The sequence below is a fragment of the Eriocheir sinensis genome, chromosome 27 (assembly GCF_024679095.1).
Source record: "Eriocheir sinensis breed Jianghai 21 chromosome 27, ASM2467909v1, whole genome shotgun sequence".
Lineage (NCBI taxonomy): Eukaryota > Metazoa > Arthropoda > Malacostraca > Decapoda > Varunidae > Eriocheir > Eriocheir sinensis.
The window spans coordinates 4,549,047-4,620,902 of NC_066535.1; the positions used below are offsets into that span (position 1 = coordinate 4,549,047).

A 71,856-nucleotide genomic window follows, 5' to 3' on the forward strand; every position below is an offset into this window, starting at 1 on the left:
GGGGCGCCGGGAGTCACAGACGGGTGCCAGACGCTCCCTTATATACGATGCTTTATTTCCCTGTCTTTTTTCTTATTTTCTCGATGCTCGGTAGACATGTAATAACATCTTTCCGTGTATTGAAGAGTGTGGTTAGATTTACAGAGAAGATTGTGGTGATGGTTTTACGCGCCATTATTAAACACACACACACACACACACACACAAGGAGCGATTACTGCCCCTCCTAGAGCAAGAGAGTGTGTATGTGTGTGTGTAGGGGGGATCACATCAATATCTATAGAGATCGGCTCAAAACGAGCTCCGAGGCCTTCTCCGGGAGGGTACTGATTGGCGGTCACGAGTCTAACACATGATCAGACCTTGGACGCTCCTTCCACACCCACACCCACACACACACACACATACACACACACACACACACACAAAAAAAAAAAAAAAAAGCAAACGAAGACTTAACATAAATACCGTGCGCGCTACATACACTGTTCTACAATGTAGCACATGATGACAGGGGATTCAATAACCATGAAATTGGAACTAATGACATTTTAAAGTGCAAACGAATAGATAAATAATGGAATATAACAGTGAGAGTGAGTGGGGAAAAATAACATCGACTCGTGCTGCCTGGCAGGTTAGATAGACGGTTGGCTTGCTGGGCAGCTGGCTTGTTGGTTGGTTGTGTGGCTGGGTGGCTGGCTGGCCCTGCTGCCGTTATTACATGCATACCTTCGCCTGATGAGTCTCCTCCCGCCGCCGTGCCGCCGACACACCGTACACACTTTGCAGGCTGCGGCTAATGGGAAGTAGTATACGTGCCCCGCTGATTTTAAAGACAGTGTGTAAATCCAGTATTTAGGGCGCGCGGACACACACACACACACACACACACACACACACACACACACACACACACACACACACACACGCACACACACACACACATACACACAATCATCTAAGAGTAATATGACCTCCATCGACAGTGTATCAACGAACATTTTCAGTAGTCTTTAATTAATACACTCTGATTTTTGCACCCCGAGGAATGACATCGAGGAAAGCAAACCCCATTCAATACAACTTTTTCTTCTTCTTTTGACCTGTAACGCTTTGTATCGCTTCTTAGGTCCTCCTCCTCTCGTTCCTCCCTTCTTCTTATTCACACACCTTCCTTTTCAGTGTTACGTAATTTTCTAACCTGAAATAGTCACTTATCTTCACTTATTCAGACATTTGTGCCCTTTTTTCCCAGCACTGCGCGAGGAACACTTTTGCCAACTCTACCATTCTTCTCTCTGTTGTTTTCCTATTTCCCGCCCCACTCTCAACGGCCAATGCGCACCGACGCCACGCGCGGCTCTAGCGTGTGCCCCCAACATTACATTTATTTACCTTTGACTGCAATACAATATGAAATAACAAATAATTTAGAGCATGGTGAAGGATGCGCTCAAACCCTGACAACCACAATGAACGCTACAAACTCTTACATGAAGTGCAGAAAAAAGGAAGCTCAGTAGTCTGTAAAAAAAAAAAGAAAAAAAAAATTTCCACATGAAAAACAAATTGTGTAACGTTCGCCACTTCCAGTAAACAGCAACGTTCATTTTCTTTGGGTTTTACAATAATTTCTTTATCTCATTTTCTATGTATCAATCTACTTGCATAAAGGGGACAAACACACAAATATCCTCGTTTTTTATTTTTTTTTATTCAATATAAATCACATATTTTTCCAATACATATTCTTACTCCCACGAGCTGAGGCGACCAGTACTGTAAGAATAAAAAGTTGGCGTTTGAAGAGTGTGTGTATGGGGAAGGACGAGCGGAAGGGGAAAGGGGAGGAAAGGAGGGAAAGCGGTCATAGCACGCATAACAAAAATGGGAGCATAAGGAAATCATTTGGAGGGAGAGAAAAAAAAAAGGGTGAAATTACTCAGGTCTGAAAAAGGGTATGAATATTTATTTCACCGTGGGAAGAAAACTGAACATTATCAAGGGAGAGATTCACGGGAGCTGCCTTGTACAGGTCTACCGGCCTCTTGTAGACTCCTACGTTCTTCTGTTCTGATGTTCTTGTACACACACACACACACGCATGCACTCAAGTGTGATATTTAACATCAGTGTGTTTTGATAGTAAGTACACCTATGAAAGTAAAAACTACTTTTATACTAATCTCAAATTTCATTATATGGAGAGAGAGAGAGAGAGAGAGAGAGAGAGAGAGAGAGAGAGAGAGAGAGAGAGAGAGAGAGAGAGAGAGAGAGAGAGAGAGAGAGAGAGAGAGAGAGAGAGAGAGAGAGCACACCCTGCCTGCTAGGAGTGGCCTCCCTCAAGGTGGTAAAGGGATTAAGACAAATACCACACCTCACTCATGGGGATTAGGATTATAATTATGACTCATTAACATACTCCAAAATTGAACTAATTATAGGGCACGTATGCGTGTGTGTGTGTGATTTTCCACATCAGTGTATCTTGATAATAAATTCACCGATGAAAACAAAATCTTGCTTTGTAACCCAATCAAACTTCAGTCATGTAGGGATGGGTGGAAAGAGAGAGAGAGAGAGAGAGAGAGAGAGAGAGAGAGAGAGAGAGAGAGAGAGAGAGAGAGAGAGAGAGAGAGAGAGAGAGAGAGGATCGGGGTGGCACACACCGCCCTATTGGAGTATGGGTGTGGGTGGGAATCTCTCTCTCTGTCGTTTTTTATGCCCTCTCTCTCCACACAATGAAATTTAAGATTAATATAAAAGTAGTTTTTACTCTCATAGGTGTACTTACTATCAGGACACCTCTCCTCCCGAAACTGATTCCTCTTTTTGGCCACTACTCTATTTAGGAGCAGTAAGTAGCGGGCTTTTTTTTCATATTGTTTTCTTTTTTTTTACGCCCTTGCACTGTCTCCCCTCCTGCCACACCGGGTTCCCCCACCCCCTCTCTCTCTCTCTCCACCAATCTGTACATGAATGAAATTTGATTGGATTATAAAACAAGATTGTTTTCATGGGTGAATTTACTATCAAGATAATAAATTTACCCACGTGATATATAGACTATAAGATTATGCATAATAAATGGCATAAACCAAAAATAATATTAATTTCCGATATTTCTAGTTGGGGGGGAGGTTTTTCAGTTGGGCAGAGTTTGTGGGGCGAATCTTTAATTGGGAACTCTGGGGGGCCGATTCTTAACACTGCTGTGTGATATTTTGGGAGCAACCATTCGTAACAGTTCTTCAAAATCAGTGGTAGACATTCTGAGAAAATTATTGAAACCTACTCCATCAACTCTCAGCTCCGCTAAAAGCAAGTCACTTTGTAAGGCTCCATTTTCTAGAAACGACCTCTCACACACACGTCTTCTTGTCTTTTTCTTGCTCTCCAGTGAGTGCAATAATAAGTAGAATACAGAGGCCACTGCAGCAACCTCCCCACCACTCAACATCCTGAGAACAGTACTGAGGTGTGGACAGGAAACATCATTTCCCGAGGGTATTCAAATATATCCAAGTTGTTTCCCGAACCACTTGGGAAACATCTGGGATGCACTGTTGTCATACAAAGATTCCTGGTGTGGACGGGCCTTTAAAGATAGAGTGTCCATCCGGGAGTGTTTCAGGTGCGCGGACACACACACACACACACATAAGAACATAGGGAAACTGCAAGAGGCCGGGTGGCCTACACAGGGCAGCTCCAGAATCCCCCTCTCTACTCACGATGGGTGTAGTAGGTGTAGTTTCAGGGATTACACACCGACTGCCCCCCCCCCCCTCCCCACCACCACTAACACAATCATCTGAGACCAATATTACCTCCATCGATATTAGCAATGAACATTTACAGTAATCTTAAATTAATACATGCTGATATCTGCTCGCCGAGGAATGACCGAGACAAGCAAGCAAACCCCCTGGATACAACGGTTTGGTATAAACTATTTCCCGCCCCGCCCTCAACGGCCAATTAATGCGTCGGAGTTTAGCACCGAGGCCACGCGCAGCTATAGCGTATGCCCCCAACTTTACCTTTGACAGCAGTATGAAATAACAACTAATTGAAGACGTGGTGAAGGTTGTGCTTAACTGAACCCTGAAAGCCACAATAAACGCTACAAACTCTTATAATTAGAGCAGAAAAAGGAAGCCCTTACACAACATAAAAATAAAGAAAAATAATGTATACCGTACCCCACATTCAGTAAACAGCAACGTCCATCTTCTTCGGGTTTTACAATAATTTCCTTACCTCGCTTTCCATATATCAATATACGTGCGTAAAGGAGACGCAAATACATTACTTTCGAATTTGAAAAACCTAATCCCTTTGAAAACTGTCATTTGGCTTCACTTTGGACGGCCGGCAGCTGCGACTGTTACCTACGCTTTTTCCTGCCCAATCGCTGCTACTGTGTGTGTGTGTGTGTGTGTGTGTGTGTGTGTGTGTGTGTGTGTGTGTGTGTGTGTGTGTGTGTGTGTGTGTGTGGTTGTGTGTAATAGTTAATAATAATAATAATAATAATAAAAAATGGGAAAATTTATTTGGTAAGCAGCCAGAGACTGAAAATTTAAATGTTAAACATAGATGCATTTGTGTACATAAAATACAAATATAAACTTAAATTGTATAAAAAATGATCATCTACTACAAACAAATATCTAATATGGGGCGCTTCCTGTACCTCTCCGTCCTTTCACATGTGTGTGTGTGTGTGGTGTGTGTGTGTGTGTGTGTGTGTGTGTGTGTGTGTGTGTGTAAAAAGTGGCAAAGGATAGGAGATCAAGTGTAGGAGATAAACGAGGAGGAAGAAAAAGAAAGGAGGCGAAAATAAAGATCGAAGTAAAGGAAAATAAATATAAAGAAAACAATAAAAATGAATGCGAAAAAAAATATAGGTGCGTAAAAAGTGGGAGATGTTGCGAGATTAAGTATAGGAGATAAACGAGGAGAAAAAAAAAGGAAAGGAGGTAAAAAAAAAGATCGAAGTTCAAGAAAGTAATAAGCGGAAGGTGGAAGGATGGAGAAGGGAGGGTGCGGGAAGGGAGGGCAGAGAAGGGAGGGTGCGGGAAGGGAGGGCAGAGAAGGGAGGGTGCGGGAAGGGAGGGCAGAGAAGGAGGGTGCGGGAAGGGAGAGCAGAGAAGGGAGGGTGCGGGAAGGAAGGGTAGAGAAGGAGGGGGGGCGGGAAGGAATGATTGAGAAGGAAGGGTGGAGAAGGGAAGGTGCGGGAAGGAAGGGTGGAGAAGGAAGCGTGGAGAAGTAAAGGGACGGGATGGGGAATGGAGAGTACGAGAAGGAAGGGAAGGGGAGTGGAGGGGATGGGAAGGGAGAGGGTGCTAGGGTGGGGAAGGAAGGGAAGGGCAGTGATGGGGTTGGGTAGAAGGGATGGGCAACGGAGAGCACGAGAAGGGAGGGAAGGGGAAGTGGAAGGGACGGGCAGGGTGGGAAGGAGAAGGAAAGGGAGGGATGCAAAAGGATATGGAGTGATATACTAAGACTTAAATTCTACAACGATATAATGAAGGAAAAATATTCTGGAAGGGGTTGAAAATAATGAACGACTTAAAAACGAAAACAAGGAAAAGTTGGTGATGTAATATTTTGTGTTACTGTTTCACGATGATGGTTATGTTGTTTGTGGCTTGTTGCTGGTGATCGTAAGGCAAAGGTTTTTTGTGGGCCGTTTGAAATTTAAAACCCGTGACAGCTAAATGAGAGGACACACACACACACACACACACACACACATTACCTGTTCAATTTCAATGCCAGGATTTATGTAATGTCACTTTTGACTGTTATCATCATCTAAACATTGTTGTTAGCATTATCATTACTGTAAGAAATTGTTAGTATTACTATTATGACATCGTATCACTAATATATTTGAATTATCTTTTTAGTCTTGTTTACTTTCTTGAACCTTATGGAATACAGCGTCACCATTTGTCTCAGTCTGTTGTCACCGTTACACTGATAGGATGAAAATCCGATATTTTTTTATAATTTATTAAACAATAAATAAATATCTTTGTGCAAAAAGTGGAAAAATAAGTTTGAATCCTTAACATAAACGATCCACGTCTTATATAGTATTTACAGTCGAACACAACACTCACAGTTTGTGGGTGCCGCAAAGGCTTCGGGGATGGGCCCTCTCCTTTTTCCAGTCGTATATCCGTCTGCCTAGGTCGTAGAGGGGCGAAAAGATGAAGTCCGGTGGAACGTGGCCTGTGTTGTGGTCCAGGTTGACCGCCAGCACGTAGCGCACCAACGTTGAGTAGTCTACCACTTTGCACGTGCCCACCGTCATCACCGGCGTCGTCATGATCCGCTTTGTCTTGACGTCTAGGAACTCCTTCGGTATATCCAACCACTGGTGTGTCTTCGGCATGAAGCGCGGCTGATACCCGTGTCGCACCATCCTCTTGGTGATGAAGGTAAGGTCGCGGTCATGATGGCAGCGCAGGATGTACAGCAACTGCTTGCCGGAGCTCATCTGGGCCCAGAGGTTGTGGAAGTAGTCGTCAGCTTCACGCAGCAGCCTCATGAAGTGGTCTTTGGTGTCTGGGGCGACGGGTATCAGCACGATGCTGCGGAGAGTTGTGATGACGGCGCCGGCCGCCAACTCGCACATCCCCGGCATCTCGTACAGTTGCTTGCAGGGCTGGTTCGCTGTCAGGAGACGCAGGATCTTCAAAATATCAGAGAACTCCTTGATGGTGTTGCGCGGCGACTTAACATTCTTACATCGCATCCGCCGCAGCCGCTCCGCCGCGCTGCCCATCAGCATTATCAGGTGGGCGAAGACCCGCTCGGAGTGCCCCAGCTGAAAGCATAGAATATTTTCACAACTTCGTTCCATGTGGGGCCACAGCAGGCCGGCAGTCTGCATGTTGTAGAGCAACTTTCCAAGGACAGACAGCAGCCCCGCGCGGCCCACCGGCAACAGGCGGGATACGGAGAGATTTAGGGCGTTCACCAAAAAACCATCAACCACGTCGTTGCCGAGGGAAGTATCCAGAAGGTCCTCCGCCGTCCACATGGCGGCGAAACGCAACAGCTCGAGCTTCAGTAGTTGATTAGGACATATGTTGTCGTAACACATCATAAACGCCACACACTGTTTGAAAAATCGCGACAAGCCGCGGCAGTGCGGGAACATCCCCGGCCTCCACTGGTTGACGAACGACACTGCGGCAAAGGCGAGGCGCTCCCACTGCCCAACGACTCGCTCAGACTGTACATGAGATACTTGTATCACCAGCTCCAGGGTCCTCAGCCCAAGATGCGTCAACCTCTCCACCATCTTCACCTTATCTTTGGCATACACGTGGATGATGGCCCGGCGCACCACCCGCACCACCTCAAGCGCTTGGCACGCACACAGGTCTCTCTCCAGCAGCATATGCATGCCCTTGAGGAAGGTGTCGTCGAGGCACTCAACGACCTCGCGTGGGTTGTGCTCCATCCACAGCAGCATGTCGGAGTACACCCTGTCCACCCTGGCGTCACGCACTGGTACGTGGACGAAGTCTGTAAGGTCCTCCATGTCGTTCACTGCACCGTGACCCTTCGACGAGAAGGCTGCGGAGGAGAGACTGTGTCCTGCTTCATCTGGAACCAAGGGTGAAATGAGGTCATGACTGCCGGGTGTCTACGTATATAAGCACTTTATTCCGGCGAGGTCAGGTCACCACAGGCTCATCCCCAGCACCTCCATCCCGCCCACGTCCTCCCATCCCCCCTCTCCCTTACTCCTCCATTGTTGCCATCACACACTGCACCCATCACTGCACCGTCATTATCGCCGCGTCACGTCGTGCCCGTGTTCAAATGGAATTCTTTACTGTAGCGGTATTTTATTGTTTGTATTGAGAGAAGAGAGAAGAGAGAAGAGAGAGAGAGAGAGAGAGAGAGAGAGAGAGAGAGAGAGAGAGAGAGAGAGAGAGAGAGAGAGAGAGAGAGAGAGAGGGGGGGGGGGATGCGGATCATAGTGAAGTCAGGTGAGAACACCTTTCTTGGAGAGAGATCGGCAGGGGGAGAGGGCAGGGGCGCCGGAACATAACAGACAGCAGCCAGGCGCTCTCTTAGTTACAATGCTATATTTTCCTTTTTTCTTCTATTTTCTCGATGATCGGTAGGCAACTCGTTACATCTTTCTGTGTATTAGAGAGTGTGGTTAGATTCACAGAGAAGATTGTGAAGTTTTTATGCTCCATAATTATATATATACACACACACACACACACACACACACACACACAAGGACCAATTACCGTCCCTCTTTGAGCAAGAGGGTGTGTATGTGTGGGGGGGAGGGGGGGGGTCACAGCAGTATCCGGAGATCGGTTCAAAACGAGCTCCAAAACCTCCATGAAGGTATTGACTGGCCCATCACGAGTCCAGCACATGATCAGACCTTGGACCCTCCTTCCACACACACACACAAAAGCAAACGAAGACTTAACATACATACCGTGAACGCTACATACACTGTTCTACACTGTAGCACACGATGACAGGGGATTCAATAACCATGAAATTGGAACTCATTACATTTTAAAATGCAAACGAATAGATAAATAATGGAGTATAACAGTGAAAGTGAGTGGGATAAGAGAACATCGACTCTTGCTGGTTGTGTGGCTGGCTGGCCCTGCTGCCGTTATTACATGCATACCTTCGCCTGATGAGTCTCCTCCCGCCGCCGCGCCCCCGACACACCGCACACACTTTGCAGGCTGCGGCTAATGGGAAGTAGTATACGTGCCCCGCTGATTTTAAAGACAGTGTGTCCATCCGGGAGTGTTTCAGGTGCGCACGCACACGCACACCGTCTGCCCCTACCCCCCTACACACACAAAATCTGCCAGGTTTGAGTTGGCGTTAGGTCGTTAATCCTCCCTTCACCTCGCCCTCTCCTTTCCTTCCTCGCCCACGCCCTCGCTGTTAGTACTACACCCCTCCCCTCCCCCACTGGGACTTGTGATTGTCTCTCCACACAGGGTCTACATCTGCTCCTTGCTTCACCCACTGCTTCTCCTTCCCACATACTCCTCGCAATACGACCTCCATCGACATAGTAACGAACATTTTCAGTAGTCTTTAATTAATACAAATTGATTTTTGCTCCCCGTGGAATGACATCGACGAAAACAAACAAGCAAATCTCATTCGATACAACGGTTTGGTATTTTCCTATTTCCCGCCCACTCTCGACGGCCTATGAATGCGTCGAACCTTAGCACCGAGGCCACGTGCCGATCTAGTGTGTGCCCACAATATTGCATTTATTTACCTTCGACTGCAATACAGTATGAAAGAGAAGTACTTTAAGGCGTGGTGATGGATGAGCTTAATTAAACTCTAACAGCCACAATAAACGCAACAAACTCTTACATGAGGTACAGAAAAAGGAAGCTCAGTAGTCAATAAGAAAAAAAAATCCGTTCCACAACACTTATATATACGCCACTTCCAGTTATCAGCAACGTTCATTTTATTTGGGGCTTACAATAATTTCTTTACCCCATTTTCTGTGTATCAATCTACTTGCATAGAGGAGACGGAGACAGAAATATCCAAGTTTATTTTTTACTAATATATAAATCACATACTTTTTTCAATACTGTAGAGAGGAATAGGGGGTTAGGAGGAGGAGGTGGAGGAGGAAGAGAACTATAAATGAGATCAGGGTTGTAGAGAGAAGGAGAAGAGAAGATTAGATAGTACAGATGTGTGTGTGTGTGTGTGTGTGTGTGTGTGTGTGTGTGTGTGTGTGTGTGTTAGGTGCTGGAGGGGTTAAGAGGGACAGTTTTCGTGGGTAGGGAGGAAAGAGAGCGGAGAGAATTTGCATGGGGAGGGAGGAAAGGAAAAGGGAAGAAAATCTGAGTGAGGAAGGAGGAAAAAAAAGGGAGATAGTTTCTGTGAAAAGGGATGATAAAAAGAGGAGAGCGCAACGAAATCATTTAAAAGGAGAGAAGAAAACACTGTGAAATTACTTAAGGCAGAAAAGGGTGTGGATATTTATTTCACCGTGAGAGGAAAACCGTACATTATTACATTTCAGAGGAAGAATTAGCTAGAAAGAAATTTTTTGATATTTATTTCACCGTGAGAGGAAAACGGAACATTATTAAGGGGAAGTTCATTTCAGAGGAGGAATTAACTAGTAAGAATTTTTTAAAAGGACGAGACGGTAAGGAAAGTAATGAGACGAAAGGGATGAAGGGGAGGTGATGCAGAGTGATGGATGATGAGGGGAAGGAAGAGTAGATTAGGAAGCAGAGAGGGAAAGAGAAAGAGAAACAGTTGAGCAAGAGGAGAAGGAAGAGGACTAAGTGAGATCAAGGTTGTAGAGAGAAGGAAAAGTGAAGATTAGATAGCATAAATGTGTGTGTGTGTGTGTGTGTGTGTGTGTGTGTGTGTGTTAGGTGCTGGAGCCCGTGGTCTGCGTGCCGGCGAAGGTGGTGCCCTCTCTGATCTCGTTGAACTTCTCCACGTACTGCTGCACCGTGTCCTGGGGGGTGTGGACATCGTGGAAGCGGTTCTGAGGGAGGGAGAGAAACGGTGGTGAGGGAGAGGCGCGGCCGATGGAGGGGAGGGAGGGACATAGGGGAGAAGAGGGTGGGGCGAAGGTGTTGGCGGGGAGGGAGGGAAACAAGCCTGGCGGTAGGACATACACACACACACACACACACACACACACACGTCTGTTTTCCATATAATGATACGGATGCTTGGCCTTGACCTACTGAGCCACCGATATGCTTGTTACTGGCCTGTGTGTGTGTGTGTGTGTGTGTGTGTGTGTGTGTGTGTGTTGCCCCCGCCCCTCAACACCACCGCCACATAAAAAGGAAGGACACCGCGGGAAAAAAGTAAATATTGACGCTTTCATCCCACGCTTTCATTACTTTCGAATTTGAAAAACCGAATCCCTTTGAAAACTGTTATTTGGCTTCATTTTGGACGGCCGGCAGCTGCGACTGTTACCTACGCTTTTTCCTGGCCAATCGCTGCTACTGTGTGTGTGTGTGTGCGCGCGCTTATCTATCTACATACATTTCTCTTCTGCCTATATTAATGATTCCAGTGTGTGTGTGTGTGTGTGTGTGTGTGTTATATTTATATCTATGTATCTACCAATTTATTTATACATTTCTCTTCCGCGTCAATGAATGGTTCCAGTGTCCATGAATGATGATTGTCAGTGTGTTCACGCGAAAGCAACTAACGCTGTGATGAAAATATCCAAATTTGCCGCGCCAGCGATTCACTTGTATTTTGGTCCATACATTGAATTTTGCCGAGATGGATACCACCGGCCGCCGCTCCCCTGTGCCGCCACAATAGCTACTGACCGACCCCCTTCTCCGGAGCCTCGCGCTAATGACTGTGATGCCTAATGAATTGACACACTGAATGTTGAACTGCATCAGAAAATTTACCGGGAATGGCTTGTTCGTATATATAATCAGCCCGCTCATCAGTCACTGTGTCTGTGGTGGCGACCCGTTGTATTCAGCCGTGTGTGTGTGTGTGTGTGTGTGTGTGTGTGTGTGTGTGCGCGCCCGCTCCTCCTATCGCGTATACGAATACAGACGTGAGCGTGACCTGAGTCTGGTTCGCGTCCCCACCATCCCCTCTGACCCCCCCCTCCCCAGGTCAATATATGTTAGTGAGCAGGTGAATGGAAACACCCGCCCCCCCTTCCCCCTTGTATTGCCCTGACCTGCTGTGTAAATGAACGAACCAGGGAGAGAGAGAGAGAGAGAGAGAGAGAGAGAGAGAGAGAGAGAGAGAGAGAGAGAGAGAGAGAGAGAGAGAGAGAGAGAGAGAGAGAGAGAGAGAGAGAGAGAGAGAGAGAGAGAGAGAGAGAGAGAGAGAGAGAGAGAGATTATCACTGGACACACACACACACACACACACACACACACACACACACACACCACGAAGCCCAACACTACAGTCATTTCCCTCTCGACCTCATCTCATCAACACAATTCCCGCAGAAAAAAAAAAGCTAAACTTCATCACAAAACAACGCAGCGCCTCTACACCCACCCACCCATACCCACACCCACACACCCACACACAACGGTGGAATTATGAAAGCAGAACAAGAGTAAAAAACAACAAAAAAAAGTAAAACTAATACGATATCGTACAGCTGAACGTGGTCTCACCTCCCCCTCCCTTCCCCTCCTCCTCTCCCTTCCTCCCCCAAACCTCTCTCATCCTGCTCCCCCACCCCCTCCTCCTCCTCCCTCCCTTCCCCCCTCCCCCCTAGAGCCACAAGCCAGCGGGTAACACGGGGAGCAGGAAGCCCTTCACACAGCTGCTCGAAATGATTGATTCAAACATGCATGAAAACCTTTCCCAACTCGGCACATTTTCAGCATCATTTTCTGAGCTAAATTGAAAGAGGGGGCGACGCGGAGTGGGTAGAGCAAGTTACGGAGGGAGGGGGAGGAGTGGAGGGGAGGGGGTGATGGATGAGCAGATGGGTGGGTGGGTTGGTTCACTGGTATTATATTGGGTGGTTAAATGCTTGTATATGAACTTGAGATTGGGGAATGGAGGTCAAACAGATTTAAAGTGATACACACTTAAAAGAAGCAAGATAAACATAAAGAATGGCAATGGAAGGAAGGAAGGAAGGGGAGCGTGAGGGAGACTTGCGGGAGAACAGGGGGAAAACGTACCAAATGGAAGGAGATGGAAGAGATAGGCAAAGGAGACTAGGGAAGGAAGGGAAAGGTGGACTAGGGGAAGGAAGGGAAAGGTGAAGAAGAGGAGGAACGAGAGAGAAAAAAAGGGAGGTTAAAAAGGGTGCGAATAGGGTATACATGAGGAAGAGGTCAAGAATGGCAGTGATGAGATAGGTAAGGAGGAGGAGGAGGAGTTGACACGCAGCGAACCTCGTGTTTCATGCACCCACGAGGTTACTTTTGCAGGGCTTCCGGACACTAATGCCACCTGTCCGCAATATTTACTGGGCTCTCCTCCTGTTGTTGTTGTTATTGTTGCTGTTGTTGTTTTAGGGGTTTGCTTTATCCCTTGTTTTTTTTTTCTTTCCTCTTCCTCCTCCTTCTCCTCTTCATCCTCTACTTATTCTTTTTGTTATTGTTCTTGTTTTTTTACTTTGTTCTTGTTCTAGCTCCTCTTCTTCTTACTTTTCTTCTGTATTGGGTATTTAACAGACTCTCTTCTTGTTCTTGTTTCTTCTTCTTCTTCTTCTTCTTCTTCTTCTTCTTCTTCTTCTTCTTCTGCTTCTTCTTCTTCGTCTGCATTGGATAGGTATACATTTGACAGACTCTCTCTCTCTCTTGATTCTTCTTCTTCGTTCCTCCTCTTTCTCCTCCTACACACTGTTCATTCTCGGCTTTCTCTTTTACTCCTTTCCGTTTTTCTCTTCGTCCCCTTCTTTTTCACTTTCTTGCTTCTTTCTCTTCTACATGATATTCCTTCTTCTCAATCTCTTCCTTTTCCCGATCCCAGCACTATATTTTCCTCCTCCTCCTCTCTTTTCTGTCTTCAAGTTTTGCAAGCTTCAGGATTTCCCTCACTTTTTAAAACCGTCTTCTTCCTCGTATACACATTCCTTCCCTACCTCCCCTTAGGCCTCTTTCGTCTCCCCTCCCACTTCCTCATTTACGAGTTTCTAATACTTATGTGCATCCTCCTCCTCCTCCTCCTCCTCGCAGCACTTGAGAGGATGCTTTGTCTTCCTGTAAGGTAAAAAAAAAGTGTGTGTGTGTGTGTGTGTGTGTGTGTGTGTGTGTGTGTGTGTGTGTGTGTGTGTGTGTGTGTGTGTGTGCGCACGTGGTCTGAGGCGAGGTTCATACACTCCTTGAATGGGCTAAATCCTTGGGGGTTAGTTTTGCTTAAGAATGGCGAAACTAATGGGTTTACACACAAACATACACACATGTACACTTAGTTACGTATACATGCATTCTCAAACACACACACACACACACACACCGTCACGTTTGCAATCAGTCAGTCCGTCAGTCACTCCCTCACTCATTATCTCGTATTAACCACGTCTCCCTCCTCTTCCTACTCCCTATTCTTATTTACATCATTCTTCCTCCTCTCCCTCGCATCGCTGTCGCTTAGTTCAATCATTCATCCTTCGCTCTCGCCTCCTCCCCTTCCTCTATCACCTATTTTTTTTCTCTTAACACCGCCAACAGCTCTCGATCAACAGCTTGGGAACACGACACCTGCTCATATTACTATTCATAATTATATACTGACATGAGATATCCAGTATATATTATGACGTTTGTAATTGTCTAATATTACCGAACTCGCGCTGCCCTCCCAACTCATAAACATTCAGAATTTCATAAACGTAAAATATTCCTAATAGTCACTGCAGGGCGTTTCTCATTTCGTTATATACTAAATCTATCCAATACATACCCAGCAAATAATGAGAACAAATATACGAACACCTTTAGTTTACTGAAATGGTGTAACAACATTTTCTTCCAAACCAATAAAGTGTTCCATCAATTCACACAAAAAAATGACTTAGCGAGAATGGTGATAAGAGAGAAAGGGGATAAGTGTTAATAAGTGCATAAAGAGTGGAGAGACAAAAACTGGACATAATAAAGGGAGCAGTAGTAGTAACAGTAGTAGAAGTAATAGTAGTAGAAGTAAGAGTAGGAGGAAAAGGAGGAGGAGGAGGAGGATAAGCATATGTGGAGGAAGAAGAAACAGAAGCACCAGTATTGCTTGAGGAAGGGAATCTGGCAACAAGAGGAGAGTATCGAGACACCTCTCCTCCCGAAATTGACCTCTCTTTTGGCTACTCTTCTAAACTCCTTTTTTATGAGGGCAATGATTAGCGGGCATTTTCCCATTTTTGTTATCTATTTTTTTCCTTTGAGCTGATTCCTTTACTATAAAAAAAGAGAAAAAAAATACATACACTGGACTAACAAAGAGAGTAGCAGTAGACGTAGAAATAGAAGCAATAGTAGGAGGAGGAGAAGGAAGATGAGGAGGAGAAATATTTGAGGAAGAAGTAGTAGCCGCACCAGTATTGTTTGAGAGAGGAAAGCTGGTTTACCCCAACAACACATGAAATACAGAAAACGTTGTGTGTGTGTAGCAAGGGCGAGGGAGGCAGAACGGACAAAACAGGGCCCGACGGCAGCAGCAGCTCATATAAGGGGAGGAAGGGCAGGCTGGGAAATGGATGAGAGGGAAGAAAAGCAGACGACGAGCAATAAGGGCAGGAGGGAAAGGAGAGAACCAGAGATTAAGAAAATATAATAGTGAGTACCGATATGCCTAGACGTGTACAAAGGTAGGTAGAGGAAAAGATAATAGGGGGTAAGGAAGGAAAACATAGGCTAATGCAATAAGGGAAGGAGGGCAAAAAGAGTGAGTACCGATATGCGTAGAAAAGGAAAATAGGGCGATGACAAGCTAATGGATAAGGGGACGTAAGAAAGGGTTGAGCGGGAGAATAGAGGCTCATGCAGCGGAGTAATGGAACGGAATTGAATTAGGTAGATTAAGAGGTTTTGTGAAGCGCTGCAACGGCCACAAAGAAATGCAATATCTTTAAAATGGATGAAGAATAGGTTTGGAGGGTCGGGAGAGGGTAGAGGGTGGGTAAGACTGCCTTGGAATGGATATGAGAGAGCGAGACAGACAGTGAGGGAGACAGAGGGCCATATTCTGAAACACTGGACACAGATTTCGTAGGAGTTTTGGGCATTTCTAGAGGTACTACTTTTATGACCCTGGTGGTGGTTTGTTCCTTCTTCTGTACCATGTAGGTGAAAAAACACTCATGAAACCCCGATTAATCTCCTTTCCGGCCTTTGCAAATAGTTGACAAGAGAGGTAGGAGGGGTAGGGTAGGCGATGGCTGAGTGGTTAGCGTGCTGGGCTCACATTCACCACGCCATGGACAACGTCGGTTCGAATCTCCACGCGACCACCTGGGATTTTTCAGTCACCGCCGAGTGGCCAAAGACTACCCACCTGCTGTCCAGAAGACCACCTATCAACCCGGACTCTAGAAGAAACCGTCCAATGAATCAAGAATGAGTTCCCGGGGGCAGCATGAGCCAAGCATAACTAGCGCCACTATAAAAATTGTCTGCGCCATGACGGGATGGGGCCGACCATCTGGCCCCTGAAGAAAGCCTACCGGATGTAAAAAAAAAAAAAAAAAATAAAATAAAATAAAAAAAAAAAAAAGTTTGAGATTAGCGAACAGAGAGAGAGAGAGAGAGAGAGAGAGAGAGAGAGAGAGAGAGAGAGAGAGAGAGAGAGAGAGAGAGAGAGAGAGACGGGGGAGTGGCAGGTTCAAGATTGGATAAAACTTCTGTCGATAGGTATTCTTGTCAAACGAGAAACACAAAACTTTGAGAACTATGACGAACTGACGAGAGAGAGAGAGAGAGAGAGAGAGAGAGAGAGAGAGAGAGAGAGAGAGAGACGGGGGAGTGGCAGTTTCAAGATTGGATAAAACTTTTGTCGATAGGTATTCTTGTCAAACGTGAAACACAAAACTTCGAGAAATATGATGAACTGACGAGAGAGAGAGAGAGAGAGAGAGAGAGAGAGAGAGAGAGAGAGAGAGAGAGAGAGAGAGAGAGAGAGAGAGAGAGAGAGAGAGAGAGAGAGAGAGAGAGAGAGAGAGCACACATATTTGACAAGGCTTTCGTTGGAGTCTTGGGCATTGCCAGAGGTAGTTTTATGACCCTTCTTCTGTACCATGACCCTTAAAACACTCATTATAACCAGACTGATCTCCTTTTCCGCCTTCAGAAATAGTTGATGTGAGGGGTGAAAGCGTCTGATAATACCGACCATATGCACAGACAGACAGACAGACTACCTCACTTCTCTCACCTGGAGGTAGGGGGGCGGGGTCGGCTTCACACAGGAGCCCATAAAACTCTGCATGAACTCCCGCATTAGTGACCAGCAGAGGGCGGGCGTTTGGCAGGGCAAATATTCCACCTGCGAGAGAAACAAGTGTTACCAGAAAAAAGTGTAACCTGAAAAAAGTGTTACCAGAAAAAGTGTTACCAGAAAAAAAACGTATTGCCAGAAAAAAAGTGTTACCAGAAAAAGTGTTACCAGAAAAGTGTTGCCAGAAAAAGGTTTACCAGAAAAAGTGTTACCAGAAAAGTGTTGCCAGAAAAAAGTATTATCAGAAAAAGTGTTACCAGAAATGTGTTGCCAGAAAAAGTGTTACCAGAAATGTGTTGCCAGAAAAAGTATTATCAGAAAAAGTGTTACCAGAAAAAAACGAATTGCCGGAAAGTGTTACCAGAAAAAAATATTACCATAAAAAAGTGTTACCAGAAAAAGTGTTACCAGAAACAGTATTACCCGAAAAAGTGTTACCCGAAAAAGTATTACCCGAAAAAAAAAGTGAAATGGAGGTACATACACATACGTAACTTATTTTTTTATTGTTACTTTGTATTAGTCACTTGTGGTTCTTTTTTGTCTTGTTATTGGGCTTGCTGTTATTTGTTGCAGTTGTTGTTGTTGTTTAGATAAGTGATTGTTGCCATGTTTCGATAAACTGGATATTTTAAAAATACAAAATAAAAGTTAAAATGAAACCAAGACAAACACACACACACACACACACACACACAAACACACGCACACTATCACCCCTCTCCCTATCGTTCCCTCCCCAATCAAACCTACCCCTACACACACATATATCTCCCACCTATCCACTCCCTCCACCCTTCCAACACACCTCCTCCCCTCTCCCCTCCTCCTACACCCTCCACTAGAATAGCCACTCCCCACAAACCCTCCCCCCTTCCCCCTTCCCCTCACCTCCACTAAGATGGCCTTGTAGTGGCCGCTCATCGTCACCGTCCCGATCTTGACCACGAAGTCGCCGATCTCATACTTGGCACCCTTGGACTCGATCTTGAGGTTCTTCTTCGACTGGTACATGAAGTCGAGGCGCGGCAGGAGGAGGTCGAAGAGGTAGTCGGCCGAGAGGGTCACCTGCAGGAGGGAGAGATGTTAGAAGATGATTACTCGAGGAAGGGAATAAGGTGAAAGCTGTTATATGGAGTAGGGAGATGAATAGTTACCTGGAGGAAGAGAAAAAGGTGAAAATGGTTACTTGAATGAGAAGGTGAAGGTAGAAGAGTAAGGTCATCTGCAGGGGGAAGAGAGGTGTTAGAGGATGTAATTACCGGAAAGAAAACAAAAAAAAAGTGAAAATGGTTAGCTCAGTTTAGGTAAAGGACGGGAGATGAAGGGAGAGGAGGTATAGTATAATAGAGTAGAGTAGGGTTACCTGGAGGAGGAACAGAGTAAGGTACTGATGATTACACAAGGAAGTGAGGTGAGGAGCAGGATTACCAGGATGAGGAAGGAAAAGAGTGGAGAGTTTTCTGATGGAGGGAAGGTGAAGGTAGAAGAGAAGGGCTATTTGGAGGAGGAAAGAAGAGGAGCGGAGAGGTGAGAAATTGATGCCGTGAAGAAGTGAGTAGGAAGGAAACTTGAAAAAAGGAGGAGGAAAGAGGCGACACACAAAAAAAGAAATAATGCGAGAAATAAACCTGATGGGGGAAGGTAAAGGAAGAGGAAGAAGCAAAAGGAAAGGTGAGGTGAAGGAGAGGTGAGAAAGAAGGTAACTTGAAGGAGGAGGAGGAAAGAGGCGACACACAAAAAAAGAAATAATGCGAGAAATAAACCTGATGGGTGAAGGTACAGGTAGAGGACAGCTCATTTGAGGAAGAACCAAGAAAAAGGAGAGATAGATGTGAAAAGAGTTACCTATCGAAGAAAGAAGGAAAGAGGAGGAGGAAAGAGAAAAGAAAGAATACGAATAAAATAAAACCGTGAGAGCATGATTAGCTGAAGAAGGAAAGGAGGACAGCTCAGAGGAATGGTAATTGCGAAAAAGGAGAGATAGATGTGAAAAGAGTTACCTATCGAAGAAAAAGGAAAGAGGTGACGCAAAGAGAAAAGAAAGAATACGAAAAACAAAAGAACGTGAGAGCATGATTATTTGAAGAAGGAAAGGAGGACAGCTCAGAGGAATGGTAATTGCGAAAAAGGAGAGATAGATGTGAAACGAGTTACCTATCGAATAAAAAGAAGAGAGGTGACACAAGAAAAAGGAAAGAATGCGAGAAAAAGAACGTGAGAACATGGTCTGAAGAAGGGAAGGAGGACGAGTTAAGAGGAAGGTTAATTGGGAAAAATGAGAGATGGATGTGAAAGGAGTTACCGATCGAAAGAGGAAAACAAAAAAACAACAACAAAAAAAACAAGAGGGAAACCTGGAGAAGGGAGAAGAAGAGTTACGATAATCATTACCTGGAGGAGGAGAAAGTAAAAGTAAGTGAATAGTTAGTTACCTGCAGCCAGAAGGAAGAGGTGAGATGAAGGTCGACTGGAAACGAAAAAAAAAAAAAAAAAAAAAAAAATCAGAGGGGGGAATTTTTTTTTTAAAGGATAAGAAGAGCAACACGTGGATGACCTAATGCGGTAGAGAGGAGGAGGAGGAGGAGGAGGAGGAAAGGTAGGAAGATAGTTACCAGGAGAAGCATAAAGTTAAGAGATAGCGTACCTGAGGGAAGAGGGGGGGGGGCAAAAAAAAAAAAGAAGACGCGTGTGCAGGGAGGAAGGAAGGAAGGAAGGAAAGTATAGCATAAGGAGGGAGGGAAAGAAGGAGAGGAAGGGAAAATTACCTGGGAGGAGTTAATGAGGGAGAGGCAAGACTGAGAGGAACAGAGGGAGAAGGGAGATTACCTGAGAGGGAGGGAAATAAGGCCTAATAGAATTGCCGGATGGAGGAGCAATAAAGGTTAAGTGGAGGGAAAGCTAAATTGGACCAGGAGGCGAAGGAGGAAGAAAAATGGAAGGAAAAAGGGTTGAGAGAGAGAGAGAGAGAGAGAGAGAGAGAGAGAGAGAGAGAGAGAGAGAGAGAGAGAGAGAGAGAGAGAGAGAGAGAGAGAGAGAGAGAGAGAGAGAGAGAAATGAGCCAGAGACGAATTGCAGGGAAAGAGGAGAAAGGAAAGGAGAATAATGATGAGATGGAGGAGGCAAGGAAAAAGCAAGGAGGAGGAGGAGTTGGAGCAGGAGGAGGAGCAGGAGGAGGAGGAGGAGGAGGAGGAGTCACCACACTTCGCTAGTCACCCAATTTCACGGTCACGGTGGCTTTCAATTTTCAAGACTCTTTCAAAAATTCTTCCTCGACCCAGACAATAAAACCGTAGAAAGCGGCCTCGTGGTGCCCATCGCGGAGGAGGAGGAGGAGGAGGAGGAGGAGGAGGAGGAGGAGGAAGAGGAGGAGGAGGAGGAGGGGAGGAAGAGGTAGTGGTGTTGAAAGTGTGGCTTGCTGTGCTACAAGGCTTATAAAACACACACACACACACACACACACACACACACACACACACACACACATCACGCACACAGTTTCATTTGTCTTTTCCTCCTCCTCCTCCAACTTCGTTCTCCTCCTCTTATTTCTTATCCTACTTTTTTTTTTACCTATTCCTCTTATTCTTCTTCCTTTTTTATTTTGTTCTTATTTCTTTTAATCCTTTACTATTTTTCTTTTTTTTCTTTTCTCCTACTCCTCTTTCTCCTTCAACATCTCATCTTCCTCATCTTTCTAGTTTCTCCTTTCTTTTACACTTCCTCTTACTATGTTTTCTTCTAAGTTATCTTACTCTTATATCCTCACTACTTTTTTATATTTTTTACTCCTCTTCTTATTGTATTTACTTTTTACTTCTCTTACTCGTTTTCTTTTTCATTTTTCTTCTTTTTTCCTTCTCCTCTTCCAATCTCTTCTCACTCCCAGCCCCCCTCCTCCTCCTTCTTCAATCTCTTCTCTCTCCCAGCCCTTTTCCTTCTCCTACTATGTTTTCCTTCTTTCTCTTACTCCTCCTCCTCCTACCATATTCTATTCCTATTTCTCCTACTCCTCTTTCTGATTATTATTCTTATTTCTCTTTCTACTCCTTTTTATCTATCTAGTTTTCTTCTTTCCCATTCCTCCTCCTTCTCCTTCCCATCATCGTCCTCCTCCTCCTCCTTCCCATCATCGTCTTCCTCCTCCTCCTCCTCCTTCCCATCATCGTCCTCCTCCTCCTCCTCCTCCTCCTCCTCCTCCTTCCCATCATCGTCCTCCTCCTCCTCCTTCCCATCATCGTCCTCCTCCTCCTCATAATCACCATCACCTGCTTGGTCCCCGTGTCCAGGATGGCGTAGGTGGTGGTGGGCGTCTCGCTGTTGTGGACGATGTTGAGCTTCCGAACGTTGGTGCCTGCGGGGAGAGAAAGAAAACGGGATGAAGGTGGTGGTGGTGATGGTGGATGCTGCGCGGTCTGTCTGTCTCTCTCGTATTATCAAACGTTTGTGGCTCATGTTACGAACGTTTTTCAAGGCCAGAGAGGAGCTATGTCGGGTTGTCATGCATGTTTTTCCCGTTCACAGCGCGGAAGCCTTGCAAAACTACCGCCAGTCTCAGGAAACAAGCAACCCATGGAAACCCCGACATCTTCCCTGCGAGAGCCCTTTTAAAATGGGACTATATCTCTCTCTCTCCATATCATTAAAAAGGAACTAATTATAAGAGAGAGAGAGAGAGAGAGAGAGAGAGAGAGAGAGAGAGAGAGAGAGAGAGAGAGAGAGAGAGAGAGAGAGAGAGAGAGAGAGAGAGAGAGAGAGAGAGAGAGAGAGAGAGAGAGAGAGAGAGAGAGAGAGAGAGAGAGAGAGAGAGAGAGAGAGAGAGAGAGAGAGAGAGAGAGAGAGAGAGAGAGAGAGGGGAAATTGTCTTCCGAGGGGAGCCCACTGTTATAACGAGGTGATCATTTGTGGCCAGAATATGGTTGATAAGGAGAGCTGAGAGAGGAAGAGGGAAGCAAGAAGGGAGGAGGAGAAGGAAAGAAGAGAGCAGGGGAGGAGGAGAAGGAAAGAAGAGGGTATACTTGGATGAAAGAAAAGAAGGGAAGGGAAAAAAAGAATAGAGAAATGGGAGGAAAGAGGAAAAGGAAAACGATAGTGCTTTTAGACTGAGAGGAAAGGAAGAAGAAAGGAAAAAAAAAGGAACTGATGAATGAGAGGGAGGAAAGGAAAGGAATAAATGTGATAGTTGACACTGATGAAGGAAAGGAAGAAGGGAAGAAAAAAAAGAAATTACACAAAGTCGAAACAAGAAAGATAAACAAATGACTAACGTTCTTAACTTGGATGAAGGAAAATAAAGAAGGGGAAAGGAGAACAAAGATGGGAGGAAAGAGGAAAAGGAAAACGATAGTACCCATGGAAAGAGGAAAGGAAGAAGGAAGGAAGGAAGGAAGGAAAGGAAAGAAAGAAAGGAAGGAGAGGAAAGGAAAGAAAGGAAGGAAAGGAAAGAAAGGAAGGAGAGGAAAGAAAGGAAGGAGAGGAAAGGAAAGAAAGGAAGGAAAGGAAAGAAGGGAAGGAAAGAAAATAAAGGAAGGAAAGAAAAAAAAGGAACAAAAAGGAAACAATTAAGAAAAAAAAGGTTGTCAGTTTGAAGCCCTGTCTTTAATATTTCTGGGCGAAAATCAATACTTCCTTACAGCACTAGAAGGCGACACAAACAAACAAAAGACACCATTATCATACTCCTCTCGTAATATGGCAAGTTGTCGAAAAAGAAACACCGAATTTATGAAGGAGTCTCGATTTAGGCATCTTAAAAAAAAAGTATCTGTTCCCGCCCGGAGTTTTCACTGGAGTCCATCATCGGGAGTGAGAAGAGCAATCGATGTAAATTCAAGAGTGACTGAGGAATCACGGAGAGTGGAAGAACCCAATTTCCTGAGGCCCGAGTGGCGGTGTTGTGTGCGGGGCGATCCTACCGTTGGCGCTGTAATCACTACCGGCGTTGTTACCGAAGATGGTTTTACGAGTTAGTTCATTAGGCGATTCTTGCGAGCCCTACTTATCAAGGTGTGAATGAGTGAGTTAGAGCAAGCACGTTACCGATAGCCTTGTAATCACTATATACCGACCCTGATACCGACGTTGTTACCGAAAATGATGTTACGAGTTAGTTCATTAGTCAATTCTTGGGAGCCCTATTTATCAAGGTGTGAATGAGTGAGTGAGTAGGAGCAAGTACGTTACCGATAGCATTGTAATCACTATATGCCGATGTTGTTACCGAAAATGATGTTACGAGTTAGTTCATTAGGCAATTCTTGGGAGCCCTGTTTAGCAAGTTGTGAGTGATGGTATAGTAAGAGCTATATAGTTACGTTACCATTAGTCTACTATTATAATTACTACCAATTTTAATACACATAATTTTATTAATTCATTAGGCGATTATTGAGAGCTTTATTTAGCAAGGTGTGGGTGATGGTGTTGTAAGAGCTACGCTATGACTTATCTAATCTTTTTAAATATATGTATCTAATCTTTTTAAATATATGTATCGTATTGGTACCCGCAACATGACTGCCAAACGTATTCCATTCATCCACCACTCTGTTAGTAAACCAATTTTTAGGATGGATAAATTCAGATTCATCAAAGAAATGATTTACCAACAGAGTGGTGGATGAGTGGAACAACCTTGGCAGTCATGTTGTGAGTGCCAATACCACAAGTACACAAAAAAAGCTTCGATAAATGCTTGGATAGTGAAGTTAGATGGAATTAGGTTCACAGGAGCTACTTTGCATTTGTGTTATAATATTTAAGCCTACTGTTACATATACTCGCTGTCACGTTATTTCCAAAGACCATGATTTACGAGTTCATTAATAGGCGATTCTTTTTAACACTACTGACGACTAGCATTATTATTATGAACATTACTATTATTACTATTACCGTCATCGCTAATATTACCGTCTCCCGCCCCTCGACTCTGCCCTCTGGCGGCCGCGATCTGCACCAACACGGGGCGGCGCGGCGATACTTTTGTCCTGCGTCAATAAACTCGCCTCCTTATCTTTTAATGGTCTGATTCCCACTTCGAGAGAGAGAGAGAGAGAGAGAGAGAGAGAGAGAGAGAGAGAGAGAGAGAGAGGAAGGGGGGGGGGGGGGGGAAAAAAGAACAAATGAACTTGGCGAAGGGACTGGTGGTGTTCGTGGTTGCGGTGGTGGTGGTTGTGGTGGTGGTGGTTGTGGTGGTGGTGGTTGTGGTGGTGGTGGTGGAGAGTTAAGCTTCTGACGGGAACCAAGGCAACGAAGGGAAAGAGAGGAGGAGGAGGAGGAGGAGGAGGAGGAGACAAAAAGGAAAGACAAAGACGATGCTGAAGTGGCAAAAAAGAAAAAGAAAAGAAAAAAGAAACAACACAAATACAAAGACGAGAACGAGTACGAGGATGGAAAGAATCAAATCGGAAGGCGAAGAAGAAGAAGAGGAGGAAGCGAAGGAGGAGGAGGAGGAGGAGTAGACGGAAACAAGAGGATGCTGAAGGGAGACATCTTAAATCCCTTCCCCATAAAGAGTAGTGACAGGGCAGCGGCACGTGGAGGGAGGAGGAGGAGGAGGAGGAGGAGGAAGGGAGAGGAAGATAGGAAGGAAAGTAGAAAGCGATAGAGGGAGATAGGAACAAGATGAGGGAAGGAAGCTGCGACAGTTGGCATGGGGCGAGGCTGTGGTTTTTAGGCTGTGGTGTCTGTGGGAGTGTTTGTGGATGCTGCGTAATACATACACACGAAAATATTAAGTAAAGTACGATTTTAAATAAAGGGAAAGGACGGAAAGGGAAGGGAAGGGAAGGGAAGGGAATTGAAGGAACGGAAAGAAAAGGAAAGCAGAGGGAAGGGAAGGGAAGGGAAGGAAAGGGAAGGGAAAGGAAGGGAAGGAACGGAAAGAAAAGGAAAGCAGAGGGAAGAGAAGGGAAGGGAAGGGAAGGGAAAGAAAAGGAGGGAAGGAATGGAAAGGAACGGAAAGAAAAGGAAAGCAGAGGGAAGGGAAGGGAAGGGAAGGAAAGGAAAGGAACGGAAAGAAAAGGAAAGCAGAGGGAAGGGAAGGGAAGGAAAGGAAGGGAAAGGAACGGAACGAAAACGAAAGCAGAGGGAAGGGAAGGGAAGGAAAAGAAGGGAAAGGAACGGAACGAAAAGGAAAGCAGAGGGAAGGGAAGGGAAGGAAAAGAAGGGAAAGGAACGGAACGAAAACAAAAGCAGAGGGAAGGGAAGGGAAGGAAAAGAAAGGAAGGGAAATAAAAGGGAAGGCATGGGAAGGGAAGACAGGAAAGGAAAGGAAAAGAAAGGTAAAGAAAGGGAAGAGAAGAGAAGTGTGGGATCATTGTAAGTGGACATATTACTGTGTGGAATAAGTGACTGAAGTGTGAACGCATGTAAGTGGATAGATATGTGTGTGTGTGTGTGTGTGTGTGTGTGTGTGTGTGTGTGTGTGTGTGTGTGTGTGTGTGTGTGTGTGTGTGTGTGTGTGTATAAGTGGCTGAGGTGCAGAAGAAGGTTTAGAATATGTGGATGAAGTGTAGGAACATTATAAGTGGATAGATTTGAGTGTGGAGTAAGTGGATAAGAAGCATAAGGGGGAAGATTTGCAGGCTAGTAAGAGTGATGACGGGGAGTGATGGAAGGATGAAGGCTGGATGTGAAAATGGATGTATGTAAGAGAGAGTTGGAGGAAAAGGAAGATGAGGCTGAAGTGCAGAAAGAGAAAGATGTCCAGGTTTCTTATAAGCAAGGGTGTGGAGTTGAAGTCGGAATCGGAGTTGGAGTCGGAGTCGAAGTCGGAGTCGGAGTCGGAGTCGCAACCTTAAAATTTCTTGAAGTCTGAGTCGATTTTTTTTTATATCCGACTCCACACCCCTGCTTATAAGAGTGACAGGGGGAGGGAAGAGGGAGGATAGAGCCTGTCAGCGTGAAGGGCATTTGTGTAAGAGGAATCAAGAGGGAGAAAAGAGGGGAAGAAGGGGAGATGATAGGAGACATTATGTGGCTGTGATGAGGATGTAAAAGTGAGAGATAAGGACGATAGGGATGCTGCAGGTGATGATGATGATGATGATGATGATAGTTAAGGATAGCAGATTCGAGGGATGGATAAGAGGTTGATAAAGTGTCAGTAAGTTAATAATGTAATGAAGCAATACAGGAAGGAAAGGGGTGGATGAGAGGGAACTGATACGGGGTGAAGGAATAGGGAAAGGGGTGAAGAAAGGCTGCAGAGGGAGGGGTGAGAGGATGGGAATGAGAAGGAATGGTAGAATAAAACAGTGAAGGGGCTAGGAAAAGAAGGGTGAGAAAGGAAAAAAAAAGGGGTGAATAGGGGAGCTGAAAGTTGAGAAAGAAATTAGGAAGGGTAGTAAAGGGTGAAGGAAGAGGGAGATGAGATACGGGGAAGTGAGGGAAGACTGAAAGGATGAGAGAAAAATGAGGAAGGAGCTGAAGTAGTGATGAAAGAATGGGAAGAGAAGGAGAATCTCAGAAAGAATGAAGGGATGGTAGGAGAAGGAGGGGCTGAGGAAAGAGTGAAGGGAGAAGGGAGGGGGAGGGGAGAGGGAGAGCTGATGAAGGGGAGAAGGGGTAGCAAGCCAGGTCATCGGTATTCATAGGGTCAAGTGTTGCCTTCGGGAGAGGGGAAAGAGAAGGAAGAAGAGGAGGAGGAGGAAGGGAGGAAGAGGCCTTTAGGGAGGAGAGGAAGGGAGGACGTGGTGGTGATGGTGGTTGTATTGATGGTGATGGTGGTAGTGGTGGTACTGGTGATGGTGGTGGTGGTGGTACTGGTGGTGGTGGTGGTGGTAGTGGTAATACTGGTGGTGGTGGTGGTAGTGGTGGTACTGGTGTGGGTGGTGCTGGTGGTGGTGGTGGTAATACTGGTGGTGGTGGTGGTGGTGGTACTGGTGGTGATGGTGGTGATGGTGATAGTGGTGGTGGTGGTGGTGGTGGTACTGGTGAGGGTGGTGGTGGTGGTGGTGGTGGTGGTTGTGGTGGTAATACTGGTGGTGGTGGTGGTACTGGTGGTGATGGTGATAGTGGTGGTGGTGGTGGTTGTGGTGGTAATACTGGTGGTGGTGGTGGTACTGGTGGTGATGGTGGTGATGGTGGTGATGGTGGTGATGGTGATGGTGATAGTGGTGGTGGTGGTTGGATGCTACTCTACAATCTATTGATTCCGGCAAGACCTGCAGTGACCCCACACACGCCTCTACCTCCCCTCCTCCTCCTCCTCTTCTCCTGCCCTCTCCCTACCTCCTCTTTTTCCCTCCATCCTTCTCTCCTTCCTTCTTCCTCCTCTCCTTCTCTCCATACATCTCCTCTTTTTCCCTCCATTCTTCCTTCCTTCTTTCTTTGATTCTTCCTCCTTACTCTATCCTTCCTAATTCCCTCCTATCTCCTACTTTCTTCCCTTCCCTCCACTCCATCCCCCACTTCATTCCTTCCTTCCTTTCCTTATTTCTTCCACCTCCTCTTCATCTATTTTCTTTCCCAATCTCCTCTCTCTCCCTTTGCATCATACATCAATCCTTTCCTCTTCTCTTTTTCTCTCATATTATCTCCCTTCTTTTCTCTCCCTACCTCCTCTGTCCACCTTCCTTCCATATCTCTCTCTCTCTCTCTCTCTCTCTCTCTCTCTCTCTCTCTCTCTCTCCTACTTCCTCCCTTTTATTCCCTTTTTTCTTTACCTTATCTTTCTTCCTCTCCTTCTGCAGTGGTCACTTTTTTCACTTTCCCTCCCTCTCCCTCTTTCTCGTTTTCCCCTCCCTACTTTCATCTTAATCTCTCCTACCATCTCCCCTTCTTCCACTCTTCCCCTCTTTCCCTTATCATCTCCCCTTATGCTCTCTCTCTCTCTCTAAGTACGATTTTCTCCTCTCCTCTTAAAAAATCTTCCTCTTCTCTCTTCCCCTCACCCTCTCTCCTCTCACTCTTTTTTTTTTATCTCTTCTCTCTCTCTCTCTCTCCCCTCGTGACCTTCCCCCCAACACTTACGCAAGCCTCCCTCTATCTTCTCCCTCCAATCTTCCCTCCCTTCCCAGCACCTCCCTTACCCTTTGCCCAAATCATAACTTTTACCCATAACTTCCCTTCCCTTTGTCTCTCCCTCACCCCCCCTAATCCATCCTCCTCTTTCCCCCTTTCTTCCTTTTATCTCCCTCTCTCTCACCTCTCCATCATTTCTTTTCACCCTCCCTCCTCCTCCTCCTCCTCTTCTTTCCTTTCTCTCTACCTGACATAACATATATCTCCCTTTTCTCTTTCTCCCTCCTTCTCTCTCCCTCCTCCCTCATCATCATTCTTAGTACCTCGTTTCCTCTCTCCCCCTCTTCCCATTTCCCTCTTCTTGCCAGCCTCCTTATAATGGGTTATGTTTCCTTCTTTCTCCCCTCCCCTCCCCTCATCTCCCCTCCCCCACCTATTCCCTTCCCTTGATCTCCCCTCCTTCATTGTTTATCCTCCCCACCACCTCCTGACCGTTGCAATATTTTTCTCCCCTCCTCCACTCCACTCCCCCCTTTCCTTTTTTTCCCTTCCTTTTACTCCACTTTAATTCCTCTCTCTCTCTCTCTCTCTCTCTCTCTCTCTCTCTCTCTCATGCCCTCCAGCCGGCCTAAATCGAAGAAAGAATAGGTAATCATGCGCGCACGCACACACACACACACACACACACACACACACACACACACACACACACACACACACACACACCTGCAATCTAGGCTCAAGGTAAAGACAGGTAAAGCCGTGGAAATTCTTGAACTCTATTCCAAGCGAGGTGCAGAGAAGGCGAAGAAAGTAGGAGGGGAGAGGAGGGAAGAGAAGGAGGGAGAGAGAGGGGGAAAGGGAGACCGTGAACCTTGCGAACCTTTGAGGAGGAAGAGGGGTCGAGAGAGAGAGAGAGAGAGAGAGAGAGAGAGAGAGAGAGAGAGAGAGAGAGAGAGAGAGAGAGAGAGAGAGAGAGAGAAGAGTTGGAAAGGGACAGTACAAGCAAGCAGTGTAGTGTCAACCAAAACATTATCTCTCTCTCTCTCTCTCTCTCTCTCTCTCTCTCTCTCTCAGGCGGGTCACTGGGTAGGTCGCAGGAATATAGTGTCGTAATAACCCCCAACAACCAGCTGCGACCCTATCACTCACGCACCCCCCCCCTCTCTCTCTCTCTCCCTCGGCCGAGCACGTGATGCATTACGGATGAGTGAGTACAGTGCGCGTCAAAAATATCGGTGCGGCAGTAATTGCTAATTAAACACGGACAAAGACTGGGCGGACAGGCTCGGCGCGGCTGTGTGCTGATGTGCCTCTTTCCTGTCGCCCCGCACCTGTGTCGGTCGGACAGAGAGACGCCGGCGAAGGAACAGGTCGCAGGCATGCATGAAGAGCCGTGAATGAGGCGTGGGGATGGCCAGCACGCCGAGGCAGCCCGCGGCCCCTGCCTCCCCTGCCGGCCTCCTTTCGTCTCACCCTCACCCTGGATTTCGCGAGGATCTCCACACGTTTGATCCAGCGAGGGCGAACCACTGAGCCCCGCCAACACTGTGAAGGGACGAGGCCCGGCGAGGTGTATTTACTATCTCTCGAGGCTGTCAGAAGGGATGTTCAACACTCACCATCCTGTCCCAAGGCTGCGATAACAGTTTTCCATTTTTTTGACCACTGAGTCTTCCAGACGCCGCCGTGCTGATAGCTGTAGCACTGAACTACACGTGCCGGATCACCGTCACCCTCGCTGTCCGCGTATGGAGGTGCTTTGGCTGCGAGTCAGGCGCGACAAGTTTGACAGTGGCGGGACGCCGGAACTTGGCGGCAAGGCTGGCACTACGATATACGGTACGGAATACGGTACGGTACGGTTGAAATTTTTATAAAGTACGGTACGGAATTACGGTACGATATTTTTCCTAATGTACGGTACGGTGTGATATAGGTACGGAAAATGTAGCAAAATTACGATCCGTACCGTACCACAGGCTTAAAACAAGTGATCATCCTAAGAAATGTTTTTCTTGACAATTAGCGTCTGGTAAGTTATACTTAGGAGGCCTGATACATGTATAGTCACTTTGTAAATGCGCCTTTTCAAATTCATTGCCGTACCTTAATTATTTTTTCACAAATATTTTTTTGTATATATTTTCCTGATGGTACGATAATGGTACGGAATTACGGAACGGTATTTTTACCGTACTGTACGGTACGGAAAAATAGCTGGGGGCACGGTACGAAATTACGGTACGGTATTTTTTTCAAGTACGGAGTACGATTAAAAATTCCGTACCATACCGTACTGCCAGCCTTGCTTGGGGGTGATGATACGCCGCCAGACTCCAGTGTGGTCGCTGGGCGGACCTGCGTTTTTTTTTAAAGTTATGTGACGCTGAAGACGCGGCGTGTATGGATGACCCCTTCACGTGTCAGCGGCAGCGGAGCCTCGGCCACGCGCCAGGCACCGCGGCCCGACACACGATCTCTGAATATACTGACGGTGACAAAGTGTCGATGTAGAAGATAAGTTATTGGCACTGCTGATCTGAGGTACGACTCCACCAAGCACTCAAGTTTGGGCAAGTACAAAATAAAAGAGAAAGAAAGATAGGTAACAAGAAATCTATAAATAGAACAACGTTTTTTATGAATTACACGAGTTGCTCTTTGTGTACGGCGCAGCCGCTCCGCCAACCCTGCCGCCCAGAGCTACCTGGTGGTATCGAGCCCCACAAAACTTTCCTGTCAAGTCCCAGTATTGCCCCGGTGCAGGCTGGCGGGCGTGCTGCAGCCCCAAACCTCGTTCCGCAGCGCCTCCTGCAACCCTGCCTGCAACCAGCCCCCCTCACCCACGGCTGACTAGTAGTGCGGGGACTAAAACGCCGACCATTATATATATAATATATAATATATATAATATATATATATATATATATATATATATATATATATATATATATATATATATATATATATAGATATATATATATATATATATATATATATATATATATATATATATATATATATATATATATATATATATATATATATATATATATATATATATATATATATATATATATATATATATATATATATATATATATATATATATATATATATATATATAGGTAGAGAGAGATACACACACACACAATAAAGGCAGTGTTGCAGGGGCGGCGGGAGGCCCCGTGGCACGGCGGCAATTTGGGTCCAATAACCTGCCATCCGCCGCGCATTAGCCCTGATAACGGCACGGGACGGGATATTACTTTTCTAACCAATCATCGTTCAAGGAGTCGTCCTCAGGCCCGCGTGAAGGGGCACAGCCAATATTTTGGTCCCGTCAGCGGCGGGCTGGTGCTGGAGGCGGCGGTGCTGGGCCTGGCTGCCGGGCCGCGGCACGGCACCAACACTCGCAGCGTCAGGTCGGCTTAAACCTGCCTGGCCGCGGCCCCCCGGCCTTCCACAGTAGCTCATCCGTCGTGATACGGAGACAATCAATAAGCCCCGCTGGCCACCCCGGGGCACTGCCGGGACCGGGGCGGGGCTGCCGGGGCCGGGGCCATTTTAAAGCATGGCACAGCTAGGACCCGTGCCGGGTTCACGCCCTTAATTGCTTCCAACATCACCACCACCACCACCACCACAGGCCACTACATTCCAGCCGCTGCCATCACGGCCCCTACACTCCCCTGTCCCCCTGCCTTCCCAGCTCCCCGTGATGAGGATTACGACACCCTCCGCCTCACCCATGAGTTTTGTACTGGTGTTAAATACAACCTGCTTTTATTTGCACACACACACACACACACACACACACACACACACACACACACACACACACGAGGTTATATTTGTAGAATGATCTCACTACATAATATGTACATTATCAGCTCTCGAGCTACCTATTCTTAAATAAACCGTATATTATTATTATTATTATTGTTACGTATTATTATTATTATTATTATTATTATTATTATTATTACACACACACACACACACACACACACACACACACACACACACACACACACACAAAACCCCACACCCACCCATCACCCCCACGCACCTGTCTGGGCCACGGTGTAGCAGGTGTCACAGTCGACGGTGAACATCCCGCACTGGATGGCATCCAAGTGCATGATTCGCTTGTGCAGCTTCTCCGTCTCCATGCAGCCCGAGCGGGAGGAGTCCGGGAAGATCTGTAGACTGGGAGAGGCGAGAAGACGGGGAGGTCAGCGGGAGGGTAAAAAATGGTTTGTTGTGAGTAAAGGAAGCTGAGGAAGACGGGAAGGGAAGGAGAGAAAGAGAGGGGGTAAAAAATGATTTGGTACCTGAGAAAGAGGAATCTAGGAAACGGGGAGAAGGGAAGGGGAGGAAGAGAGGGGGTAAAAAACGGTTCGGTATGGGATAAAAGTAGTTAGGAAAGACGGGGAGAGGTTAGGGGAGGATAAGATAATGCTTTGGTATGACGTAAACGAAACTAGGGAGGACGGGAAGGGAAGGAGAGAGCAGGAGAGTGAAGAAAAAAGCTTGTATGGGATAAAAGAAGTTAGGAAAGACGTGGAGAGGTCAGCGGGAGGTTAGAATAATGGTCTGGTATAAGTAAAGGAAAATAGTAAAGACGGGAAGGGAAGAAGAGGGAAAAGGGGTCAAAAAGAGGCTTGTACGGATGAAAGAAGTTAGGAAGGACGAGGAGAGGTCAGCGTGAGGGAAAAAAAAAAAAGTTTGCTGTGGGGTTCAAGCAGCGAGTATAGTTGAAATGGGAAGGGGAGAGTAAGGGGATAGATAAAACAAAAAGTCTTGGTACGGGTCAGTGGAAGTTAGAAAAGACGGAAAGAGGTCAGAGGGTAAAGAAATGGTTCGGTGATGGGGTACTTATATGCAAACGATTTATACCCATCACCAGCATGTGTTAGAGGTCATCATGGATTTTTTTTCTAGTAGATTTTGGGCGAGGTATCATCAGAAATCAGTTTTGTCGCGTTTCATTTTTTTTTTTTCATTTACTGTGTGTGTGTGTGTGTGTGTGTGTGTGTGTGTGTGTGTGTGTTTGCTGGTCAGGATTGCAGACGTAAAGTGATGAAAATTGCCTCTTTATAGAAACTCACACCTATCATTAGCATACTACTCACCATCACCATCACCATCACCACCGCCATCACCATCATCTGCTTCGTGGTGATGGTGATGATTAAGCAAAAACGCATCCCACGCCTCCTCCTCCTCCTCCTCCTTCTCCCACTTCTACATTAATTAAGGTGACCGATTTGTCGTTGTCTTATCAAGTGGTTTTGAACACGAGTCGAAATTATAATGTCTGTTCCGCAAATGCAAAAGAAATAGAACTACGAAGACAACTTATTGGTGAGGTTTGGTTTGAGCCTATTTTAGAATATATGAAAAGTGATCGATTTATAGTTGTCTTATGTAGTAGTTTTGGTACGCTAGGGATGAACCGCAAGGGAAAAGGACAGTGCATACCTCAGTGGCCAATGCGACGGAAATGAACACCGAGGCCACGCGCAGCTATAGCGTATGCTCCCAACCTTACTTACTTGACTAGGCTATAACAATCCCCCGTGGCAAGTCATTAATTGTGACTGGCGATATCGTTTTGGTGCTGGATTTCGCGGGTCCTCTCCTCCCCGCCGTTCGGCCACACAGTCCCAACACCCATCTGTGACATATGAGAGGAAGAGATAGGTGTTGGGACTGTGTGGCAGAGCGAAGGGAAGGAAAGGACCCGGGAGAGCAAACGCCCAAACGGTCTCGTCACTCCAGTTTCACTATAGGACATTAGGATTAGCCGGACGCACAACCACATACCCCACTAAGGTCCATCACTTCGGGGCTTACACACCCACATTTGATAAGGCTTTCGTAGAGGATATGTTAGTATTTCCATGGGTAGTGTTATGAGCCTAGTGATAGTTTGGCAAGACTGCTGCACCATCAACGTGAAAAACACTCATGAGAACCCGACTAATCTCCTTCGTGGCCTTTGAAAATACTTGTTGTAGGAGCTGAAGGCGGAGAAAAAGGGAAGGTGACGTGAAGAAGGAGTGGTTTGGAGTAGGAAGAAAAGATAGACGAGAGAAAGGGAGGACGGAAAAGAAGATGAAGGGACGGATTGTTTAGGGGAGGAAAGGTCAAGGAGAACGGAAGGCAGAGAGGGCCGTATTATTAAACATTGCTCAAGCACACATTTGACAAGGTTTTCGTAGGAGCTATGGGCGTTTCCAGTGGTAGCTTTATGACCCTTCTTCTGTATCATGAACCTAAAAAAGACACCGTACCTCCTCTCTGGCATTGAAAAACGTTCGCAACAAGAGCCACAAACGTTAGATAATCCGAGTCAGAGTCCTAAGAATTGCCATGGCCCGCGCACCCTTACACCCCCCTTGCACCCCTTACGACGACAAGGCACAATAGTTTGAACTCCAATGCCCGTGAAAATCAGCTGCTTGAACAATAATGCTTTTCCCGAACGTTAACTCTTAGCTACGGCCCAGTGGTTGCTTAGGGCATATAGTGTTATCGTTGCTAGGGGGTGAGAGTAAGAGTCCTCTAGCGACGGTCGAGTGAACTGATGTGGAATATAAGGTTTTTTTTGTTTGTTTGTTTGTTTGTGTGAGAGAAAAAAAAGTAGCAATGGAATAAAGGGAAATTATAATTATACTACCTGTGTTTTAAGTTTTAAGAGAGAGAGAGAGAGAGAGAGAGAGAGAGAGAGAGAGAGAGAGAGAGAGAGAGAGAGAGAGAGAGAGAGAGAGAGAGAGAGAGAGAGAGAGAGAGAGAGAGAGAGAGAGAGAGAGAGAGAGAGAGAGAGGAAGAAAAAACAATAATACCAGCCTCCTATCTTATTCTGTTTACTCAGGAGGATCGTGGACTAGAAAAAAAAAAGTAGGAAAAAGTGGAAGGGCCTGAGGGAGGGAGGGATGGAAAAAGGAAGGAGGGAGTGAGGGAGAGAGGGAGGGAAGAAGGGAGGGAGAGAGGGAGAAAAATAAGGAAAGATAAAAGGAAATTACCGAAGCTTGTTGTGTTTAAGGGGGAGGAGCAAAAAAAAAGAGGGAGAGGTGGAGGGATGGAGGGAAAGAGGGGAGGAAAAATGGCTGCCCAAGAGGTGTGTTCCCCTATTTGTTGAGAACACAAGGAGGGAGGCTGAAGGCGGATAAGGGGGGGGGAGAGAGAGAGAGAGAGAGAGAGAGAGAGAGAGAGAGAGAGAGAGAGAGAGAGAGAGAGAGAGAGAGAGAGAGAGAGAGAGAGAGAGAGAGAGAGAGAGAGAGAGAGAGACAAAAAAACAGGGGAAGATGATCACTAACTTACCTTTATCTTTCCCTCTGTTTACCAGGAGGAAGGGAGGGAGGAGGAGGAGGAGGAGGAGGAGGAGGAGGAGGAGGATGGAGAGAAGGCAGACGTGAAGGAGGAATGGTTTGTAGGAAGAGAAAGCAGACAGGAGAAAGGGAGGAAGATAAAGATGAAAATAAAAGAAAGGGATAATGAGAGAAAGGAAAAGGAAGAGTAAGAGGGAGGGGACGGAAGGCAGATGTAAAGGAAGGAATAGTTTGGAGGAAGAAGAGGAGATAGACAAGAGAGAGGGAAGAAAGATGGAAATAAAGGAAAGGGATAAAGAGGGAAGGGAGAATGAAGGGTGAGAGAGAGGAGAGAGAAGGTAGACGCGAAGGAAGGAAGGAAGGAAGGTGAGGAGGATGGAACAAGGCAGTGGAAAGGGAGGAAGGATGAGAGGAAGATAAAGAAAAGGAAGGAATAAGGAGGAGCGGGATGGGGAGAGGGAGGGAAGAAGGCAGACTTGAGGAATAATAATAATAATAATAATAATAATAATAATAATAATAATAATAATAATAATAATAATAATAATAATAATAATAATAATAAAAGGTGGTGAAAACGAAGAGGTGCAACTTTTCATCGATGCGACCCGAACTTAGTGGAAGAAAGTACTTAACAAAAACCTACAACAGCGTACCGAATAACAAATAAAATAATAAATAAGCAAAAACACAAAGATCTCTATTAATATTCACGGCCTCATTCCAGCACAATCCTGAACTCCAGACATACGTGACGTGAATCGACCAACCAAACCAGTTCACGTTAGCTTTCATAAACACCTGATCTAAAAGAAATGGGAAGTATTGTGTTTGTGGCATTCCTTTATTAACGATGGTGGGAGAGAAACGTAGTAGAGGTCCTGTACAACGAAGTGAATCAATAATATCTTAGAACTGAAAACCGAGGTGAAAAGTATAGCAAAAAGAATAGTGAAAGTGGAATAGAAGTAGAGTAAGATGAATAGTAGAGTAACAGTAGAGTAAAAAATATAGTAAAAATAATAATGAAAGTAGAATAAAAGTAGAGTAAAAAGTATACCAAAAAAGAAGTGAAAATAGTGTAAAGTAGAGTAAAAAGAATAGCAAAAGTACAGTAAAAGTAGAATAAAAAGTAGAGTATAAAAAGAGTAATGAAAGTAAATAGTATAGCAAAAATAAGTGAAAATAGTGTAAAAGTTGAATAAAAAAATAGCAAAAGTAGAGTAACAGTAGAATAAAAAGTAGAGTATAAAAAGAATAATGAAAGTAGGGTAAAAGTAGAATAAAAAGTAGAGTAAAAATAATAGCAAAAGTAGAGTAAAAGTAGAATCAAAAGTAGAGTAAAAAGAATAGTAAAAGTAGAGTAAAAGTAGAATCAAAAGTAGAGTAAAAAAAATAGCAAAAGTAGAGTAAAAATAGAATCAAAAGTAGAGTAAAAAGAATAGTAAAAGTAGAGTTAAAGTAGAATCAAAAGTAGAGTAAAAAAAATAGTAAAGGTAGAGTAAAAAGAATAGCAAAAGTAGAGGAAAAAGAATAGTAAAAGTAGAGTAAAAAGTACAGTAAAAAGTATATAAAAGTACAGTAAAATATCGTAAAATTATAGTGAAAAGTAAAGTATTCGTATCATTACTTTAACGAGACAGGCAGTATATAGTAGAAGAGAAACGTGAATGCTCTTTATGACTAACCAAATCAATAATACCCAACCACTGGAAAGCATAAAACATATTCCGCTAAATAACAAACGAATTAAATTATAGGAAGAAGAGAGAGAGAATGTTGCGTTGTATTTGTATATGATATAGAAGGATCAGGGAGGGAACGTAAGATATATAGGAAGAAGGGCTTTTTTTTATACAGCAGAGGAGTTAGTTCAAGGGCATAAAAAAATGAAACAAGTGTGAAAAAAAGACCTCTACTCACTGCTCCTTAAAAGAGTTAGAGGAGTGGCCGAAAGATAGGTCAATTTCGGGAGGAGAGGTGTCCTGATACCTGATATGTGTCCTGATACTAAGGGCCGTATTTTAAGACACCATCGCTTCTCACATCAACTATTTCTAAAGATCAAAGAGGGGATGAATCTGGTTTTCATGAGTGTTTTTTAAGGTTCATGGCACAGAAGAAGGGTCAAACTACCACCAGGGTCATAAAACTACCCCTGGAAAGGCCTACAGCTCCTACGAAAGCCATGTCAAATATGTGAACTTGGGCGACGAAATGTTTTAAAATACGACCCTAAGTGTTGTATTCTTAAACATTTCGGCGCCTAAGCACACACATTTAACAAGGCTTTCGTAGGAGTTGTGGGCATTTCCAGGGGTATTTTTTATGACCCTGGTGATAGTTTCCTCATTCTTCTGTACCATGAACCTTAAAGAATACTCATTAGAACCGATTATTCTCATTTTCGGCCTTTGAAAGTAGTTTATGTGAAAGGCGGAAGCGTCTGAGAATATCAACCTGTGCCAAATAATAAAGTCTAGGGTTGAAACTCATAAGGAACAAGTGACTACGATTGTTATTCTCGCTTCCGCTCATATCAACAAAATCCAAAGGCCAGACAGGAGATTAATCGGGTCCTCATGAGTGTTTTCCCCCGTCATGTCATAGAAGAAGAGTCAAACTACTACCAGGGTCATAAAACTACTCATGGAAATGCCCCAAACCCCTACGAAATCATTAAATATGTGTCCTTGGGAAGTGAAATGTTTAAGAATACGACCCTCGCATAGCTAACAAATATAACACGAAACAAAGCACAGAACACCAAGGAACTAACTCCTCTCTCCCGCTCCTCCTTCTTCTTACACTCCCTTCAGCACACAGTCTCATACACGCGCACACACACACAAGCTCCTCCCTTATTTTAGGTCATATCTCCCTTATTTGACCTTGAACCCAGTGACCTATGACCTCTAAGGGTACAGGAAGCCTTGCCCTTCAATCCTATGGGGACGCCAAAGGGCATAAAGGGCGATAAACGGGTGAAAAGTGGAAAAATATGAGTCCAGTGGTATAGGTGAAGGATGACACGAGTTAGGGCGCTGGGTGTGTGAACTTAGTCTCCCCTGCACCGTGAAGAAAAGGGAAAAACAATAAAAGTCCAAGAAAACGCGTTAGTGAAATGGGTGACCGAGAGAGACCGCGAGATAGCGACTAGAGAGAATGGAGACTGTTGGAGGGGTGACACACACACACACACACACACACACACACACACACACACACACACAGTAAAAGTCTAAGAAAACGCGTTAGTGAAATGGGTGACCGAGAAAGATATATATCCATTTTTAAGGTAACAATTGAGACAGATAACCTAAATTTTCTACCTGTGATTTTATTCTCTTTTAATTTCTTGTCAATAAAACTGACCTGAATCTTATCACCTTTCTTCTTATTAATACTTTCCATTTAGCTTTCTTCTTGATCTTATTTTCTCATGTTTCTTTTTTTTTTACAGAAGAATGTTTTTTTGGAGTACTGGAGGGATGAGATGACACACACACACACACACACACACACCTCAGAAAATTTATATAGATAGGCCTACTTAATTTATAAAGGACAATATATCACCCACAAATGGCCTATCATCTACCTCTACATCTACTTCACTTCCTCTTCATTAATATAACAGCAAATGGGTAAAATATTAATAAGCTCCCCTCGGCTCTATTCCCCTTATTTCTATCTAACTCTGTCTTCAGTGTGTGTCGGGGTTGGTTGAAAATTTTGTAAGTTATGGTATTAGAACTCTTTCGACTCTGGCTGTAGCATCGTGTTTAGTGATGATAATAATAATAAGAAATACAAGAAAAACAAGAACAAGAATTTAGACAAGAAGAAAAGAAGATTATAAAGAGGAAGAAGAAACCAGAGCAAAAAAGAATAAGAATAATAAGAAAAGAAGAAGTATAGGAAGAAGAACAAGAATTAGAACAAGCATGAGAACAAGAATTAGAAGAAGAAGAAAAGAAGTTATGAAGAGGAAGAAGAAACAAGAACAAAAAGAATAAAAAAAAAGAAAAGAAGTATAGGAAGAAGGAAAAAAAGAATTAGAACAAGAAGAAAAGATTATGAAGAGGAAGAAGAAACAAGAACAAAAAGAATAAAAAAAAAAGAAGTATAGGAAGAAGGAAAAAAATAATTAGAAGTAGAAAAAAAGAAGAACATGAAGAAGAAGAAGAAACAAGAACAAAAAGAAGAATAAGAATAAGAAGAAAAGAAGAAGAGGAAAAGAGGAAAAGGAGGAAAGAAAAAAAAATAAAGAAAAAGAAGAAAGATTGTTAGTGAAAATTTTGCGTCTTTCTACATGTAACTGACTTTTCTACTCTAATGATAATACAGAACCCCAATTATTATCATTATTATTTTTTACAGCAAAGGAGACAGTTCAAGGGCGTAAAAAAAATATTAAAGAAAACACCCCGCTACTTACTGCGCCTGAATAGAGCACAGAGGAGTAGACAAAAAGAGAGAAACAACAACAACAGCAACAACAACTAACGAGCAACCTTAACCCTGTCTTTCTCTTCTAGCGAGTCCAATTAATGAGATGAGGGAGGTACTTCTCTATTTTTTTCACCCCTTTACGAGAGAGAGAGAGAGGGGCTGAAACGAGCGAAATATTCATATGTGCTTCACGTTATACTCCTTTTCTCCCCTTTCTCCCCTCTCTCTCACATACCATTCTCCTCTCCCCTTCCCTACACACACACACACACACACACACACACACACACACACACACTGCTGCTATATATTACCACACTACCTTCCCCCTTCCTCCTCCTCCTCCCGTTCTGTTCATGAGTGCTCTCTTTAAACTTATATTTCCTCTTTTTTTTGAGGGGAAGAATTTTTAAGTGGCGATTATTCAGTATAATTAGTATCCCAATGGATGGTGATGAGGAGGAGGAGGGAGGAGGAAGTGGAGGAGAAGAAGGAAGAGGAGGAGGAGGAGGAGGAGGAGGAGGAGGAGGAGGAGGGAATAACTGTAAGAAACCAGGATGACCACCAAATTGTATAAGAAAAAATGGTTGGATCTCTCTCTCTCTCTCTCTCTCTCTCTCTCTCTCTCTCTCTCTCTCTCTCTCTCTCTCACACACACACACACACACACACACACGCTTTATTTATGTTCACAGTTCCTTAGAGTTTCGTTGATAACTGGCGCCATCGACTTGGGCGGAATTTACGATTGAAATAAAACGATAATGTATGAATAATTAAGGCCAAGGTCAGGAGAGAGAGAGAGAGAGAGAGAGAGAGAGAGAGAGAGAGAGAGAGAGAGAGAGAGAGAGAGAGAGAGAGAGAGAGAGAGAGAGAGAGAGAGAGAGAGAGAGAGAGAGAAAGGGTAATGTTGATATGGAGAAGAAAATCCCTGCACTGCGGCCAAAGGAGGAAGAGAAGGAGGAAGAGGAGGAGGAGGAGCTGAGGAGGAGGAGGAAGGAGTTAGAAAAAAAGTAAGACATAAAAAATAAGTAAGCCGCGGACCCACGCAGCAATAAGAGAATAACTGCAACTATTACATTTTCTTTAACCCAGAATAATCATAATGTCCCTGAATTTCACTAAGAGCAATAATTAGCATGATGAAAGTGGAGGCAAAATATATTATACCAAGCAAAAGAAGTATATTTACAGAACTATGCTGAAAATAAACACCAATATAATATCACCATCATTATTAAAACGAGATGATAATATTAATAACTAGTTGCTGAAATATTTCCTGTTAATAGATTCACTAGAAAAAACGTATTCCAGTGAAGAGAGAGAGAGAGAGAGAGAGAGAGAGAGAGAGAGAGAGAGAGAGAGAGAGAGAGAGAGAGAGAGAGAGAGAGAGAGAGAGAGAGAGAGAGAGAGAGGCAGCACCAGACAGGCCCACGCTCCTCCTAATTAATTATATAATCCACTTAATCGACTAGGCAATAAAACTATTACAACTCCGGGGAATGGGATTAACCACTTATGTGTTAAGGATGATATGCCAACAGCGGCCCTTCCTTCCTTCCTTCCTTCCCTCCTTTTCCTATATACCACTTTCCTTCCCTCCCTCCCTCCAATAGTCTCCCATCCCTCCCTCCAATAGTCTTCCTTCCTTCCCTCCAATAGTCTTCCTTCCCTCCCTCCAATAGTCTCCCTTCCCTCCCTCCAATAGTCTTCCTTCCCTCCCTCTACTAGTCTCCCTTCCCTCCCTCCAATAGTCTTCCTTCCTTCCCTCCAACAGTCTTCTTTCCCTCCCCCCATTAGTCTTCCTTCCCTCCCTCCAATAGTCTTCCTTCCCTCCCTCCAATATTCTTCCTTCCCTCCCTCCAATAGTCTTCCCTCCCTCCAATAGTCTTCTTTCCCTCCCTCCAATAGTCTCCCTTCCCTCCCTCCAATAGTCTCCCTTCCCTCCCTCCAATAGTCTCCCTTCCCTCCCTCCAATAGTCTTCTTTTCCTTCCCTCCTATAGTTTTTCTTCCTTCCCTCTTATGCAAAATCTTCCTTTCCTGCTCCCTCCAATAAAGTCTACGTATTCTGTCTGCCCTTCTTCAGTAATAGCTAGTTTGATGCCCTTATTATCCTCCTTATAAAATGTGTGGAGTGTTGTTTAATATTCCTCTTCCTCATATAATTTACTTTACCCTCCGTTTCCTCTTTACTTTAATAATAGCTCCAACAATAACAACAACAACTCTAAAAACAAATATTTCAAAAGGTGAGTAAGGAGATTGATTTGGGCCTCATGAGTCTTATAGCACATTCATGGTACTACATACAGAGGTCTTATCAAACCATCACTAGGCTCATATAAACTACCCTTGTAACTACCCAAAACCTCTATGAAAGCCTTATCATATGTGGGAGTGTAAGCCCTGTAATGTTAGAATATAGGCCCTGGTTTAGTCTGCTTGTATCTGCTTTTAAGTATAGTAAGTAGTTTTCCTTCACCAGGCTCACAAAACTACCCTTGAAAGTACCCACAACCTCTATGAAAGCCTTATCAAATGTGAGATTGTGGGAGTGTAAGCCTGAAATGTTAGAATACTGGCCCTGGTTTAGTTTTGCTTTTATGTATGGTGAGTAGTTTTCCTTCACCAGGCTCATATAACTACCCTTGAAAGTACCCACAACCCCTATGCAGGCCTTATCATACGTGGGAGTATAAGCACGGAAATGTTAGAATATGGGCCCTGGTTTTTCGTTTAGTTTAACAGACAAATTTTACATGTACTCATAAGCCATACTATAAGCCTGCCTGCATGTCTCTTTTCTTATGGTATCCCTCTAAACCAGTGCTATTTGAAGCCTCATATACGTATATCTACATGACCCACTTGCAAACGTATAAATAGTATCAAGAACTGTATACCTCATGACATCTTGGGTATTCAATTATCTATGTTTGAAGTGATAAGTAAATCCGGTGTGATACTGACGGGCGACTTGTATTTGAGGATCACCTACACACACACACACACACACACACACACACACATACACGGAACACACACACACACACACACACACCCTGATGCACCTTCTCATGCACCTCATTGCACCTCATCTCCCTTTCTAATAACTTCAAGCCCCTCTCCTCTAGCACACATTGAAGGAAATACTGCAGGGTACATGAACAGAGAAGAATAGAGAAAGAGAAGGGGAACCGGAGGGAGGGAAGAGGGGAAGAATGCAATATAGTAGAGGTAGAATTACACTGAACGGAAGGGAAAAAGAGAGAGGGTGAGAGGGGAGATGAATCAGGATGCACGGGAAGGGATGGAAAAGAAAGGGGACTGGGAGCAATGCCCGTCAAAATTTCTGGTTCATTTTTTTATATGCAGGAGGGAGATGGTGTGTGCGTGCTGTGCTTGTGTTGTGTTGTGGTATGGTGTGCTTGTGTTGTGTTGTGGTATGGTGTGCTTGTGTTGTGTTGTGGTATGGTGTGCTTGTGTTGTGCTGTGTTGTGTTGTGTGTGTATTTACCTAGATGTAGTTTTACAGGGCCTGGGCTTACGCTCGTGTGGTCCCGTCTCCACATCTGTATCTGTCCAGTTTTTCCTTAAAGTTGAGCACACTCTTCGTCGATACTACATCCTTACTTAGTCTGTTCCAAACCACTATATTTCTTTGCGGGAAGCTATATTTCTTTGTCTCTCAAGCATCTTCCTTTTCTCAATTTTTTTTTTTTTTTCGTGTGTGTCTGTGTGTATTGGCAGGTATAATGAACATGCATGAAGGTATGAAGAACATGCATGAAACAGTCATCAAAGAGGTGTATAAGGCATCCCATGACATCAACATGGGTTAGGGGAAAGAGACCCTCATGAATTTGTGAAATCCACAAATAAAAAATTTCACCCCCTCCTTTGCAAATCAGCCATGTGGCTCTATAAAATTAGATGGATATTATTCAAGGAAATAACAAATTAAAGTATAGGCTTATGCTGTTTCTTATGGTTTCAGTATTCTGTTAATCAATCTGGGTTTTCTTGTTTCTCTTTTATACGCACATTCCTGTACAACACCCCCCCACCCCACTTCTCCCAAGTTAAAGTTTACGAAGGATCTGTCCTAACAAGCTGTGGTTCCTTCCATGCTCAGGCCAAAAGGTACTTCCATTGACAAGGAGCAGTTACTCCCCCTCGATAAAGAGGAACGGAGGTGTGGTGTGTAAGGTGCCATAATCAGGAAAACAAACTTCAAAGCTCTCTCCGGGAGGGTACTGGCTGGTGATAAAGAGTCCAGCATGTGATCAGGTCGTGGTGAACTAAATGCGTACACACACACACACACACACACACCAGTTAGTGGCCAGGTGGGTAATGCACTCAAACTCCACCCAGCAGGCTGTGAGGTTCACACTTTGCTTGGGACAAAATGTTTTATGCTGACAGAAGCAAAGGGATGAAGGTGTGTGGTGTGAGGTTCCAGCCACACCCAATACCCACAGGTTGTTCCAATTAGCTCCTGCTTTGTCCAAAAAAATTTGTTTTTGCTGACAAGGAGCAGTCACTGTCCCCTATAGCAAGGGTGATGATGCTGGTGAACTCTGTGCGACTAGCAGCTGCCCTGAGAATCCTAACGCTCCAGCCAATAATAATATTCATGGGGTTCGCTATGAATAATTAACGCAATGGATGTCGGGAATGACTGCGCTGGTGAGTGGTGAGTCTGGACGGCTGGCATAATTAATGAGGCTTTAGTTCTTCTACTTGATATTATCATTATTTCTATTATTATAATTATTATCATTATTTCTATTATTATAATTATTATTATTATTTTTATTATTATTATTATTATTATTATTATTATTATTATTATTATTATTATGATGATGATGATGATGATCACTATCACAATCATCATCATTACCGGAAAGCCCAGCTATCTGATAAGGTTATGTTCCAAAGAAAGTGAATGGCAAAATTGTCAATTAACAAACTCGTTTTTGCCACAGGACTGCCTTCAAATTGGGAGGGTTAAGTTCCTGACTACCTCTTTCACCCAATAAAATTCCCATACAAATGAAAAATGCTATGAATCTTATCTATTTAAAAAAAAAAATATATATTATATGCCTCTGCAATGCAGTGGGTACCATTCCTGACTATGGATCTGCAGGCCTGAGCTGAAATCCCAGCCTGGGCAGTCAGCATGCAGCCCATCCAACTGTTCATCCTTTCTTTCAGGATGATTGGTAACTGGATACCTGAGGAAACCTGAGAAAGGTAAGCTGTGGTAACCTGGATGTCACACTGGCCCTGTGTTGGGTTAATGGGTTCTCTCCCACCACAGGCTCAAAGGGCCAATGGGACGGAGATGAGCACCACAGCCACACACAGCTTTAGTGTATGCTCCTGAGGAAGAAAAAGTCAGCAGGGCAGACAGCGTGTATGTGAAGTTGAAAAATCCACTCGGCTGGCTACCAGCAGTATGCCAGCTGGTGGCCAGGGGATGTGTGGTGGGCAGGGGCATCGATGGCACGCAATTTCATTGTTACTGTAATATTTTTATTGAAATAAGATTACACAACAAACCTATTTGGCTGCATCTTGTCTTAAACCCATGCCAGGACAATGTTTTCCTTCTTAACCCGGTAGTAGTGACGGGCCAAATTTGTGGCTTTACCGCGTATCTACCAATGACGAGCCAAATTCTTGGCTTGACATAAACCCCCTAAAATTGAAGATGCATAAACTGATCACAAATGCACTGATAAATATTTTATAATGATTTGTGTGATGATTTTTTCTAATTAATTTGCTTAGAGGCATAGCTGGGCGTTATCGCGATAAGTTATCGCGATACTTTATCGCTGATAACAAAATCGGGTTATCAGCCATCCGCTACTTATTTAAATATATATTGGTATCTTTGTTACTTTTGTAACCAAACTAGCGATAATCACTACTTTTTTCTGCCTCTCAGAAAAAAACGTTGTCTCCTTCCTACTGCGCATGCGTGGCCCGAGCGCCCGGTGTTGTACGGTATGAAAAAACTTCAGGGTATGAAATATCTTTGGTGAAGAGATTTCATACTTAGATCATCAACATTAAAACACCAGGTTATTTTTTTATGTTAGACTCAAAAATCAATATATCAAAGAGAAAAATCATTTAACTTTGCCCCCAAAATTATTATTCACTGCCTCAAATTTGATATTCCATATTTGTTTGTGAGCATGCCATGGTATTGAAGGCACCCGGTGTTGTGTTATTTGGTGTCCCACCGTCAAAAGCTGGCACTTTTGTTTACAAACACTGGTCTCTCGTGAACTACGCATGTTCAGACCAGTAAGCATAGACCTGTACAGTCTGACAAAGCTTTTTAACACATTAAGAGTTGCTGGAAGGCTGAATCATACATACAGTACCACTAACCTCGCTGTTTCTAGAACGACACTCTGTACATATAAATACAACTCGTACAGAGTGTCGTTCTAGAAACAGCGAGGATGGTGGTAGTGGTACTGTATGTCTGATTCAGCCTTCCAGCAACTCTTAATTATGGTTAAAAAGCTTTGTGAGACTACAGGTCTACCCTTGCTGGTCTGAGCATGCGCAGTTCACGAGAGACTAGTGTTTGTAAGCAAAAGCACCAGCTTTTGACGGTGGGGACGCCAAATAACATAACACCGGTTCAGGCATTTCTGGTATTACCGTCCATATGTACGTGTCAATGTGTGGTTTTCAGGTTTTGTAAGTTTTCTAAAATACAGATAATGAAAATTTGAATTCATCTGTTTTTTATTTGAAATATCAATATAGTATCGTTTTCACCTATCGGACTTATCACTAGCTAGTATCAGAATTGTGGATTTATATTGGGTATCGGTTATCGCCTATATTTGTGTCTCCAGTTAACCCATATCCGTTATCACCGATAAGGTTTTCCATTATCAGTTATCGGTTATCGGAAATAAGGTTTTCTGTTATCGTGCCCAGCTATGCTTAGAGGAGCCTTTAAGAAGCATGATCCCTGCAGCTACCAGGTTAAATGTACTGGAGATAATGCAAGTAGATGCTATGTGCTTGTAGTTGTCTTTCTGTTCTGAAATCATTGACATTTCTGACCTCGGATCTTAAAATTTTGCAATTTTGGAGTGGCTGATACCCACCTCATGCCTTTGAATAACTTTAACTTTTGATAACAAGCTGGCAAGCACATGGTAGCACTTTTTCTTTAAGGTGCTGCCTATAGTGCCAGTAGACTGTCTTGAGGGGCCTCTTGGGCGACCCCAGCCTGTTAGTGGCACGGGTGAATTTTATTTATAGTGGCTGTCATGATGTATGAGTCTTGCTTGGCCCATGCTGCCCCCCTGGTGCTTTACTTGAATGAAGCTGCTGAAGCTAAGGTTGACTGAAGATCTGGGCAGCACGTGGGTAATCTTCCGCCACTCGGCGTTGGTTTGAAAAATCAGCATGTTTCAGTGGGACTCGAACCTAGGTCCATGGGCTCACAACACCCACATGCTGACCACTCAGTCTTGCATTGAGCCATGGCAGTAATGGTCCTCTTGGTCAAATCATCAGAGCAGAGAGCATGAGTGTGAGGCAGAACCTTCCACTCAACTAGCTACCAGCAACACTAGGTGGCAGGAGGATGGATATCTGAAGCGGTTGGAAAATTAATATCTGGGGCGGAGTTTGAAAAATTAATATCAAAACAGAGAGGATTCCATGTCAAAACAATGAAAAAGGGTAGACCTCAAAATGTCAATGAACAGTTGAATATTGGGGTTTCTTGTCTTGCAAATTACAGGTCATGATGCAGATGGTAATTTTTACTGTCATGCAACCGACTGCCAGCCCTCTCATTATCAGCCCTGGCAGCCCTGCACCATCCTGCCCCACACTGCCTGAGGGCTGCATTTTGTAAAAAATTCAAACTTCCTTCTTAGAGGAACTTGACCGACATTTGTATTTCAGGTTCAAGGGTGTTACCATTGAAAACTAATTAATCAGCTAATGGTGAAGAAGATGGGAGGTCTCACAGGCACCCATGCCCCACAAGGGGTCTGGTGTCAGGTGTGGGGGTGGGGTGTCTGGGCACATCAAGGAGGCGTGGATGCCCGCGTGCAAAAAATAACGACCTTAATTTTGGTGGTACATCTTTTATGCGGCTATTTTTAGTGATTCTGCAAGGAGGGAGCAGGGAGAAGTGCCTAAACTAATTAAATCAGGTAAAGAAAAAATGTTTCATGAATACACAAGTAAATTTGTCTTGAAAATTAAACTTTGAATTTCATGACTGAATACAATGTCCACAGAAATATACTGAACACCCATGAAGCTCCTGAGAATCTGAATAAATTATAAGATGGTTTTCAAATTATGATTCCTTAAACATTGGTACAAGGGAGTGCCTCTATGTCATATTATTCTTTTTTTTTCAGAATTCTTTCATACAAACATTAGTAATAAACACCAGAATAAAATGACAACCGACAGTAGTAAAGCTTCTAGAAGTCAATGGTAAGGGTAATGTTGGCAGCATACCCTAAGCTGCGTGTGGCCACAGTGCTCATCTATTTTCTTTGGCTCCATCTGTGGTGGGTGCTGAATGCCTGGGCTGCGGATTTGCAACTAGACATGTCAACTGCCACAACATGGAGGCACCTCTCACATGGATGTTACAAATGTATGTTCACCTGTCTTAAGCCAGCCATACACGTGCAGGCCCTTCCTGTTTGGCCAATGAAAATGGGCAGGGCACCAAGGCGCGCGTGAGTACACACACACACACACACACACAGAGCAGGAGGGATTGACATATGAAGAAAGATTAAGGGAAATGGACCTACCAACACTAGAAGAAAGAAGAGAATGGGGAGACCTAATACAAATTTATAAATCATTGAGCAAAATGGAAGAAGTAGATAATGAGGAGTTACTACTAAAAGAAGAAATAAACACCAGGAACACAAGAGGACACGGTAAAAAATTGAGGAAAGGATGATGCTTGAGAGACATAAAGAAATATAACTTCCCACAAAGAAATTTAGAGGTTTAGAACAGACTAAGTGAGGATGTAGTATCAGCATAGGGTGTGCAAAGCTTTAAGGAAAAGTTGGACAAATACAGATACGGAGACGGGACCACACAAGCGTAAGCCCAGGCCCTGTAAAACTACAACTAGGTAAATACACACACACACACACACACACACACACACACATACACACACACACATACAGGCCGCCTCATGAAAATTTACAGTACACGTCGAACCGTCATGGTGACGACATGGATCTGTTATCCAATAACGACTTGTTGGAGATTGCTTCACGTGCATTATACAGGATAAAAATCACTTACAAAGTTCTATAAGATTACACCAAAACTTTTTAATCACCAAAACATCAGACATCATTGTTGCAGCGATGTTGTCAACACGACTGACAGCAAGATCTCTGCCAAGGTAGCACAGGCTGTGCCTCATTCACCCACACACATGCAGGCGGCAGGTGACACTGGACATAATTTTTGAGTGCTCACTGTTTTTCATCTGGCCACCACGACAGGCCTGAGCAGATGAAAAACACCCCCATACACACACAGGCTGCCTCGGGCCACACCCCTTTTTGTCAGCCGGACAAGCCGGGCCTGCGTGTGTATGGCCAGCTTTATAGTGAGCCAAAGGGTCATCAGGGTCACTAGGAGAGTTGAATATGTACATGTACCCTCACTACATGTTGCTATGAGCCCCTTCACCCACTTGAGTTTCACTCTTAGAAAAAAACAGCACAACTCTAGAATTACACCCAACTCAAGACAACAGACCTGGCCACAACTGAACCTGAGCACTGTCACTCCGTGCTTTTAAGCTAACAGAGCCCTGCTAAAACCTAACTGATAGTAAAATTATGCCGTTCAACAATAACCTATCGCCGCTAAGGATGGCAAACCTATCAATGTACAATAGCAACATATCCCTATTTATAAAGTCGTTCATATCTCAAAAATTAGTCACTCATGACCACAAAGCATTACAGCATTACGTTGTATGTGCACAAAGTACTTCATATAGCGCTAGGGTGTCGTTCGCAGCAAGGCGGGTGTAATTCTATAGTAATACCAAGGAATTAAGGGGTGCCATTGATTCTAATAAATACTTTGACACCATAACATTCAGTTTTATCTTCACCCGAACTCTCAGCATCACCATCACCACCCTCAGCGTCACCATCACCACCCTCAGCCTCATCATCACCCTTCAACACCACCCTCAGCATCACCACCACCCTTCCCTATCATCACCACCCAGCCTCAACATCACCACCACCCATCCCTATCATCACCACCCATCAACCTCATCACCACCGCCCATCCCTATCATCACCACCCATCCCTATCATCACCACCACCTCATCACCACCAGCCCGCCTCAGCATCACCACGAGAAAAGGGTAAAAAATACTCACACTGTCACTCCCATGGTGTTTAAATTTTGGTGTGGTGTTGATGTTTTGGTGTTGAGTTGGTGTTGAGAAATGGTGATGCCTCCTTATGATACCCTTTAGGACTTAATGGGGACGGTGTTTGGGAGTTTCTATATAGCTAAAAGGATTATTTATATATATGGAATAGATGAATACCCATTAAATTTATTGTAATAGTGTTGTAGTAGTCATATAAGAGTGGTAGCTAGGTCTTAGCGGCTGGGGATCATCGTGCATCAGTCACCCCAGACGACCACAGTATTACCAGATTGTTGTACTCAAAATATTTATCCTACCAACTCACGCTAATTACGATATTCAATCCAACTTATCATCGGAAACTTTATTGGTGGAATATTTGTACGCGAGCGGAAATGATAAACTGACGGTCCTGAGGGTGTGTCGATTCTCGCCTTTCGGATTGATCATCACACATCTGGCGAAGTCGGTGTTGCGAGAAATACCTCCTTCAAGAAATAAGTCACTCTGATGTCCACTACGCATGTGCACTTAGGAATGCACACCAAGAAAACACATTAAATTGCCTGGTTTTGTTCTAGTTTGTCCTCCTGTGATCTTTGTAATGGTTGATATTATCTGCAAGAAAACAACACACCAGAATACACAAGCAGGAACTGAGTGGCCATCAACGTGGTTAATTCTTTCTAAAATGTGCCCTATTCGTTTGTTTTTAAGCCTTTCCTTGATTCAAAGTGTTTCTCTGATGTCTGTGCCATGTAATGAAACCAAAACAGGAGAATTAAACGATACCAGTGAGGTAAATATAGAAACAGTAAGCAAGTTTAACCTCTTTCTGCGAGTTATTTTGCGACCGCGAGCTGATTCCTACTACAGCGGCGCCGACAAGTGCCTGGGCCTGGCACTGCACTGGCCCGCCATCTATTGACCGTCGCCGGCACCACGCCTGGCACCAACACCTCAAACAGAATTTCTCACGCGGTGCATGTGTCGGACAGATACAGAGATATTTTTATAAGGAAATATTGGGAATGTAAATGCGGTCCTTCACGTTATTTGTCTTCCTCAGCCCAAGCCTCCCGCGGGCCACGGCTGGCTCTCCCCTTGGCGGCGCTGGCAGCCGCTCTGCGCCGGCTCACTCCAGCCGCTGATGGGAAAAGCAGGTTGCCGTTCCTTTAATCTTGTTCCGTGAATGAGTGGGACTGACGCGTCTCGCTGCCGCCTCAAAACAATATTCGTGTGGCGAGGAAGCGCCATGACCGGTTCTGGCCGCCGTGGAGGGCCAGGCGAGGGCTAGGTAAGCGCGGCTAGAAGGGCATCCGGCGAGCCGCGGGGCCTCCCCTCACCCACATTGTGTGCCATTGATCGCGGCTGCAGTAGTGTCCCCTCGGTCAGTGCGAGCGGTGACAGTGACAGTGTAGTGAGGCAGTGATGGCAGTGTGTTGTGCATGGCAGTGATGATTATGGTGGCATGTCTCGTGACGTGTATGGTGGAGGTGGTGGGGGAGGCGGGGTGCCGAGCAGCCGGTCGCCCCGGCCCCAGCGTCGCGACCTGAACTCCGACCCTTACTACCTGGACCAGGGCGGCCACCACCGCGCCCACAGCCCACAGCCGTCAGCAGCCGCGCGCCGCAGCCGCTCCGCCACCCGCGCCGCCTCCCCGACCCTGGCGTTGGACCACGGCGGGCCATACATGGACCCCCACGCCACCATGGAAGCGGACCGCCGCAGCGGATCTGCACCAGGTACCCACCACCGCAGCCGCAGCCAGAACAGAAGTAACGTGGGCCGCAACTACCACTCTTTGGACCGTGAGGTGCACGACCGCGAGTTTATGCCCATCCGCGACCCCCGCGACCGCAGCATGGAACGCGGGGGCGCCATGGACCTCCACGGGGTGCAGGGGGGCCACATGACCCGCCGTGACCGCTCGCTTGACCGGGGCCCCATGCTCGAGGACGACCTGTACCGGGACCACCACTCAATGGGCCGGTCGCGGGCCAGCCCCAACCCTGACCTGGGGGGGCGCCATGGCCAGGCCGGGCTGGGCAGCATGACCCGCGACTCGTACTTCTCCGAGGTACAGATGCACAATACTGACCTCCAAAAAGAACTCGGAAACCTAAAAAAAGAACTAGAACTGACCAACCAGAAACTAGGCTCGTCGATGCACTCGATAAAGACCTTCTGGTCTCCCGAACTAAAGAAGGAGCGGGCCCTCAGGAAGGAGGAGAGTGCCAAGTACTCTCTCATCAACGACCAGCTGAAGCTCCTCAACTCCGAGAACCAGGTAAGCACCGCCCCTCGCTCCCCGGCATGCCGCCCTTGTTGTTGTAGTTAGCAAGAAATTGCCCGCCATCTCCCCCCGCCATGTCGAGTGACACGGCACAGGTAATGTCAAGTACATTTTTTATTCATTATTTCCTGTGTTCATGCACGCCGGCAGCGAGCACCGCGCCGCCGGCGGGACGCTGGCCAAGCACCGCTTGCTGACGTAATACGCGTCCATGCGTCAGCAACGGGATTAGAGAAAGGTTTCATAGTAGCTTCCATTTAAGAATCTTTTACCCTCTCCAACTTCATTCTTACTTTTTAGTATTAATCATTGCCCTGACGGGCATCCCAGCCATCGCCATCACTGCAGTAATCGCTCATTACCCCTCTCCGCTGCATCATCAACGCGGCCACTGCCGTCGTGTTCCCGTAAAGTCGACAAAAACGAGCCAGGGGGGGCACATTAGGGCGCCCGCCAGCCGCACATGACATGACCAGCGTACTCGGGGGCCACTTGGCGCACGTGAGTCTCGGAAAAAAAAGTGTAGTAGAGTTGGCACCCCCGCGCCTGCGCGTAGTGGCAGGCGGGGAGCATTTCCTCACAATTATCAAATATCAACATGAGGTGGCGATGAGGGCAGGCATACGTCATCACTTATCGAGGATCTGACTTGTTGGACCACAAGGGTCGCGGCGTCGTTTGTCAAGATTAAGTTAACGGAAAGCAATATCATCTGTGAGTGCTGGCCGGCGAGCCAGCTGGCACCAGGCAGCGACGCCCCATCCTGGTACCTCCCTACTGCGCCATCGGGCGAATGCGTGCATTTTTGCCTGGACTCATGAATGGAGGATGCTGGGACACTACAATGAAGACGAGGAGCGGCACAAAGAAGCGGGGCAGGGCGTTGCACAATATTGCTCGCAGCATGAGGAAGGAAACCCAGAATTCACACCAAATGCAGCTTTGGGCTCTCATGGGAAATCCTTAAAAAAAATTGTATATGTGTGTGTGTGTGTGTGTGTGTGTTAGAACGATTTTGGGTGGGCGGGGAGGGAAAGCTTCAGGAAGTGTGACTGCTTCTGTTTTTCATCCTTGTACCTCTCCTTCACTGTGGGCTGAGAGCTGATCATCAACCACAGTAAGCCATGGTGTGCCGCGGCTGCTCGGCGTTAGGGGCACCCTGGGGAGGCACATGGCCGGGGGGATGCTGGGAGGGGGAGGCGGGGCAGGGCGGGGCGGGGCGGGGCGGGTTACGCAGGGAGGAGGTAGGCCGAGGCAGGTGTCGCAGGGCTCGGTAATCAAATAACCAAACCCTCGTGACGTGGGTTGCCAATGCCTCGGCGGGGAACTCAAAGTCTGCCACGCAACACCACAGTCCTTGAGAGCGAGCGATGTTGTGTGTGTGTGTGTGTGTGTGTGTGTGTAAAAGTTTTCTCACTTGTGCATACCGAAGTCATGCCGTAACCCTCAAGGAACTACGTAAGACAGCTCATACTTCACTGTCCCATCAACTCCCCCTCCTCCTCCTCTCCTCCTCCTCCTCCTCCTCCTCCTCCTCCTCTCCCCCTCCTCCTTCTGCTCCTTATCCTCCTCCTCCTCCTCCCTCACCCCCGACAGAGCTCTCAAGAAGTCTGGGCAGCTAAGTGATGCCCGGAGCCTTCCCTGGAGACAAGTGGGTGAGGGGAAGGTGCGGGGGACTCTTGAGGCGAGGGCTATAACGATGAGGGCATGAAGGACCGGTGCCAATAGAAGTGGGTATATGTACGAGCTCGGAGCCTTTTAGTTGGTGTTCTCGTTCCTGCGTTGTTTGGGGGTCGGCTATTTCAGGTACAGGAGGTGGTGTTGGTTGGTGATGTTTTGGTCGGGTATTTCAGGTACAAGGGTGGTAATGATGGTGGTGGTGGTGATAATTATGATGTTAGCAATGATGATGATGATATTGATGGTTATGTAAGAAGGAAATGGCGTTTTTCTTTTTAGTTGGTAATAATATTCTTTTTGCTCGATATGCCCTTGAAGATTGGTAGATATACGTGATGATTTTGTTCACATCTTTCGCCTTCGTATTTCTCTTCTTGGTCACTTTTGATTAGCTTTTGCAATAACATTTTCAGGTGCTTCTATTGAGAGCCATCCAACGCATCTATTTCTATTTTATTTCTTTGCTCATTTTCGTCCATAATTACTTTCTTTAAATTCTCTTTCACTACTTGTCATTGGGGGCTTAGGAAGTAAAGATAAACTATTTGTGGGTGGGTGGGTGTGACTGTGTGTGTGTGTGACTGTGTGTGTGTGTGTGTGTGTGTGTGTAGAGGCAGGTGTGAAGCCGTACAGGTTTGTCTTATCTGGTTCCTCCGCGGCTGACACATATGTCTGGGGTGAGGTGTGTATATAGGACTCCACACCAGACTGCTTATGTAAGAGTCGGAGAAAACAACACACACACACACACACACACACACACACACACACACACACACACAAGGAGTTTATCTCTACTTCTTAAACTCTTTTTGGCAAGTAGCGAAAGAAAATACAGAAAATAAATTTGAATGAACAAAATATGAACAAAAATCTGAAAAATAAATACCTACGTTGGATGTCTTTGGGGGGAAGCACTCGAAAATGTACTAATCGCGAAGGATAAACAAAATGGTAAAAAAGAGGAGAAATATATACGAAGATAAAGGGGTGAGGAAAATCATTAAACACACACACACACACACACACACACGTATACTTCTTCGTCAGTGTATTATTGACTGGACGAGAGCCGTGCGTCATCAAAACAGGAACGTGAGAATAGCTAATCGAATTGCATAGCGTAATGTGTATTGCTAAGAGATTCTGTTCTTGCTTGCGTTCTTTTAAGAGAATGGGCGATGATTGTAAACTTCGATTTGTTTAAAAGGATGCGCATAAAAGTTTGATTTTGTTTTCGTAGTAATTTATTGAACGAACTCATGAAACTATAAGTACTGACTATTTACATCTTTAATTCACTTTCTCATTTGTTTAATTATGTATACTTTAGCTTTACCTTGCTATCTAGAGCAGGGTTTCTTGGGTATTGGTGCTCCCTGGTGCCGAACGTAATGAAATGCTTCGCTGGTATTGTTCTCATATTCAATCTTAAGCATTTCTTTTACAAATATCTTTAACTCTGAATGTAAATATAATGGAAGCCTCTATTATCTACATAAATCAATAATGCCTCAACATACATAACATACTTTCCCCAGGAGAATACTTGACCACCGGGTGAGCATTGGCCAAGCAAGAGTCATAAATCACGGCAGTCACTATAAATAAAATTAGTCTGCGGCATTAACAGGCTGGGGCCGTGGAAAAGGTCCCTCAAGACACCCTACCGGAGCTACAGGCAGCACCAAAAAAAATATAAATAAATAAATAAAAAAAAAAGGAAGGCCCTGTATATTAATTCATTTTTTCCCCTGGCTTATACTGAATGTGAGTGTGACCTGCCACGGGAACATCAAACACCCCTACCTCTCTATCATTCCTTCCCTGTCACTACCACATTTAACCTTTTCCACCTAGACTTTGCCCGAATTTTTCACCGGATCAGCACCTCAGTTCGCCTGTTTGAAATGCCTCTCATAGAAGTTGCTGGGATTTTCTTGGACAGTTTTGTGATCCTAGTGATTGTTTTACACGGCCGGCACCTTAAGCAGAAAAAAAATCACCCATCAAAAAACGGATAAACTTCACTGCGGCCTTTGAAAATAGTCGTAATAGAAGCCATTTACGTTTAAAAATGACGTAATATCTCCTTGACGTACAGAAATCTAATTAACATACGACATACGAGTGAATTGAGGTTACTTATACGTTTAAGAAAATGGACCTGGCGAACACTCCTCGGCCGATATTTTCAAACATTTCGGTCATACACACCCACATTAAATAAGGCTTTCGTAGAGGTTATCTCAGTATTATAGGTAGTTTTATGAGCATATTGATAGTTTAAGTCTTCTGCTGCACCATGAACGCGAAGAGTATTCAGAAGAACCCGGCTAATCTCCTTTGCGACCTTTGGAAATTGATGTGAGATCCCAAAACGACTAAGAATACAGGCGTCGGATTCGTATTTTCAAACGCTTCGGGCTCTTGTTACGATAATTTTTTGATGGCTATAGAAAAGATGTGTCGGGTTCTGAAAGAGTGCTCCTCCTGTTCATGGCGTAGAAATCTCACAAAACTACCGCCAGAGATCAGCAAACACCCATGGAAATCCTTACAACTTCTACGAGGGCCTCAGTAAATAGATGTATATACTAAAGCGTCGAAACGTTTGAGATCATTGGGCCCACGTATTCTTCTTATCTTCTATCCTTACAACTTCTACGAGGGCCTCAGTAAATAGATGTATATACTAAAGCGTCGAAACGTTTGAGATCATTGGGCTCACGTATTCTTCAACATTTCGGCACCAAAACACACACACACATTTGACTAGACTTTCATCGGAGTTTGGGGCATTTCCAGGGGTACTTTTATAACCCTTGTGATAGTCTGACCATTCTTCTGTACCGTGAACTTCAAAGAACACTCATGAGAACCAGATTAGTTTTCATTTTGGCTTTCGGAAATTGTTGGTGTGAGGAGCGGAAGTGTCTGAAAGTATGGGCCCTTAAGTCTATCGTGTATGCATCAACACTAATGAACTCAGGACGCTGAGATACACAAACAGGAAGGAACAACTTGGGTACCTAATGACTGAGAGAGAGAGAGAGAGAGAGAGAGAGAGAGAGAGAGAGAGAGAGATGGGGGGGTATAAGAGGCCTAGGCGTGGTTGTCATCATTCCCTCGAGGCTGTTATCTGTTCTCACACGCCAGCTCCCCCCTCTCTCTCTCTCTCTCTCTCTCTCTCTCTCTCTCGTATCTGTGGTGGGCACGGCATTTTTAGTCACCCCGTCTGTCTTCTCTCACTGTCTGCCTCCCCTCCCTCCTTCTCTCCCCTCCCTCTCTCCTTCTCTCCCCTCCCTCTCTCCTTCTCTCCCCTCTCTCCCTCCCTCCTTCCCTCCACTAGAGAGAGTCGTGTTACAAACAAACAATCGCCAAGGAAAAGATACCATCGTTCGCAATAGCAATAAACACATAGATATATAGTAAGAGAGAGAAAGAGAGAGAGAGACGTTATTTTCACCGTGTTGTTCCCTGTATCCGCTGTAGGTACACACACACACACACACACACACACACACACACACACACACACACACACACACAAACACATTTCTAAGTTGCCTCACATGAGTAAAAGAAAAAAAAGAAAGAGCGCCATTGGTTATGTCATGGGCAGCTTTTAGGATGGCGACGCACACACACACACACACACACACGCACATACTTTCCTTGCACTTCCCGATTCTCTCTCATCTCTCTCTCTCTCTCTCTCTCTCTCTCTCTCTCTCTCTCTCTCTTATGACGTGGGCGGAGGAAGGAGGTTTGGCCGCCACCTGTTAGGGAGGGAAGAGAGATGTGAGGCCCCAGAGAGAGAGAGAGAGAGAGAGAGAGAGAGAGAGAGAGAGAGAGAGAGAGAGAGAAGGGGGGAGGAGCTGATGTAATTATGGCTGCTACTATGGTGCTATTTATTCTACTACTACTACTACTACTACTACTACTACTACTGTTGTGTAACGCAGCTCATCGATAGTTCAACTCACTTATAAATTTATCCTATACCTCTTCATTTTTATTCCTCCATATATTTCTCCTACTTTCTTCTTTTATTTCTTGCCTTGTATCCACTTCTCCATTTTATATTCTACCACTTTACCTGTTATATTTCTCCTCCTCCTCCTCCTCCTCCTCCTCTTCTCTCTTCTACTATACCTCCTCTTCATCCTCGCCCTCGACTTCCCTATCCACCTCCACTCGTTGCCAATCTCTCTCTCTCTCTCTCTCTCTCTCTCTCTCTCTCTCTCTCTCTCTCTCTCTCTCTCTCTCCGGGCGAAGGTTCCACCACTGCTCCAAAGACTATTGACTTATCGATCTACGCCTCCCCTCCGTCTCTCTCTCCCCTCTTTCTCTCCCTCTCTTTACCCTCCCTCTTCCCCTCTCCCTCTCCCTCTCTCCCTCTCTCTGTGAACCGCCCCTTTCTCCCGTCGAGCAGGCCTCCAAGTCCTCCAACCTTAACCTCTCTCTCTCTCTCTCTCTCTCTCTCTCTCTCTCTCTCTCTCTCTCTCTCTCTCTCTCTCATGCCTTTCTGTATATCTCTTTTCTTACTCTATTTCTTTTCCTTTTCTATTTTATCTTGCTTCTATGTCGCTTTGAGTCTCTCTCTCTCTCTCTCTCTCTCTCTCTCTCTCTCTCTCTCTCTCTCTCTCTCTCTCTCTCTCTCATACACAAGCATAAATACGGTCGTTACCCTGTTTCTTATCTGTTTCGCTTCCTGTATTTAATCTCTCTCTCTCTCTCTCTCTCTCTCTCTCTCTCTCTCTCTCTCTCTCTCTTCCCCCCATTCGTCTACATTACCCAATCTGAGCTTACTCGCTTACTTTTTCTCATCTCTAGTTTTCCTTGTAATTATAGAGAAATGGATACGGAAGGGACGGAGGAGGAAGTATGAATGAATGGGAGGGAAGGAGGAAGGAGGAGAAGGAAGGCGAGATTGAGAGCGGAGGTGATTACAGGGAGGAGAGAACGGGGGAGGGAGAGAAAGAAGGGTGAAGGGTAGTAAAGGGGGAGAGTGGGGGGGTTACAGACTTTAGAAGCAGGTGGAGAGTGGAGGAAAGGAGGGAGAAGAAGGAGGAGGAGGAGACGGGATAACGAGGAGAGGGGGGAGGGGGAGGTGTCGTTACTTCCACAATATTGACTGCTTAAGTGATCTTTCCAGTGGTGGAGGAAGAAGAGGAAGAAGAGGAGGAGTAGGAAGGAAGGGGATATTGTTGATGGAGGAGGAGGAGGAGGAGGAGGAGGAAGAAAAAATGGCAGTCTGGTTTTAAGTTCACACACACACACACACACACACACACACACACACACACCGAGGTAATCACACATACACAATCTCTTTGATTCACACACGATAGTACACACCAGCACTACAAAGGCCTATATGTTTTCTGTTGTTGTTTTTGTGAGTTTTCATTTCGGTAACTTAATTAAAAACGTGACTCAGGTTCGGGGCTTCACTTTATGTTTCGAGCAGCGGCGGGTCTTGTTATGAGAGAGCGAGAGTGAGAGAATGAGAGCACAGTAGACACAAGGGGATCAAGTCTTGCCTGATGACTTTAGAGGGAAGGAATATGGAAAAGGAAGGAAACAAGAGGCATACTAACTTTAAACAACACAAGCAACGATATCAGAAGCATAATATGTGTGGTTGATCGACTCAAGTTTCAGTCCGAAGCATTATCGAACCACGGGTCACTCACTCACTTTCTCCCTCCTTCCTCTCTTTCACTCCCTGCCATCTTGTCACTCTGAAAGTTTGGTGTGAGTGCGCGCGTTTCAGTGTTCAGTCCAGTACCAGACGAAGGGAAGGACACCACGGAAAGGTTTGTGATTTTGTTGATTGTATTAGACTTAAGATATTGTGTGTGGGGAGGGGAGGGGAAGGTGTGTGTGGGGTTTGTTCTTTAGTGTTTATTTGCATTAGACTTGGGATATTTTGTGTGGGGGTGTGGGGGGGAGGGAGGGAGAGGTGTAATCAGCGTTTTTATCAAAGTTGTCATCGGTATACGTGAAAAGGTTAAGGTAGTGTGTGTGTGTGTGTGTGTGTGTGTGTGTGTGTGTGTGTGTGAGTAATAGGCATTCTCTAAGTCTTATAATTTCTGGCAGTGTATGTAATTCTTTTCTTTTTCCTTATTTTTCTTCCTTCTTTCTTCTCTTTGTCCTACTTTTTCTTGTTAGTGTAAAATGCATTCTCTGTCTTAATAATTTCTGATATGTTACTTTAATGATAGGTATTCTCTTAGTAGGTAATGATTTCTGATAGGTTGCTTCTATCAGCTCTGACTGTGACTGCGGGCTTCAGGAAAGGGCAGGAGCTGAATAGGTAATTACATGGATCGATAGTTAGGTTGGTAGGTAGACAGGCAGGCAGACAGGTGGATAGATAAGTAGGTAGGTAGATTGACAGACAAATTAGCAGATCAATGACTGGAGAGAAAGAGGAAGAGAGGAGAGGAGAGAGAGGAAGGAAATAGAAGAGGATGGAAGGCGAGGGTGAAGGTGATTACGGGGAGAGAGAGAGAGAGGATAGAGAAGTAAAGGGAGGGAGGAAGGGAAGGGGAGTAAGGGGAGGGTACTAAGGCAGGTGGGGAGCGAAAGAAGGAAGAGAGAAGGGGGATAGTAACGATTACTTAAGTGATCTATCAAGTTAGTTAAAAGGACAGATAGATAATTTATCCAAAGGTACTGCAGACATGGAAATACGAGCAGATGGAAATGAAAAAAAAGTAAAACCCAAAGTCTGTACATAGCATAAGACTCAATAGTTCCGAAGAAATATCACCTCTGTTTTGGAAGTGGTGGTGCCGGAAGGAGGGAGGGAGAGGAGAGAGGAGGGAGGGAGGGAGGAAGGAAGGGGAAAGAGGGAAACAATGGCTGGCTGTCTGGTGCAGAGTTTACTACAGCTAGAAGCGGCCTCTACACATAGGGAGGGGAGAGGGGGGTGGGGGGTGATTGAGCGAAGGTGATGGGGGCTCGGGGTAAGAACAGAGAATCGTGTCCCATAACTTAGAATTACGTCACAAATTGATTAATATGTTTAGTATGTTGTATGTATGTGCTTGGCTCTGTTAACTATAATGACTAGGCAGGAGATAGGGACAGTGGGAATCTTTTTAATCCACTCATGCGCGTCATTACCATAATTAGACGAGGATATTGGCGCCCTTAAGAAGACAACAAGAAAACATCAGGAGGAAGACAGAAAAATGAAAACAATCGAAGTTGGAGAAATAAGACATAATACCAGGTTAAGGCAGTGATCAAATGAAAGAGAAGACAAGAAATGGGATTAAAAGTCATAGATAAAAACTACAGTGCAGTAGATGGGTGGTTGAGTGGTTGTATGTGAGACTTGGCGATATAATGAAAAAAATCATTACGTTGAACAGCCATTAACTCCAATATTTTTTTTTATACACACAAAACGAAAAATAGATAACTTCAAATTTGAATCTGAAAGCCGGAGGAGCAAATGTGGGAAAAGCGGTTCATTACAGTTGAAGTTTATCGTTTTTCTCTCCCCTCGTTACTCGTTAAGGCCAAGTTGAAAAAAATGGGAAACGAGGCGGAATTTATGGTGTGTCGAAATAGTAATGAGAGAAAAAACAAACTTAAAATAGAAGCAAGGAGACTGGCGCGTAGTGAAGTCTGTATGTTTGTGTTGTTAAGTTTTACGAGAGAGAGAGAGAGAGAGAGAGAGAGAGAGAGAGAGAGAGAGAGAGAGAGAGAGAGAGAGAGAGAGAGAGAGAGAATAATGGTGATGATGATAGTGTAGAAGGGAGAAAGGAACGTTACATTAGCCAGGATGGAGGGGCGCTGCAAAATGAGAGAGAGAGAGAGAGAGAGAGAGAGAGAGAGAGAGAGAGGGGTATATAAATCAATGCAGGGAAGCCCGTAAACACCTCATTATACAGGTACATTATTATTATTATTATTATTATTATTATTATTATTATTATTATTATTATTATTATTATTATTATTATAGGTGTGTGTGTGTGTGTGTGTGTGTGTGTGTGTGTGTGTGTGTGTGTGTGTGTGTGTGTAAGTGATAAACGCGTCCAATGTTTAACCACTCAGCCGATATCTATTACCGGGATTCGAACACAGTCATCGTAATTGTCACTTTGCCGTATTTCCAACTCGATAGCATGCAACCCGAACCTACTCTCCACCCCCCCCCTCTCTCTCTCTCTCTCTCTCTCTCTCTCTCTCTCTCTCTCTCTCTCTCTCTCTTTTCACCTTTCCTTCTCTTCCTTCCTTCCTTCCTTCCTTTCTTCTTCTTTTCCTTCCTTCCTTCCTTCCTGTCTTCCTCTCTTCCTTCCTTCCTTCCTTCCTTCACTCCTTTCCTTCGCCCCATTCTCTCCTTCGTCTCTTTCCTTCCTTCATCTCTTCTTATCATCATTGCGAGAGGAAGAAGAAGGGAAGATAAGATATTTATGTATGTAGATGAGAAGGGAAATAGAGATTGCTTACCAGTAGACTTATTAGAACAACTTATGACGTGAATCAGCCATATTGCTAATGCTTCTTATGTCTCTACTTCTCCTCCTTGTTGAGTGACCGTGATTGGGGTTCGAACGAGTGACATACGTAAGAATTAGGATAGCGTTATGCATCACTGTGAAAAATTGAGTAATAAAATGTAAATAAATAAGAAAAAGTCAGTATTTTTTAGGTTTTTTGTTCTGATTTTCGTCCTAACTTCTGTGTGTGTGTGTGAGAGAGAGAGAGAGAGAGAGAGAGAGAGAGAGAGAGAGAGAGAGAGGAGAGGGAGGAGGAGGAAAAGCGTGTATGAAGGAGGAAAGAAAAAAAATGTATAAAAAAGTAAAAAAAAAAATTAAGCTCAATGAATTAATATTTGAATGAAAGAGATAAAAAGATAGAAAAAAGTGACTGATTGGCCGGAGAAAAAAAAGTGAGAGAGAGAGAGAGAGAGAGAGAGAGAGCGTTTCTTATTAGTTCACCAAATCCTGAGTGGCAGCGGATAATCTCGTGTGTCTTCGATTAGAACGAATGGGCAGAGTTCGTTTTTTTTTTCCCTTCCGATGTAAGAAGACTTGAATCTCTCTCTCTCTCTCTCTCTCTCTCTCTCTCTCTCTCTCTCTCTCTCTCTCTCTCTCCCCGCCCCCCCTATAATTCTCCGCTAATAGCACATAAATCTAAGACAGCTTGCGCGCCCCCTGAGAAACGTTCCCTGGCCTGAACTAATATTAAGGTGTTGTTTTATTGAGAGTGTAGTAGTAGAAGTAGTATGGTATTAGTAGTGGTAGTAGTAGGAGGAGTAATAGTAGTAGTAGTAGTGGTAGTTGTAATAGCGGTAGTGCTGCTTGTAGTAGTAGCAGCGGTAGTAGTAGTAGTAGTAGTAGTAGTAGTAGTGGGAGACAAATATAAGAGTTGCTGTATTTTTTTGTCGTATTGAATGCAGTGTAGAAAAAGAAGAAAATGTATGTAGTTTTTTTGTGTGTAGTTTTTCCCTCTTTTTTCCCCTTCTCTTTTTCTCCTTCTTCCAGTATTTCATTATATATTCACCACGCTGTCGTCCTCCCTCCCTCCATCTCTTCCTCCTCCTCCTCCTCCTCACGTTCTTCTCCCACGACAACCTTTGCATTCCTCTTTCCCGCGCACTTCTTTTTCTCTGCCACTCAGTCATTTTTTCTATCTTTCTCTTTCCCTTTCATTCAAATATTAATTCATTCAGACTCATTTTTCAATTATTTTTTTTTTATGTCCACTGGCTGGCTTTTTCATCACTCTCTCTCTCTCCTTTCCCTCCCATCTCCCAGTGTCCCTCCCTCCTTCTTTGTCCCTCTCTCTCTCCCTCTCTCTCTTCCTCCCTCCCTCCCAAAAGTCGACTATCAAAAAGAGAGGCGGACGAGCAGTGAATGTGAAGGTGGATTTGCATGGGAAAGGAGATTGAGTAGGCGTGGTGGTGATGGTGGTGGTGGCGGCGGTGGCTGGACGTGCTGGAGGCTGCGTGGAGGCCTAGCGTGGGGTGGGCGTGGCATAAGTGGGCGTGGTCGAGGTGGGCGTGGCTAAGGATGGGACAGGCTGGCAGGCGGCGATCGACCAAACAAAGCCGAGGCGAGATGCTCCGTATTTCGAGAGAGAGAGAGAGAGAGAGAGAGAGAGGGGTGAATGGTTGAAGGGGGAAAACTTCAAATTTGTGCCCCTCTCTCTCTCTCTCTCTCTCTCTCGTGGCTGAGTTGTCTTAAGGGACGCGGTGATGGTAGAGATGGTGATGGTGATGATGATGATGATGATTGTGATGGTGACTGGGCATTATCATCATCAGACACTACTTATTTCACTGCATTACCCACTACATGTTTATCCACCACCACCATCATTATCATCATCACTACCATCATCACCACATCCTCACCATCACTTCCCACATCACCACACCTACAGAACACCATCACTCTCCCTCAAACCCCCTCCCCCCCCCCCCCCCCCATCACCACCATCACCACCACCATTCTTCAATTTCTGTAATGATCCCCAATCGCCTTCCATCAGCCTCGCCCCAGCACACGCTAACACACACTGACAGGGACCGCGGGGGAGCCGGAGTGGACGCCTTGCTGGGGTGTTAGTGCGTAGACAGGGTGTTGGATCCTGTATATATGGTGTGGGATTCTGTGTATAAGGTGTTGGACTCAGTGTAGAGAGCATGGGTTCTGTGTATGAGGGATTGTAGGCTATTCTCTGTATAGGTTGTTGAATCCTCTGTTCAGGGAGTTGGATCTTGTGTATAAGGTGTTGGATTTTGTGTATAGGGTGTTGGATCTTGTTCGATTCTCTTATAGGCTGACTTTGCCGCCATATCTAGGGTGAAATGGTCTGTATATAAGGTCAAATATTTGTGCTTGGTAACTCAAATGTTTTAAAAAAATCTGAAAGTGTATATGGTATTAGATTTCGTGGATAGGGTGTTCGATTCTCTTATAGACTGACTAACGCCTTATCTAGGGTGAAGCAGGGTGTATAGGGTACCGCGGGAGTCTTGTTTAGGGTGCCAGGCGTTTCCAAGTGCGCGTGAGGTGCCTCCTAAGGTTGTCATGGTCTTAAGTTGGTGCCAGCGGTGTGCCAGTCGAGGTGGGGTTTTTCAAGACTTCCTTTTAGCGAGATAACTTGCCGTAAAGGTGTTGAGGATGCTTGACCACACTGGAGATGACTGATGAAGGGTGGTGGTTGTGGTGGTGGTGGAGGTGGAGAGAGTAAATGATGATGAAGGGAAGTGGAGACGGAGGAGTGGTGTAAGTGGAATGTGAGGATAAGGAGGAAGGAAAATGATGGGATGGAGATGAAGGGAAAGAAGAAGGAAGTGTAGGAGGTGATGAAGACGGGTAGTAGTGTAGGTGTGATAAAGGAGGAGGAGGAGAAGAAGGGACGAGAGATAAAGAGGGAGGGATAGAGAAGCAAGGGAGGGGTGGATAACGATGGTAGGGGACGGAAGGAAGGAGGAGAGTAAGAAAAACAAAGGAAGAAAGGAAATCAGTCGAAAACAGAAGGATGGTAGATAGGGAAGGCTTGGAGAGAAACGAGGAAGGAAAGGGAAGAGTAAAAGAAAAGGGAGCGTAAGAGAAGAGAATAGAGAAGGATGGTGATGAGACCTAGCGGTGAACAAAAGGAGAGAAGAGAGAAGAGGGTAAGCCCAATTCTGAAGAGGAGGAGGAGGAGGTGGATGAGGAGGAGGAAATGGGTAAAGTATAAAGCTGGAATGACAGAGGTAAAGGTGAAATGACAGAGAAGGAATAGGAAGACAAACTTAAGCAACAGAAAACGAAGAAGAAAAAGAATAAGAAATACTAGTCGTAGTCATAGTAGTAGTAGTAGTGGTAGTAGTAGTAGGAGGAGGAGGAGGAAGAAGAGGGGTAGGAGGAGGCTAACATAGAGGAAGGAGTCGAGGATGCATAATGGGTAGGTGAGTTTCTATGGTGAGTGGATAAAGGAGTGAGGGGGAGAGAGAGGAAGTGAGGGAGGAAGGGCTGAAAGTATGTAGAGGGAGAGAGAGAGGAAGGGAGGGAGGCTGGCACTCTCCCTAAGGCACTGTAGAAGGATCGATGCGCAGGAGTGCCACTGGAAAAAGGGGGGAAGGTGTCGATCCTGTCTTAACTAGGGAGTAATTAGGTACCCGGTGGTGGTGGTGGTGGTGGTGGTAGTGGTGGTGGTGGTGGTGGTTTTATTGTTTTTTTTATTACTATTACTACTATTTTTTTGTCGTTGCTACTGTTGTTGTTGTTGTTGTTGTTGTTGTTGTTATGTATATATGTTTTTCCTCTGTCCTGTTTTTTTTCTTTCCTCTTCCTCCTCCTCCTTTATTTAATTATTTTTTTCCTAGTTATTGTTCTTGCTTCTGTTTTTTGTCCTTCTTGTTGTTGCTCATCTTCATCATCATCATCTTTTTTTTTTTTTCCTCTTCTTCTTCTTCCCTATGGTGTCACTTTACCGCGGGTCAGCCTTTTCACCTCTCCTCCTCCTCCTTCTTCTCCTCCTCTTCCTCTTCTTTCTCCTTTTCTTCTTCCATCTCCTCCTCTGTCTCCTTTTCCTCCTCATCTTTTACTTCCCCCTAATTTTTTTCATTTCCTTCTTTACCTCTTCCTTTTCCTCCTCCTCCTTGCCCTCCTCATTATTTTTCTATCCTTCTCTACCTCCTTTTCTTTTCTCTTCCCCTTCTCCTCCTTCTCTGCCTACTTCTCTTCCCTTCTCAGCCTCATGTTTTCTTCCTTCTTCTTCTCCTTCTCCTTTACTCTTTCCTTTCTTTTTTTTCGATCTTCCTCCCAACCTCCTTTTCCTTTCTCTTCCCCTCCTCCTATCTCCTTCTCTGCCTCCTTTTCTGCCTCCTTCTTTTCCATTCTCAGCTTCATGTTCTCCTCCTTCTCCTTCTCCTTCTCCTTTTCTCCTTCCTTTTCCCTCCCTCCATTTCCCTTGAACCCAAAACTCCATTTCCCTTGAACCCAAAACTGACTTCAACGAATAATTCTACTTGACCTAATCTTACCTTCTTACCTGCCTCTCATTAAACCCACCTGCTCGTTCGGTCGTTCCGTGCTCTACCTGGGGAAAGCAAATATATACCTTTTTTTCCTTTTTTTACCTTCACTTTCATTCATTTATTCCACCCGACATATATTTCTCTTTACCTGAGCTGATGCGACAAGATAAAATAACCCAATTCGTCCGTTCGGAATTTGCCTGATAATTAAATGAAAAAAAAGCCTTTGGAGATTTTTTTTCAGTGTGTCTTTAATGTGACTGACTGACTGACTGACTGACTGACTGACTTACTGACTGACTGACTGACTGACTGCAAGGAAATGAAGGAAAGGAAAATAAAGAGCTCGTTTCAAGTTATTTTTCGTTCTTAGTTAGAGAGAGAGAGAGAGAGAGAGAGAGAGGACTGGGAGGGAATGGTGAAATGGAAGGAAAAAAATGAAGAACTGAATAAAAAAAGAAAAAGAAAGAAGGAATGAAGTAAAAAGGGAGAAATGAAAAAAGGAAGGAAGGAAGGAAGAAAAAGGAAAATGGTAAGAAAGATAAAGAAAGGAAAGAAGAAAGGATAGGTTAAGGAAAGAAGTAAAAAGGGAAGAATGGAGAGAAGGAAGGCAAGCTGGATTAAAAGGAAAAGTTACAATGCAAACAAGGCAGTAAATAAGGAAGGAACGAAGGAGGGAGGGAAGGAAGGAAAAAAGGAAGTAAGGAAGGAAGGAAGGAATTAATTTAAGGAGAGAGGGGAGGAAGGAAAATAGGAAGGAAGGAAGGAAGGAAGGAATTTAAGGAGGGAGAGAAGGAAGGGAAATAGGAAGGAAGGAAGGAAGGAAGAAAGGAATTAATTTATGGAGGGAGGGAAGGAAGGAAAATAGGAAGGAAGGAAGGAAGGAATTTAAGGAGGGAAGGAAGGAAAATAGGAAGGAAGGAAGGAAGGAATTTATGGAGGGAGGGAAGGAAGGAAAATAGGAAGGAAGGATGGAAGGAAGGAAGGAATTTAAGGAGGGAGATAAGGAAGGAAAGAAGGAAGGAAGGAAGGAATTTAAGGAGGGAGATAAGGAAGGAAAGAAGGAAGAAAGGAAGGAAGGAAGGAATTTAAGACCTTCAGCGTGTGATTCAAAGCGGTACTTGAGCACTTACAGAAATTGGAAACCTAAGAAAGTGTTGCCAAGGGGAGAGAGAGAGAGAGAGAGAGAGAGAGAGAGAGAGAGAGAGAGAGAGAGAGAGAGAGAGAGAGAGAGAGAGAGAGAGAGAGAGAGAGGCAGGCAAACATATAAATCACACAAAGTGAAGATAAACATACGAAATAAAACTAGACAGACATACAAATAGCTTTAAGAAAGAAACACAGACACAAACGGAAAGACAAACAGACGGACAGGGCAGAGTTTTTTTTTTTTTGCATATTTTTTTTATTCTGACAAAAAAAAGCCTAAAATATCCCTAAAAAAAGTAAGTATTTCTGAATGAGTAGAAGAAAATGGTGAGATGAATATTCCGGAGACAATGAGGAAGAAAAAAATATATAGAAAAGACTTGCTGAAAGGGAGAAAAAACGTATTGTGGTGAAAAAGGAGGAGGAGGAGGAAACATGGAAACATGGAAACATGGAAATGCAGGCAACAGAAAGCCTATTGGCTCATTACGAGGTCGCCCGCTTGGGTGATTTAATCTGCTCGACCGCCACTTGGGGCTTGGTGAGCAGATGAAAGCACCTCGATATTGAGGAGCAGATGGAAGCCCCTCGTTATTCAGTTTACTCCTGACGCAGCGAAATGACGGTCGATTCTATATTTGAAGGAGTTGATGGTATTCGCATTTACTACTTCTGAGGGAAGATTGTTCCAGTGGCGGATGACTCGGTTTGAAAAGAAACTCCTTCCAATGTCTGTGTTACATCGACTCGACTGAATGGGTAAACCGTTATTTCTAGTTCTTGAGTTGGTTTGCAGTTCAAAGAATTTGGAGTAATCGACGTTATTGAACTTTTTTAGATAATTGAAGACTTGAATCATATCCCCTCGTAGGCGTCTTTTCTCCAATGTAAAGAGATTGAGTCGCTTGAGTCGTTCCTCGTACGGTTGAGCCCTTAAGGTTGGAATCATCTTTGTGGCGCGTCGTTGAATCCTTTCCAGTAAAGCAATGTCCTTTCTGTAATTGGGAGACCAGAACTGCACTGCATACTCGAGGTGCGGTCTTACCATGGAATTATACAAGGATAGCATCACGTCTGGTGTTTTACACTCGAAGTTCCTCGCTATGAACCCGAGCATAATGTTGGCCTTGTTGTATGCTTTTTTACAGTGATTCGCGTGTTTCAGGTCACTGCTGATAGTGACTCCAAGATCCTTTTCCTCCTGCATCGCTTGCAGAGGTCTCCCATTCATGATGTATGTGTAGTTACTATTTTGGGACCCAATGTGCATGACTTTGCATTTGTCAACATTAAAAGACATTTGCCATTTTTCCGACCATTCGATAATGTGATTGAGGTCTTTCTGAATGATTTCGCAGTCGGTCTTTGTGAGGGCCTTTCCCCCCACCTTAGTGTCATCAGCAAATTTCGATATTGTGGATTTCAGTCCTGATTCTAGGTCATTGATATATATGATAAAGAGGATGGGTCCCAGCACTGACCCTTGAGGCACTCCACTAGTGACTGGTAGCCAATCGGAAGGCTGTCCGTTGAGTAGTACTCGTTGTTTTCTGTCGGTGAGCCAATCTCTTATCCACGCGATCAGATTGGCTCCGATGCCCGCCGAGTGCAGTTTCTTAAGGAGTCGCTCGTGCGGTACCTTGTCGAAGGCTTTCTGAAAGTCCAGGTATATAACATCACTGGGGATGTGGGCATCCCAGTTCTTATATATACCTTGGAAGAAGTCTAATAAATTCGTTAGGCAGGAGCGCTTGTTTCTGAAGCCATGCTGGGTGTCGGAGATTACATTATTGTTTTCTAGAAACTTAACAAGTTTATCTCTAATAATCTTTTCGAGTATTTTTCCTGCCACTGATGTCAAACTTATGGGCCTGTAGTTTAATGCAACGCTTTTGTCTTCTTTTTTGAAAATCGGTGTTACGTTCGCCATCTTCCAGTCTTCCGGGACCTTGTTTAGTTGAACTGACCGGTTGAATATGGTAGTGAGTGGTTGAAGTATTTGTTGTTTAAGCTCTTTTAATAACCGCGGGGACAAACTGTCGGGTCCCGTTGACTTGTTCGTGTCGAGTTTGTCCAAGTACTTTTTACTTCTTGGTCGCATATTGAGAAAATTTCCAGCGGCGTGATCTCACTCGGCGTGGCAGGGCTCTCGGGAATGGTTTCGATGTCCTCGACTGTGAATACGGATGCGAAGTTACTGTTGAGGATTCTGGCCATCTGTTTACTGTCCTGAGTTACAGATCCAGTCTCGTCTGTCAGGGGACCAATATTGGATTTTACTTTCTTGTTCGATCTTATGTACGTGAAGAATTTCTTGGAGTTAGTTTTGATTTCGCGCGCTATTTGCTTTTCATAGTTGCGTTTGCTACTCCGAATAAGGCTGCGACAAGCTCTGAGGCTGTTGTGGTACTGTGTGCTGGCTTCGGCCGTAGCATTCTCTTTCATCAAATTATAATTCCTTTTTTTAGGTTTACTGCCCTTTTATTTCTCTGGTCATCCACGGTGGATCTACGGCCCCATTTACTCGCCTGGATTTCGTAGGCACTGTAGCCTTCTCTACTTGCAACAGCTTATCTTTGAAGACGTTCCACGCGTTGTCGATTGTATTGTCGGTGATGCCAAGTTGGTCCCAGGTCGTAGGGAAGCAGTGCACGGGCTAAGTTGAAATTTCCTTTTTTGTAATCTGGTATCACTGATGGATTATCTACGAGTTTGTGACATATGTTGATATTAAAACGGATTAAGTGGTGATCGCACCCATTAAGTTTCTCACCAACTGTACAGTCGCGAATGAGGTCGGGGTCGCTTACTAATACCAGATCCAGCAGATTGTTTTCTCTTGTTGGTTGAGTTACAACTTGAGTGAGGAACGAATCCTCCACCATTTCTAAAAGCCTGTTACCCTCTTGATCTCCAGTCCTCAGTCCCCAGTCAATGTTAGGGCAATTAAAGTCCCCAATTATAATTGCTTCCTTGCTTTGTGTTAGAGTGAATCTCTTCGTAGAGGGCAGTGTCATCGGCTGCCTGTTGTTTCGGAGGCCTGTATACGGTTGCAAGTGTTAGTTTCTTGTTATTTGCGGTTATTTCCACATAGACAGAATCGTATTTCTCTGCGTCCTGTTTGTCTATTTTTATGGCAGGGAGTGTACTTTTTACGTAGCAAACTACTCCTCCTCCTTTCTTGTGCTTTCGACTTTTGTGGAAGCTTTCGTACCCAGGGAATGACATTTCGGATTCTAGATGGGTAGAGTTGGCCCAAGTCTCTGTGATGGCTACCACATCTGGTTTCTCTGTTGCAATATACGCCCTAATTTCGTCCTTTTTGGGTATTAAACTACGTGCATTTGTGTACATGATAGAAATGTGGCCGTGACGAGTTGTACCAGTTCGCTTGTCGGAGGCGTGGTTAGTTACACAGTTTCTTGTGGGTCGCACTGACGCTACGGGTTGGTTGATCAAGGGCTGCCTTGCCCTGTCCTCGCCCGCCGTTTTTGAAAGGCTTTTCGAAAAGCTTTTCACTGCCTCGTC

At 44.8% G+C, this 71,856-nt stretch overlaps 2 protein-coding genes across 2 annotated transcripts; one reads left to right on the plus strand and one right to left on the minus strand.

The window, feature by feature from the left end:
• Positions 1 to 9,598: 9,598 nt before the first annotated feature.
• On the minus strand, positions 9,599 to 50,297 carry LOC127004020 (mediator of RNA polymerase II transcription subunit 20-like). The gene is made up of 6 exons (XM_050871226.1): positions 50,204 to 50,297; positions 32,018 to 32,157; positions 21,243 to 21,328; positions 17,866 to 18,042; positions 16,912 to 17,022; positions 9,599 to 10,567 (listed from the first exon to the last, which is right to left on the minus strand). Exons 1-6 carry the CDS (start codon positions 50,215 to 50,217, stop codon positions 10,448 to 10,450), a joined length of 648 nt encoding a protein of 215 aa, XP_050727183.1. The 5' UTR covers positions 50,218 to 50,297; the 3' UTR covers positions 9,599 to 10,447.
• Positions 50,298 to 50,962: 665 nt separating this feature from the next.
• LOC127004299 (ELKS/Rab6-interacting/CAST family member 1-like) lies at positions 50,963 to 52,559 on the plus strand. The gene has a single exon (XM_050871860.1). The coding sequence runs from the start codon at positions 51,672 to 51,674 to the stop codon at positions 52,539 to 52,541; it is 870 nt and encodes a 289-aa protein (XP_050727817.1). The 5' UTR covers positions 50,963 to 51,671; the 3' UTR covers positions 52,542 to 52,559.
• The last annotated feature ends 19,297 nt before the right edge of the window (positions 52,560 to 71,856 follow it).

What these genes read in the sequence shown, in the direction of transcription:
- LOC127004299 (XM_050871860.1), top strand. Translation starts at nt 51,672, where the DNA reads ATGTCTCGTGACGTGTATGGTGGAGGTGGTGGGGGAGGCGGGGTGCCG.
- LOC127004020 (XM_050871226.1), bottom strand. An exon ending in CTACACCGTGGCCCAGACAG is followed by an intron (nt 21,329 to 32,017) that starts GTGCGTGGGGGT and finishes CTCTCCCCGCAG; the next exon opens with GCACCAACGTTCGGAAGCTC. An exon ending in CCCCGCCCCCCTACCTCCAG is followed by an intron (nt 10,568 to 16,911) that starts GTGAGAGAAGTG and finishes TCCCTCCCTCAG; the next exon opens with AACCGCTTCCACGATGTCCA.